This window comes from Vombatus ursinus, unplaced genomic scaffold, assembly GCF_900497805.2.
Source record: "Vombatus ursinus unplaced genomic scaffold, bare-nosed wombat genome assembly UNPS02014809.1, whole genome shotgun sequence".
In the NCBI taxonomy this organism is placed as follows: domain Eukaryota; kingdom Metazoa; phylum Chordata; class Mammalia; order Diprotodontia; family Vombatidae; genus Vombatus; species Vombatus ursinus.
In genome coordinates, this window is record NW_020954587.1 from 8671436 (window position 1) to 8743524 (window position 72089).

Below are 72089 nucleotides of genomic sequence, written 5' to 3' on the forward strand. Positions count from 1 at the left end.
CATATCCCACCCCATCCATTATCCAAGGAATCAACCCCATTAGAGAGTTGACCTGGCAACTGTTTCTACAGCTGCTATAGCTCCTGACTCCTAGAAGCCCCAATTACTGAAGATTTGGAAAAGAAAGTTTTTGCCAGGAAAATACTTGACTCTGTCAAATGGTGTGACATCAGAAATGAATGTGGTTTGATCAGTGGAAATAATGTTAAAGAAGGATAATTACCACCTGCCTTGCTGCTAAATGGAAAGGACCACAGGGCCTTTCTATCTGACTTGCAGGTGAAAAATACTATATTTGCTATATTCTCCAATTAGAACATGAGCTTGTTGAGAGCAGAGACTATCTTGCCTTTCTTTTTGTATCGCCATTATTTGGCATAGTACTAATAATCAAATAGTTGATAATTTAGTAATTATTGGATAAGTAATTTAGTCATTAAATAAGTTCTTAACCACTTTTTTCATTTATTCAGACTCTGAATAATTCATTGGGCTTGTGTGTAAATGCCTCCTGGCCAGCTAGATACCACTCTCTTCATTTCTTGTTTGTTTTGTTTTGTTTTGTTTTCTACCTTTCCTTTCTGTCTTCCTCATCACAACTTAGTGGAGTGGAAAGAAAAGGTAACCTATCAGGTTACTGAGTATATAGGATTTGATGTCTTTTCTTCTGGTATAATATCCTTTCAAACTTAAACTAGGGTAGGCTATCAGGATCTTTGTCCCAGGGAGCTAAAATTTAGACAGGAGAGCGACAGGATTTTCATTCCTGCCACTGCATAAAAATAACTGAGTTCAGTACTCAGAAAGGATAATTAAAATAGGAAACTTTCTGATGGAGGCTTACTCCCTCCTTTTCCTCTTACCTCCATGGCCACACTCTGGGGGAACTTATCCAAGATCTATCCCCAACCTTCCCCCTAGCCACATCCTGGCAGAAGCCTCCCTATCAGTGGACTCACAGTAGCATTTTTGCCACCCCTTCCCTTTTAGTCCCCATCTCCAACCTATACATAACTGAATCAAGGTTGTGTTTCACGCTACTCGCCTCCTATTCAAAAACTTCTGGTTATGGCTCTGTTCTCCTCACTTATCTCATAAATCCTGGCTTCTACTACAGCAAATGACCTTGTAGATCCTCCCCTTCCTTAGCATTATTCCTCCTTACTACCCTTATAAAAGCTCTTGCTAAGGCTGCTCTCTTTGTCCTACTTCAGCCTCTCCATAACATGAGGTTTTCTTATGAATTGGTCTCATGGCCTTTTCTACTATTCCTAATAGAGTCCAGGCATCCCTATAACACACCTAGATGCTTTCAATCTAGATGAGAATATCATATTCCTAACCTTTCATGGCAGAATATCAACCATGTGACCTGTGCAGCACATATCTAAGCATATAAATCCTTCTTTCATCATTGATAAAAGATATTGGCTCTTTAGGTACTTACTTAGAAAATTCAATCACAGATTTACTGCACTCTAACATTTGGTGAAGAGGTTCCTTGAGGCAACTGGTATTTGAGAAAGAATAGGGGGATGTTAACTCCATTCCCATAGGTTCTCTATCACTGCATTAAGTTGGATCATTTCAGGGTGGGGAAGGGGTCTGGGGAAAGCAGCATACTTGATGTCATAGAAATGTCCTCAAGGGAAAAGGGGAGGGCACTATAGGGAGCTTCAAATAGATTCATAGTGGGTAACAGTGTAGGAATTCTCTTAACTAGGAAAACCAATCAATAAACATTTTTAAGCACCTACTGTGTGCTTAATAATACCACTGTGCTGGTTATTTATCCTTGTATCTGCTTGCTTGTGTCCCCAGACTGTTTGCCTCCATGGCTCCAGACATGAAATCTATGCTTCTGTGATCATACATTAGGGAAATATAGACGCAACAACCCCTAGGACAAGCGTCCTAAATTTTGTGGTATCACAGACCCCTTTGGTAGTCAGATGAAGCCCATGGACCCCTTTTAAGAATTATGTTTAAAAAATACATATATGTACATGAGCATGTAAGTAGGTGTATATGTGCATATGAGAAAATGCTAAATTTCAGTTAAAGGTTAGTGAAAATAAAGAAGTAATTTTTTTCCATTCAAATTCATAAACCCCATGAAATCTAGTCATAAGATTCTTTGGCAGTTTATAGACTCAAGGTTAAGAATATCTACCAAAGGGCAGCTAGGTGGCACAGTGGATAGGGCACTGGCCCTGAAGTCAGGAGGACCTGAGTTCAAATCTGGCCTCAGACCGAACACTTGACACTTGCTAGCTGTGTGTTCCTGGGCAAGTCACTTAAACCCAATTGCCTAACAAACAAAAAACAAACAAACAAAAAAAACCAAGAATCTCTACCATAGGGATATTTTCCACCTGGAGATGCTAAAGCAAGGCACAGAACTTGCACAGAAGGAATAGAACTCAGGATCTTAAGGACTACCACATACATGAGTTCACCTAGGAGACACCTACTAATCTCTTCCTTTGTAATCACACAGCTTTTCATCCCAGTGCTACAGAAGAATTCAGCTGGCTTTAGAAAACTAGTCATGTTCCTAGTGTATAGGGTGCATGCCCACATAGCTGGAGTTGTCCTAAATGGGAATTGACAGATAGACAGCTGCTACAGTACCTGAATGAACAGTTATCACTGTGTGTTTTGGTGTCTAGTTGTTTTTCAATAATGTCTGATTCTTCGTGACCCTATTTGGAGTTTTCTTGGCAAAGATACTGAAGTAACTTGCCATTTATTTCTCCAGTTCATTTTATAAATGAGGAAATTGAGGCAAACAAGGTTAAGTGACTTGCCCAGGGTCATACAACTAGTAAGGCCAGATCTGAACTCAGGAAAATATGAGTCTTCCTGATTTAGGAAGGTGTCTGGTGCCTTCTATCAACTCAGCCACAGGTACATATGGTCACTTTGAAATCAAAAACACATGTCAGTGACTTTTCAGGCTGCCTTCCTGGGTGGGTTGACCAAGATAGAACCCAGGCAAAAGGCAAAAGTTAAAATACTACCAAAGCAAAGCAGCCTTCTTGTTCCACTCCAGTCCTACCTGACTCAATGTCTTATTCCCCTTTCCTCTGGAGGATAGTATGTAAGTTGTCAAATCACTAAGCATTTATGAAGCCCTTCTAATGTGCTAGGCACTGTACAAAGTACTGGAGATACAAATATAAGCAGACACAAAGAGAGTTCCTACCCTCAAGGAGCTTACATTCTAATGGGGAAATTAATTTTAAAATTAATTAATAGAAAAGTTGATGAAAGGGAGTTGAAGACAGGGTGAGATACGTAGAGTCAGAGGCAGAATCCAGAGAATGAAGGATGGTTGGTCTGGGCCCTCCCTCAAAATGTTCTGGGAGGAAATCACCATTGGGAGAAGAGAGCCACAGGATTGGAGAGATGTTCCACAGTGAGGAGGCCACAGCCACTGAGGGGACTTCCAAGACGAGAAGGCAGCTCACAGTGCTTTTGAGAAGTTTGGATTTCACATTCATATTTTTTCTTTACAGATTTCAAATAGCATTTGGATGTTATTTCTCTCACAGGGGAAAAAAATAAACAAAGTATTGATAGTCATATAAGTGCCATCATCACATAAGTCATTCGTTGAACATGACTGTTTAAGAGATGGTACTAGGCATGGTTGATAAGTAATTTTAAAACTGTGCTAGGTTATATGTTAAATGAATTTTTTAAAAAAGGACAGGTCTAAAGGACACTTTACTTCAGAACATACTTATGTGATATTTCTGCATGGGCCTTCTGCTAAGAAGACAGAACCTAATTTAGTGGCAAAGGGCCAGGCTACGGTAATGAAGTCTTAGACATTTTCAGCACAAAAAGATTCTTCATTTTCTTTCTTTTCTTTTTTTTTCTTCCCTCTTCCCTACCTCAATATGATTATTGTTTATTTAAAAGTTCAAAGGTTTTTAGAGGCCCCTGATGCTTTCAGATTCAAGTAGGTTTAGTCAAATTACACTCCACAAAAGTCTTCTTAATCTGCACCAAATTCTGCTCTTGGGAAGAATTCTGCTTTCTATTAGCCTTGCTTCTCTTTCTTGCCACAGCTCTCAGTTGATTGTCTCTCAGACGGCAGGGGTCTCTGACTCCAGCCAGGGGCAATAAGCACTTCTTTTCCCCAAGAGAGAACATCACCCAATGCTTGGGATGAGGAGAGAGATACAACTCCAGGAACAGCAGAGCAGTTGTGATATTGAGAATATTCAGAGAAAGGAAAAGTGAGGGAGGAGTCACAACAATGCTAACCTGATGTTTCTCTTCCACTCTAACTTATTGTGAAAAGACATGAACAGAATTGCTCGGTAATGAGCATGAAGAAAACTCACATCTTCTTATAAGAGCCAGATGCACTCACTCCCCAAAGCTAAATGATTCTGGCATTATGCTGGTTACAATGATGTAGATGGACTGATCTTGTTGATTCAGAAATTCCTTGCTTTTCTTATTTATTCAAGTACTTGTTACCATGGTTTCCAGTTGCTTAAGATATGTGTGTGACTTCGAGACAATTTCCAAATAGGTTTTGCTCTAGTGAGTTTTCATCTCTATTATTGCTTAAAAAATTAATAAATAAAAATAAAGGAAGATAAATCTTTTCACAAACAACTCCTTTTTAAGAAGCATCTTCTGAACAATTTGGCTTCTAATTTCCAATTATAATCCTTAATAATGTATCATTGTTCTTTTTGTTCTTCCCCCATTTAGAATTTATATATAATGTTTTGGTCACTCATTATGGAGGTGACCCTGGGGTCTGTATACTAGGGAAGTACAAGTTTTGTCAGCTCCTTCCAAAGTGAAAAGACATTGAAGATGGGCCTGGTCTATCTGTTGTCTAAGAACCAGCTAGCTATGTTTAGGTAAACTTGGATTCTGATCCTGCCTTGACACATATAAGTTGTATGACCTTGGGTGAATCAATTAATAATCTCTCTGAGCCCCAGGCAACTATCTAAGACCATAAATTACTGACCTTTCCAACCCAGTCCCTCCCTACCTTTCCATCTTCTTATATCTTACTTTACTCTACTTACTCTATGATCCAGTGACCCTGCCTTGCTGATCCTCATAGAAGACAATGATACTCCATCACCCAACTCCCACCTTTTTTTTTAATTGAGTCTTCTCATTTTGCCCAGGCTGGAAATGCAGAGGCCATTCATGGGTCTAATCAGCTAGTTGGCACCTAAGTTTTTACCCATTCCATTTTTACCTCTGTCTTAGGCAGCCTGGTGGTTCTCTGATTTCCAGAGCTTGCCCTATTGGTGCTGGACTTCGTGTGGACACCTGATTGATTTGAGCCTCCTGCAGCTCAGAACTCCCCAGCTCACTTGATCTACCTGTATTTTCACCAGTGCCCCCATTTCTGGAAGCCTCTCCCATCTCATATGTAACTTCTGGCTTCTCTATCTTCCTTCAAGTCTCAGCTAAAATTTTGCCTTCTCTAATAAGCCTTTTCCAGTCCCCCTTCTTGTTAGTATTTTCCTTTTAAAATTTTCTCCAATTCATCCTGTATTATTCATATTTCTTTGCATGTTGCCCATTCCATTAAACCAAGCTTCTTGAGAGCAAGGTATGTTTTTGCTTTTCTTTGTATTCCCAGTGCTTGGCACACAATAGGAGTTTTAGACATTCTTGTTGACTTGACCAGTTGCAAATCTTGTTAGGTGGAGCAGATATCCACACAAAGAGTTCCCTACACCAATGAAATCATAGCTATGGAACAAAAAATTCCAAAACAAATGAAAATGAGTCACCAGTAAGGATTTAATCACCACCGATTTTTTTGGCCACAACAACTCATGAAAACTATCAACTAAAATACAAAAGGGTTGAAATCTATATATATGGAGAAGATACCTATACCAATGGTATTTTGAATCTCTTGAAGTACTTTGTTAGTTTTTTTCTTCTTTTTCTTGGCTTTATCATCTTTATCACTATTATTATTTTCATTAGTTCTGATCTACGATTTCATTGGTGTAGGGAACTTGTGGTGTGGAAACTCTCTCCTTCTAAGCAGATTGGAAGTTGATTGATAATTTATAGCCTTCTACAGCTCTGGGGGTCTCTGAGAGATTAAGGAATTTGACCATGGTCACCTTAGTATGTGTTAGTGGTGGGGCTAGAACCCCAGTCTTCTGGACACAAAGACTAGCCCTCTTTGCATTACAGCATCGTGCATCTCTCTAGTCTTCATGTTAGGACTTATGAATCAAGTGTAAAATCTTTATTTTCCCATCATTCAAGTTTCTATGTTCCATTTTACTCACTGACCTCTGAATTGTAATTTATTGGGATTTCCTGTGTCTCTATCAGCCATTTGCAAATTAGTTCAGGCATAGGCAGTGTCAACCAATGAACTTTCTTGCCTTATGACATTTAAGTCAGATTCAATCTCCATTGCTATCATTTTTTCGATGAATTTCCATTTTAAGTCATGCCCTGTTTTTAAAACTTCTTGGGCTATCTCCAAACTCATACAGAGAGGATTCTATTAGTTTCATGAGATGGAACATGGAACCTAAAGCCCTAAAGTAAACAAAAGAGACAACAACAAATACTCACAAGAGAGAGAAATGACATTAATGGGGAATAAAAATGATCAGATTTGTATTTCTACAACAGGAGAAATGAAGGCATTTTTTTTCTAATAAAATACAGGGACTTTCTGTTGGCAAAGCTAAGCATCCTGACTGAAAGGGATATGAATGATATCATTTGAGACCTGTTTAGCCCAGCTGTCAGCCAGAACATTATTTCTGTGTCATTGCACACACCCATTTGGCACCCAAGACATCCCCCTCTTTGTAAGGGGGTGGAGGGTAGATCATGATGCAGATTCTTAGTGTTGTTGCTCAAGCACCAACCAACAAGGGATCTGGAACTGCTGAATCATTTTACTTACTTATTATTATTTTCCTTTAGAAGGCAGCAGGTTTCTATGATTTTACAATTGGAAGACAGTATGTAGGTCTTGCTGCAAGAGACAAATATGATGCCTTTGGCCCCATTTAGGTGATCTCTCTTTCCTCACATCAGACAGGCCAAAATGTTGTGCACATTTAATTCCAATGAGCTGATGAGACTATTTGTTTTACTTACAGAATAATTTCTGCCTCAGGGAAGCTTTGAATTAGTTTCATTAAATTCGCTTATACTACAATTATTATTATTTGTTTAGACTCCAATTTAGATTGGAATCCTTTCAAATTTATGAGCTTATTAGAACACTATAAACTTTCTGAAGAGACAGAGTGCAGGAACACAGAGACATAAACATAGAAAGTGACAGAGAGAAAAGACAAAGACAAGGAGAACACAGAGGCAGAGACTTAGACACAAAGATAGACAGATGAGGAAACTGAGGCTCAGAAAGGTGAAGTGACTTGACCACGGTCACATAGATAGTGTGTAGTTCTAGACAGTCACATATCACCTGAGAGAAATGTCAATAGAAAAGTGTTTCTTTGCCCACTTCTGTATCACTGTGATGATAACAAGCATAGTGTAAGCATTCTTGAATGTTCAATGCTTTGGAATGTTATTCAGTTCATTAGAGGGTCTATGTCTCAAGCGATCTCCCTATTAAATGCCTATATATTTTACATCATTAAATACAATTTTGATAACAAATCCAGTTAGTTTTTAAGAGAAGATTGGTCACACAAATGAGTACTTTTTTTTCATCATGCATGGAAGAAGCTACTGTATTGAATATCAATTCATCACATGCTACAGGCAACTCACTAAAAAAACAAATCAAAGTGCCCAGGTGGACTTTACAATCTAATTAATCTCATCTACTATTTTACTGGAAGCATACTCTGTCCCTATAGCCTCTTGCTCTTTCCTATTGAGTGGTTCCTTCCAAAACCTCCATTTTAAGTAAAGCTATACCTTCATTCTTCCCCAAGCTCCATTCTTGACTTTTTCCACAATGCCTGCAGTAGGGAATCTTCTCCCTCCTCCTCTATCTCCACCACCTCATCCCCACTGAGGGCAACAACTGTCTTTGTTAGCCTTCCCAGCACATAACACTCCTGGCACATAGTAAATGCTTCTTGACTTGACTTGAAATAACAACACAATCATCTTTTTAATTATATTATGTTATGGAAATGCTTTTTTATTCAATAAATTAAAAAGAAAATTATAAAAGAAAAAAGAAATAACACACACATCAACACTACTGGTACTGGGTAGACTGAGGCACTCATTCTCTCCCTTGTTAAAAGGTCCCTCCCAGCTCTAGATTCACATGAATAGAGCAGGATTAGTCCCAGGGTGGTCAGATCTCCACAGAAAAGGGTAAGGCTCTTTTTTCTCAAGCTCTCTTTACAGACTCACCCAGGAGCCCCAGAGAAAATCACTTAAAGCTAGAGTTTAGCTCATGTCTCAGGTCTTTCCAAAGTGGTAGTCAGCATACATTGCAGATTGGTTATAGGACAGTCATTTAGTGCCTCTACTCCAAAGAAGTGATAAGCACAAAAAAAGATGCAGAAGCACTTATTGATGAGAATTAATCAAGTAATGACATATAACAATTATTATACTCTCCTGGTTCATTGGTATTTAAAGCATCATAGTATGAAATCATTAACCATTTCATTCTGACTGTGCTGCCTCCCTCAAGGTGAATATTCTTATGATCTAGGCTCCAAGAAACATTGCAGAAGAGGTAAAGGGCACCTCCCATGGTACATGTGACATCAACTGGCAAACTCAGGAGCTCCCACCCTCTTGAAGTAATGAGGTTGTTTCTGAGGCTGTAAATTTTCACCTTAATTTCACTGTCCAGACACAGACTAATGAAAGAAACTCAAAGCAGAAAAAGTAGCTAAGACATTGATGACTGACTTCAAAATCACCTGCACTAGCACATGGACTGGCTGACATGTACAAGTAGTTCACCATTTCTGCCAGGGTACAGAAGGGTACCAATCTCTCCATTATCCCTCTTGGAAGAGGCTCAAAGAGTTCTGACACTCTCAGCAGATGGAAAAGAAGAAGTGCCAGAGAGCAGAGGCACTCTTTTTAAAGTCTAGTGATTGGGTCACTTCTGGTTCAGTGGCCAATCCTAAAAGGACACTGCTTTCCTCTTTTCCCTGCAATGGTATATGGTGGTGGGGTAGAGGTGAGGGAGCAAGAGACTATCCAGGATTTGCTTAATCATTTCAAAATAATTAGCCCTTCAGTATTGAGCCACATGTTGCTTTGCAAGCATGAAGGCAAGTAATGATATAGATTATACATGTACAGCCATACAAAACATATTCTCATAGAAGTCATGTAGTCATGTTGTGAAAGAAAATACAGACCAAAAAAACCCAAATCAAAGCAAAACAAGAAACCCCCCAAAACCAAGAAAAATAAAGAAAGTTAAAAAAACTGCATCTGCATTCAGACTCCATCAGTTTCTTCTCTTCTTGGTTTTGGGGGGTTTCTTGTTTTGCTTTGATTTGTGGAGATGCAACCTGGCAAATACCTTTGAAGGACCTACAGGTCCTGCCTCTCCAGCAAACCTAAACAACAAAGTCCTCATCACCAAAGTCCTTGGCACCATCAAAAACTCAGAAAGATCTTAGCTTAAAAAGGCCAAGGTCTCCCACTGTATCCTGGACTCTCTCCAGTTGTCCTCTTCTATATCTGGCCACTAGACCCAGATGGCTCTGAAGGAGAAAGTGAGACTGGTGACTTTGCATTTCCCTCCCTCACTAAAACCCAATACACTTGCAAGTCATGGCATCATCTTCCTAATGTCATGGTCCTCTTCAAGAACAAAGGACTAACCGCAATACAGCACAACACAATCATAACCACAGAACTTAGCAAGGTTTTTCCCTTGGATGATGACATTGGAAGATGATCTGGTTGCAGGGCTATTGGTCTAGGGGGAGGGGGTAAGACATACTGTCCCCAAGGTTCTTGGGCTTATCTGCCTATAGATGGCAATTGGTGAAGGGGGAAGGAAGGGAGAAAAGGAGAGATTTAAAATTCAAAGTTTTAAAAAGCATATGTTAAAAAATTACATGTAATTGGAAAAATATTCTTTTAAAAAAGATGTGATAGATGTGGTTTCAATAATTGAAATGATGATAAGGAAAAAAATTACCATCTGCTTTGCCACTGAACACTAAGGACCATTGGGTTTTTTTTTTTTCCAAACAGTGTTAAGAGCTTAAACCTGCACTAAGACTTTTGGGACACTATGTAAATTGTCTCTTCATATTAGAGTTTAAGCCCCTTAAAAGCAAGGACTATCTCACTTTTCTATTTGTATTTCCAGTATTTAGCACGGTATTTTACACCTAGTACACATTTAATAAATGCTTTCTTTTTATCCATTCATTCACTTGTTATTCATTCATTTCACTTGAGCCTATTCCAGGTACATAGCATAGTCTTCTGTAACAGAACATGGCCTCAAAATTAACTGTGAATCTATATTGTCAAAATGTTTTATTAATTAGTAAAGGTAAAAAAAAAATCACTTCTGTTAGACAAATCTAGATTCCTTGGGGTTTTAATTGCTTGTTTCTAAAGGAGCTTAGATTAACAGGAGCATTCTTTTCTTTGTATTGATTCCTATTACTGTCCAGAAAGGAACCTAGTTGGCACAGTGAATAGAGCACTGGGTTTAGGAAAACTTGTCTTCCTGACCTCGAATCTGGCCTTAGACACTTACTAGCCATGTGATGCTAGGCAAGTCACTTAACCCTGTCTGTAAAATGAGCTGGAGAAAGAAACGGCAAACTACTCCAATATCTTTGCCAAGAAAACTCCAAATGGGGCCACCAAGTGTTGGACACAACTGAAATGACTCAACAACAAAAACTGTCCAGAAAGATAGTGCTAAGAGACTATTGATGACAAATGAAGACTGCAAATAGAAACATGGAGGAGGAAAGGACTAAACCAGAACAAATTTTACCCTGTTCTTGTCAAATTATAATTATGAAAAATAAGTTAAAGTGGACTTGATTCTAAAGAGAAAAACAAAAAAAAAACCCAAAAAGTATTAAACACCTACTATGTGCAGAGAGCTGTGTTATATGCTAGAAATTCAAAGCTTAGATAAGACATTATCTCTGTTTTCATGGAACTTAGCTGGGGAATGAAGGAATGAAAAATTACTACAATAAATGTAACGTCTTTCAATGACCACTCCACTGAAAAGGAGGAAATGAATAGAATCAATGCTTTTAAATGAGAATAATAAAAAAATTATTCATCTGTGAGCCTGGTTACTGGGTTTACCTGTCATAAATTGGAGAGATGGTAACTTCCCAACGAATGTGGTTGATGTAAGTAGCCAGTCTGAATACTTAGGACCCCAGTGAAGTTGAGGAAATGGCTAAAATAACTCCTAACATTATCTACCTATAGGGCTAATGAAAAATGAAGTTTTGGTACCAAACTACTTAGACCAATTGTCTCTATAGCTCTGATGTGTGGGATTGTCACCAGCTCCCTGGTCTTTTAAAAGGACTGTTTTATATAATATTCACCTCTGGATCTAAGAGAATTTTTTTGCTTCAACCTGTGGTTGATAGCTTTCTTTTTCAACCTGTCTATCCCACTATTTAGTCAGAAATTTTCTCCAAAGATGTCCTTCCCATTTTTCACCTTCTTCTCTATTTCCACTGCTACCACAACTATCTAGGAGCTCATTACTTCATTCCCAAATTATTGAAATGGTCTTCTAAATGATCTTCCACTTCACTTTCTAATCTCTATTGCCAGTTGAATTTATCTTAAGTATCACCATATCAATTTCCCTTTTAAAATGTATGATGGTTCCACATTGGCCAGAGGAGAAAACAGATTCTTTCATTTCGCAATAAAGAGCTGATACAATGACTCCACCTGCATTTCCAACCTTATCTGCCACAATACCCTAACAGAAACTCAACATACTAGCCAATACAGCTTCATCAATGGGTTCTAAACATTCCACACTTACTTTCAATTCAATTTGATAGATATTAATTAAAAACCCACGGTGTGCAAGATATTGTGCTAGGTACTGGCAGCCCAAGATAAAAATGAAATAGCCTTTGTCTTCAATGAACTTATATTCTATTGGGGATGGGGAGTCGGGATAAAGGAAAGAAGGACAATAAATTATGTTAATAGGTTAATAAATTCAAAGCTTATACATAAAGGTGGAGGTCCCACTGTACCCCCAATTAATCATGGAAGTCCCAGACATCTCAACTGAATCAATCAATTGAAAGTGACCTAGGTATGGATAAGTCATTAATAAATTTGAAAGCATCATAGGGAAGGAAGAAAAAAATGAAAAGAAAGATATATTATTAAGTATCTACTATGTGCAAGGAATTGTGTTAAGCACTTTGCAAATATTGTCTCATTTGATGCTCACCACAACCCTAGGTCCCCATTATTATACCCATTTTACAGTTGAGAAAAGCAAACAAACATTAAATGGCTTGCTCAAGGGTCCCACAGCTCATGAGTGTCCAAGTCTGGATGTGACTCAAGTCTTCCTGACTCTAGACCTAATATTCTACCTGCTTTACCACTTGCTGTCTCATGAGCTTTGGGTCATTGGATAAAGACAGATTCTGCCTCATAGGAGACATCTTGGGATTGACTGAAAGAACTAGACCTCCTCAGGGCGTGTGTATATATAGCACAAGTCAGTTTGGAATTAGATTCTAGCAACAGCAATTGAGCAACAATTGAATGGTTAAAGCAAGTGGTGAAGGTCTCCTGAGAGGACTCCTGAGAGGGAATTTCCCTTGGAGAGGGTGAAGAGAGAGTTTTCTCCTTTTCTCTCATTTACCTCCTGACCCCAAACCAGGTCACAACTTATTGCACTGAATAGCCAGAGGAAGTCTATAACCTCTTTCTTCCAGACCTGGCTCCTGTTACACAATGCTGGTATGCTTAAGCTTGACCACACACAATTCTAGTTAGAATCCACTACTAAAATTCTTCCACAAGGTTAAGGACATAGCACAGTTAGAGTCCCACCTTCCTTATCCTGAATGGTCCTTCCTGGTTAATTTTTTGAGAGTCCCCTACTCCCCCCCCCTTTTTTCCACCTTCCAAATAGTCCATATTTCTCAATCCCATCACTCTACTGGTAATATGACATTTGCCATAGCAATCCCTTTACCTAAAAATCCTGTATAAACTTGGCCCCCTAGTGGCTCTGTGTCTTTGATGACCATTGTCTCACCATTCAATAAGGAAAGCTTCTGAATGCTATCTCCTGGGACCATGGTGGAGAGGGAAGTCACATGCAACTCTATTGCACTGAATTGACTGAATTGACATTCATCTGTCCATACCTTCCTATGCTGCATTTGGTTTTGAGTATCAAGAAACTATTGTGATCCATTCTAGTGTTGCTGCATGTCACTGACTTCTGAATTCCAACCTAAATTTGCGTGATGTGTACTTCTCAGAGTCAGGAAATCTGACTTTTTGAAAATAAGAAGTGTCCTCCAGACCAGAGTCATAGGCTATGTCTCTGAAGTAGTAACAGCTGGCCCACTGATGAGAAAACATACACACTTATGGAAGCCCCACTTAAGACTCAATAAGGGGACTGAATCTTGGCACCTAGCAGAGCTTTACAACTAAGGGAAACTTCATGAGAACTCAATGAAGGGAGAAAGGGATCCAGAACCATGAGTGTACTTTGGTTACTTGCACTCACTCTCTAAATATGAACAAGCTCTCCCCAGCGTCTTTGTGTGTTCAAAGGAGGGAGTGTGCCTTCGGTCTAGGGGTTTTAAGGTCTTGAAGCATCATGGTCACTCCATGTTAGGTCCTCTCTTCTTTTCCACAGGACCTTCTTAGTAGTGGTACCCAGAATTTAGCACAATTCTTAGCATGTGTTCTAACCAAAATCTGGAAAGACTTAACATGAACTGATGAAAAGTGAAGTGAGCAGAATCAGGAGAATATTGTATGGTAATAGTAATATTGTATGATGATCAACTGTGAATGACTTAGTTATTCCCAGCAATATAATTATTCAATATAATTCCAAAGGACTTATGATGATAAACACTATCCACATCTAGAGAAAGAACTGATGGAGTTTGAATGTAGATCATAATTTTTTTGTATTCATTATTTTTCTTGGTGTTTTCTTTCACAAAATGACTAATACAGAAATATGTTTTGTATGACTATATCAAATTGTTTGCCTTCTCATTAAGGGAGGTGGAGAAGAAGAAGGAATAGAAAGAATTTGGAACTCAACATTTTAAAAATTGAATGTTAAAAATGTTTTTACATGTAACTGAAAAAAAATATTTAAAATTTTTAAAAAGATGTGTTCTTTTTATTCCACTTAACAGTATTTCATTTTTTCCAATTACATGTAAAAATAATTTTCAGCTTTCAGTTTTATAAGATTGTGAGCTAAATTTTTTTTCTCGCTCCCCTCCCCAAGATAGCAAGCAGTCTGATATATACTTGTACAATCATATTAAACATATTTCCACATTAGTCATGTTGTGATAAAAGAATCAGAACAAAAGGGAAAAATCATGAGAAGAAACAAAAAGCTAAAAATAGAAAGTAATATGCTTCAATCTGCATTCAGACTCTAGTTTTTTCTCTGGATTTGGACAGCATTTTCCATCATGAGTCTTTTGGAGTTGTCTTAGATCCTTGCATTACTGAGAAAAGCTAAGTCTGTCAAAGTTGGTCATCGCACAATGTTGCTGTTACTGTGTACAATGTTCCCCTGGTTCTCCTCACTTCACTCAGCATCAGTTCATGTAAGTCAAGTTTTTTTCTGAAGTCTGCCTTTTCATCATATCTTATAGCACAATAGATTCTATTATTTTCATGTACCACAACTTGTTCAGCCGTTCCCCGATTGATGGACATCCCCTCAATTTCTAATTCTTTGCCACAACAATAAGAGCTGCTATAAATATTTTTGTACATGTGGTTCCTTTTCCATTAAAAAAGATGTGTTCTGACCAGCACAGAATATACAGTAGTGGAATGATTACCTTTGACAATTTGAATTATTATTGCTGACTGACCTCATGAGTTTTTTTTTAAAATCACATAATGATGTTGCCTAACTCTCTACCAGGATCTGAGTAAAGGTGTTGGTCAAGGTGGTAGCAGTGGTTTGACTAACATAATATTAAACTTAGAGTCAGCTAAAAATCCCAGGATTTTTTTCATATGAATTTAAGCCATGAATGAATGAAGAAATATTCATTAAGAGCTTGTGACATTCAAAGTACTGCATTAAGTGCTGGAAATACAAATAGAAAGACAAGGCAGTTCTTGCTTTAAAGGAACCCATTCTAAAGGGAGAGTCAACAAATAGAGGAATTTTCAGTGACTGGTCAGACAGAAAGGCTGAGTGGACTTTAGGGTACAGTGACAAAGCAGGTGTTAACACATCTTCTTCAATATAATTTCCATTGATTCCATATCTATTTCTGGGGCTGAAACATTTTGCAGTATAAAGGATTTACTTGCAAGAACTCTTTTTTCCAGATGTTCAGTAGCTGTGATTGGTAAGGAGATAGTTACCAGACTACATCTCCACAAGAATAGATTCTTTGTATGATGGCTGTCGAGGAGGGGAGGTGAAGACCTGATATCAAGGTTGGTGGTCTAGAGGGCACTGTTGTTCCTGTGGTCCTTGGTCTTAACTGCCTAACTGTGGTAGCTAATTGGTAGTTTCTGGTGGTAGTGGTGGTGGCTGAGATGGCCTGACCCCTTCTGCGAAAAGGTTGTTCTGTCAAATATGGTTGTCGAGTGGGGGGTATCAGGCTAGAAGAAATACCATTGGTCTCAAGAACACTGAAATTCTCAGGACTCCTGGAAGCTGGATCCAGGACTGGGCTCTTGGACTCATGGGCTGTCTTCATCAGAGGCTGAGGAGAGGTAATGGTGGTAGTGTTTTGACTCATATGACACATACCGCTCTCTGTCTTTTCCCTTGTTGCTTCCGCTAGACTCACTTATCTGCCCCATTTATGGCAATGGTTGGAAGTTGTTTGGGAGGTTCGGGATGGGAATGGTGGTCCCCTTCTCCACAGAATCTGCTGTCAAGCTGTATTTTCCCCTAATTTTTGTTTATATAACAGAGAGTTTGAACCTAAATATCTGACTTTACTTTAGCCCTGTTCAACTTTACCTTGCTGGTTTCAGTCCACTATTGTAATCTCTCAAGATAGTTTTGAATCTCATTTTGGCTAAATTTTATACAACTAAATCATACATTGGTAGAGCACAGTATCTGGAGTCAGGAGGACCTGAGTTCAAACACCATCTTGGACACTTTCTAGCTTCGTGACACTGGGCAGGTCACTTAACCTTTGTTTGCCTCAATTTCCTCAATTATAAAATGGGGATAAAAACAACATCTACCTCCCAAGGTTATTGTAAGGATCAAATGAGGTAATATTTGTAAAGAGCACAAAACAGTACCTGGCACATAGTAGGCACTATATAAACGTTAGCTAAATTATAAAGGCAGCTAGATGACACAGTAGATAGAATACCAAGCTTGGAGTCAGGGAGACCTGAATTAAAATCTGGTCTTAGACACTTACTAGCCATGTGGCCCTGGGCAAATCACTTAACTTTGTTTGCATCAGTTTCTTAATCTTTAAAATGAGCTGGAGAAGGAAATGGCAAACCAGTCCAGTACCTTTGCCAAAACACACACACACACACACACACACACACACACACATATATATGTATGTATGTATGTATGTATGTATATACACACACACACACTAATACACAAATGCATGTATATTCTTTTTGGTTTATCAAGTAGAAGCAAAATAGCAATGATCATACCAATGATAAAAATAGTTGTGCCTTGTTTCTATCTCTATATCATTATGTATTTTTGCTTGAGAGTATAGGAACCTTGGGGATAAGAAAGATTCTGCTTCATCTACACTGCACATGGCTTTCAGGACCAAGTTGGAATATGAACCAGCCTTTTCAAGTCATGTGGAGACTTAATCTGTGGTAGGAAATGTCTCTAACCCTGTTAAATAGCGTGTTCTCAAAAGTGTTTGGATGATGCTTTCTCTCCTATAAACTATAGAAGCCATTCTCAGTTTCTGCAAGACATTCAGTGACATAAGGTAACATGGTGTCCTTCTTTCCAAGCTGCCGTCACTTCCACTTAAGCATCCAATTCTTCTCTGTTAGTAAATCTGGAGTTCCTCTGGTTTCCTCTATTTTTGGAGCAATGTAGCTGTCAAACTTGTCAGAATCTCTGCTTTCAGCGGAATGATACCTGCAGATTTATATGAACTGGTGCAAAGTAAAGAAAGAAGAACCATAACAAAATACAGAACAAGGTACAAAATGACAACAATAATGTATATGAAAACAACACTGAAAACAAATAGAATTCAGATCAATTACAATGGCCAGTCCTTGTACCAGGTAATTGATGGGAAAACACTTCCTACCTTTCTATTAACTTTCTGGTATACTGTAAGAGTGCAGTGCTTTATGTTCTATTGCAATTTCTGTGACAGACAATCCTATATGACTGTCCATATTTTTTTGATGTTTTTTTGTTTTGTTTTGTTTTAAGAGAGAGTATTACTTGGAGGGGTGTTTATTGGGAAGAGAATGCTGTGTCAAAAAAAAAAAAAAACTTGTATCAACAAAGTAATGTGTGTAGCACCGACCCCATCCCATAAAAAAAAAGATGTCTTCTGGCTAACTGAAGTTACACACTTCCCCTCTCCTTCTCATGATATCTTGCTTCTGCAACAGTCTAGTGAACTATATTAGGAAAGCAACAATCATATTCTCCATCTATCTGGGAGGTCAATAGAATACTCCTATGGTACAATGGAATGACTGCTAGACTTAGAGTCAGAAGAATTAGCATTTAATCTTTAATTTGTCTTTCTAGGTTTACTCATCTATAAAATGAGGTCCCTCAGAGAGGATTAGATATTTTCTAATATATTTTATGGCTCTAAATAGATTTGCTTGTGGTCTAAGATCTCTTCTTTTTCTACCTCCTATTATACCCACCCCCCCACCCCCGGTGTATTCTGCTATGTTTTCTCTTCCAGGTTCACAGGTTTTTATTTTTTAATGAGCTATACCCTTATATTGTCAAATTCTAATTATTAAATTTACATCATATTCATGTAATTCAATAAACAGCTGTTAAGCACCTACTATGTGCTAGGCAATCCCAGCAACCAGCAAGACTTTGAACATAGCAGGTGCTTAATAAGCATATGTTGAATTGAACAGGATTGAGTAGGATCTCATAATACCGATGTGTTAATTAAATTACTAAATTATTAAATAAATGTATACGCCTTCAGGATGTATTTCCTTGAGGAGCATACATTTTATTTACCAACTTAAAATTTCATGTTCATTTTATTGAACAGATGCTGCACACTGCTATGCAGGTAACTGAGATTATGTCATTGTGTACCTTCTTCCCTCTTTTTTTCTGGCTGAATACCACTGGGCAGCTCCTCTAATGTGATTCTTTGTTGGGTGTCATACTTGTTGTCCTTCTTAATACTTGAATTTATCCTTTTTATGTGGGTCTTTTTCTGCAGAATATGGTTCTTTATATTCTGTAGACCAATGGAATTTCCAGGTGCTGGCTGCCAGTTGTCATGGTAACATCCAGGGTGTTGTGCAGTGCCGGAGGCCTCCCTTGAATGGAGATCTCAAGAGCTGAATTATAGGAAAAGAGTGCGATGTGCTGAATTGCCAGCTGCATGGTGACCTTTACCCCTAGTCTGCTTCTTTCTTCTAGGGGCTCAGTGCTGATCTTTTCCTTTCTTCAGATGCATTTTTATTTGATCTCTCTCCCAAGATTCTCCTTAGTGAGACAAGCAGAATCAGCCTTGCTGTCAAGGTCAGAGCTGGTTTCAAGCAAAACTGTGGCAGATGCAACTCTGAGCATTAGGCCTCTAGTATCCACACCACATTTCAGGGTACCAGCTCCTTGGACCAGTCCAAGGAATCTTATTTTGGCTCAAGGGCTGTCTCCTTTCACTTCTCTCTAAACATTCTTGTCACTTAACTCCAACTCAAGGCACTGAATCCTTTTGACCTTCTTGGTCCTTTAACCTGCTTGATTTTCCTAGGTCTGTAAAAAAAATGCAATATCCAATCCCCCATCATTATCCCCCAACTGCTGTTTCCGCATCTCTAGCTGGATATCTGCTTCTGATCCTGCTTCCATTTTTCCCTGCTATCCTGGGCTTAAGCAAAGCTTTTTTTAATTTTAAAAGGAAAAGACAATATAAATTTTAAAAAATCCAAATAAAGTCATTAAAATACATATTAAAAAATCTATCTGGTGCTGACTTAATGCTACATAAATTTTTTAGTTGCTTTCAGCATTCAAATCCCTTTATAACCTGGCCCCTTACTATCTACCTGGTCTTATGCTTTACTCCCTTTCACATACTCTATGATCCAGGGGCATTGGCCTCCTTGCCTTGTCTAACAAGACACTTCATTTCCCCACTGGGCATTTTCACTGGCTATCCCCCATGCTTCCTTCCTCAACTCTCTATGTTTCCCTGGTGTCGTTCAAATCCCTAATAAAATCCCACCTTTTATAAAGAGCTTTTCCTTTTAAAAAATGATGAGCAAGCAGATTTCAGAAAAACCTGGAAAGACTTGTATGGACTGATGCTGAGTGAAGCGAGAAGAACCAAGAGAACATTGTACACAGTAACAGCCACATTGTGCGATGACCTACGCTTGATAGACTAAGCTTTTCTCAGCAATGAAAGGATCTAAGACTTCTCCAAAAGTTTCATTATGGAAAATGTTATCCACATCCAGAGAAAGAACTATGGAGTTTGAATGCAGATGGAAGCATACTATTTGCTCTTTTTTTCTTTTGTTTTGTTTTGTTTCTTCTTTCTTATGATTCCTCTTATTGGTTCTAATTCTTCCTTAAAACATGATTAATGTGAAAATATGTTTGATAAGAATGTATATATAGAGCCTATATTAGGTGGCATGCTGTCTTGGGGAGGGAGGTGGGGAGGGAGGAGGAGAAAAATTTAAAATTCAAAAGCTCATGGAAGTGATTGTCGAAAACTAAAAATAAATTAACAAAAAAAAATGAAAAAGGAAAAAATTTACGAGATAACTTCACTATATATTTAAAAGGAATAGCAAGTTGTACATAAGCAATTTGCATTTTCATGTGCAATCATATTTATTTTTATTATACTATGTTATGGAAATGCTTATTTTTTTCCCATAAATTAAAACACACACACACACACACACACACACACACACACACAAACACACAGCCTTTCCTGATCCCCCTTAATTCTATTGCTTTTCCTGTATGGATTATTTCCAATTTATCTTATATATGCTCTGCCTGTACAAAGTTGTTTGCAAGATGTCTTCTCCCTTTACACCATGAGTTCCTTGGCATAAGGGTAATCTTTTTCCTTTCTTTAGACCTCCAAAGATTAGGATAGTACCTGCCCATAGTTAACACTTTAATAAAAGTTTATTAACTGACTGACAATCAGGAAACTTCATTGCTGTCAGATCTTTGTTAATCTACCCACATTTCTATTTTCTCTCTCAGCTAATGGAGCCCCTCTCCTTGTCCAAAAGAGGGCAGAGAAGGTAGAGAATTGTCATATATACACTGATATGTTTCTCATCTCTCAGAATTCTACCCAATTCCCAATTCACCATTTCCTTTCCAAATTTACAAATTTAATAAGGTATTAACAATAGCTCAATTATCCTCACAACAACCTGTGAAGTTCAGATAGTTTAAGTGACTGACCCATGATCATACACCTAATAAGTGTCTGACATAGAATTTGAACTTAGATTTCTTGACCCTTTTAGCAGTTTATCTACTTCTCCAGGCAGCTAGGTGGCTCAGTAAATAGAATTCTAGGCCTGGAGTCAAGAAGACTCACCTTCCTGAGTTCAAATCTGACCTCAGACACTTAGTAGCTATGTGACCCTGGCCAAGTCACTTAACCTTGCTTACCTCAGTTTACTCATCTGTAAAATGAGCTGGAGAAGTAAATGGCAAACCACTCCAGCACCTTTGCCAAGAAAACTCCACATGGGATCATGAAGAGTCAGACATGACTGAAAATGACTGAAATCTACTACTTTCCCCACCATGAAAATTTGTATTCAGTGTTCTCTACCACTTAATCCCTCTCTCACTCTTTAGTTGTAAGGGATTTTTGTTGTTGTTGCTTTTGTTGTTTCTTGTTGTCATTTTAAGGGAGTATGAATGTAGGGAATTCAAAGGAGGGTTTATACTTGATTTCAGTCATTTAAGCTTTAGTATGAACAAAATATTGGGGTATTTCCTCCAATCCACCTCCTCCTCTAAGAGGACTTTTCCCTACGTTGAGCACTGTATTGTTAGCAGGTATACAATAGGTGAGAGTCCTTCCTTCATAGAAAATAGCATAACAATGTCACAACAAGAGGTAGAAATGGATTTTGCCTTCATCAAATGAAGAGACTGTTTTTCTTTTATTTTGGGGTTTTTTTGCATATGATGGGTAGAATGAAGCTCAAGGCATGTTTTACTTCAAACATTTTCTTCATTATTTAGTTAAACCATAGAAATCAGATCCTCATGTTTTTGTGATTCAATACAGTTGTTGCTTGTAAAAGCAGTTGATGCCTCCCAAAGTTTTTTGCAAATGTTTTAAAATGAGAAATTATACATTACCACATATTAGTTAAAACAACTCAATGTCCCTGGAAATGGCTTTGATTTGAAACTTTGAATCCATAAGGGACCAATTATGGACAGGGGATGGTAGGACTTGGATAGATCTCATGGATCATACTGGCCAAACCTTTCATACTGGCCAAACCAGTAATCCGTAGATATTAAGTAATTTGCCCGAGGCATCCTGTACATGGCAGAGTTGGTATATGAACCAGAGTCTTTTGATTTTGAATCAAGCACTCTTATTACTTGTTTAATACCTGTTCCATATATTTCATGTGACTATCCTTCTAATATAAAGACATCAAAATTCAGCCAAAGAAATGCCAAGCAATTTAAACATGATCTTCTCAGACTTCCTATCGAAGCTTATTCCAATGTGTCTTCATAGCATTCTGAAATCCCCTGGGATTTGAAATGAGCTGATGTACTTCAGTGAATACCAAGGATGTGGAATAAGGTAGGACCACTTCTTCAAAACTGACCAGGGAAATTCTCGTAAGGAAAGATAACAAATGAAATTTTAACAGCAGTGAATAGCAGACCTTACCTTTTTTTCCCCTTCCCATCAAAAACGATGAAAACAGGACTGGGTAAATCTTTATACCGGTACAGGGGTACAAATTGAGAGGCCCAGGGTGATCCTCAGTGCTCCTGAGGAAACAGAGAAGACCTTGAAACCCCCTGGTGCTTCAGGCAGTGGTGTGCTGGAGACAGATTGAACCATCTGAAAGGGTCCCATTGTTAATCTGGGTCAATAAGTCAATAAATAAAATTTATTAAGTTTTCTCTGTGTTAGGAACTATACTAAATGCTGGGAATATAAAGAAAAGAAAAAGAAAAAATAGTCCCTGCCCTCAAGAGCTTATAGTCTATTAGGGAAGATGGCACATGAAAGGAAACAGAAGGGGGGAAGGAAAAGGAGAAGAAAGTACTCAGCTTTGGGGCGTGATGGGAAAAAAATTCAAAGGCATGCAGTCTAGGGGGAAATGAAAATATGATTGGCTTGGAGTCCTCCTTAAATGAAGGTTCTGGGAGTAGCTCCCTATTCTCCAAACTGAGGGGGTCCCCAGGGGCAGAGGGTACTTATGAGATGTGAGCTTATGAGTTTCAAGGCTATAGCACTCTTCCAGCATGAGCATTTATACTGCAGAAGTTGGCAGGTATTGTAAATCACCACCTGATTTTCCATTTTGTTGATTTTCCAAACTTAAGAAAGTGATGAATAAAATGTAAATGATGTAGATTATGTCCTGCATACATTATTTTTCCCCTAGGAGAGCTGGTTGTTAAACATTTACTAGCACATCTCCGACTTTGGCATTCAATGACTGACCCCAAACTCTTAACAGGTCTACTAGTTAGTGAAGTTAGGTCACAATTTGATTGAGCCTCAAGACAGTTATAGACTGGTACCTTTCCCACTGATCTCCAGGCTTACCTTGTTCTAGGATGGTCCCAGTGTCTCCTGGAACTAATCTAGGCTCTGGACCAAGAGGCATAAAAAGAACTGGTCCTGTTAATGACACTCAGGGGCAATGAGTGAATAACTAGCAGAATGTAGAGCAGAAATAGACTCTGCACAGGTCACTTTTGACAAGAGGAGAGTGCATCTGAAGAGGTGAGGTTGGAGCCTGGGTCATACTGCAAAGGAGGAAGTTCTAGATGGAGTATATCACTAGGGGTCCTAAGCAGGAAGAGATTAACATAAGGGCATTAATGACTTGGGAGATGAGAGGATTCCAAAAAGATGAGGAAAACGTACAAAAAAGGAGATGAAAGGACATCAAAATAAGCTCTCGGTACAGCACCCCTCACCCAGCTATCCTCACTTATATCTGATTGTAACCTCCTGACATTGTTTAAAAAAAACAAAAGCTATACATAAACAAAAACAACATTATCTAGTGAATAAAGTGCCAGATCAAGAGAGAAAGAAGAACTTATTTTAACTTATTTCTCAGGCATTTCCTAGTTTATGGGCAAGTGATTTAACTCCTCAAAATTTCAGTTTTCTCATCTATAAAATAGATACACTTGTGTAGGGTGGTTAAGAATCTGAGAGACTTGTTGCCAGATGTGGATATAGATGATAGATATAGATGTATAGGTATAGGGTTATTAATATGTATGTGTATATATGGTACATATAGATAAATGTATATATTTCTATCAATCATCCATCCACATACAAAATTTGGAGTGAAGGATTGATGTGGAAGGGTATTCCTAGCCTTTGCTGTACCAGGCCCTTCTTTTGATCCTTGTCTTTGACCATCCTTTTCAATCAATAAGAGACCCAAAGAAACTTGGACTAAGGGAAAACTTAAGTGTCTCAAATGTATACGACTTTTGTGGGATTTTTTTCCCTTTTTCAGAGTCCCTTAAAGTGTACTTTGTGGTACAAGAGCCTAATAAGTGAATTGAAGGGTAGTTACAAGGAATTTCTAAACCTGTTAGATAGTTTTTTGAGACAGTGAACTGTGATTCAAAACCAGACCCAGAAGATTTCTTGGACAAATTAAATCCCATTCATGTCTAGTTGTTTTATTTTCTAAAAAAAACTTGACTTCTAGAGATGAAGATCCTCTTTCAGAAGAGGAAAAATCACTCATAACCTTTCTCTCATGAGGAAAAAAGTGGCTGAAAGTTTTTCCCCAGGAAGATACTCGGTGTATGACGGGCTTGCCTCCCAAAAGAGCTAAAGCTTAAGCCTTTGGGTTCTAAGCTAACAGAGAGATGATAGACCCTGCTCTTATTACAATGAAGAAGTGTTCTCAACTGAGAACTGTAGCTGAAGCCAGAAATTAGAAGGAGAAATACTCCATAATTACAGGCTTCCAATCCAAGAATGTGATCTCCTTGTGGTCAGGTACTGTTTTTGCCTTCCTGTGTACCCCCAACACTTGGAAGAAGGCCTGTCATACAGCAAATGCTTAATAAATACTTCTTGACTTGCCCAATGGAGCTATGCGTGACAGTGATTACTAGGCTAATGCAATACCACCCAACAGCAGCCAGAAGATCAGTAGTACCTTGCCTGGTGGAGACTACGTGCCATGCAAGATCAGTGATGGTAGGCCCAGTAGAAATGATATGAGGACATCATCAGTGACATCAGCAACCTTACAGTGTCAGAGTATGAATTGCTCCCCAATTCATAGGCCCTGATCACATGTACCCCTCCACATGTACACATTTTTCCTCAGAATATTTCCCTTTTATATGTATTCCCTAAGTATGTTCATAGTTTATGCGTCATGGTACCCCTGTTTTATATGGGGCAGTTAGATGGAGGATGGAGTGCTGGGCTGGAGTCAGGAAGACTCATCTTCCTCAGTTCAAATTTGGCCTCAGACACTTACCAACTGTGTGACCCTGGGCAAGTCACTTAACCCAGTGTATACCTCAGTTTCCTCATCTATAAAATGAGTGGGAGAAGGAAATGGCAAACAACTCCAGTATCTTTGCCAAAAAATGCTGTAGTCACAGAGTCAGAAACAACTGAACAAAAGTTTTATACAAAAAATGGGTTATTGCTACTTTTCTCACCTTACTATTCCATTAAATACCTTTGTTACTTGTATCTTGAATAGTTAAAGTAAATACATCAGTGAAAGCTTAGGAAATGTGATTTTTGAGTGGATATGGACCCACAGACTGCCTTGAGCCTTGAGTGGATTGTCTGGGGGCTCCATGTATGAGTGAAGAGTGTCTCAGGTCCTCCACTTTCATGACTGTAACTCCCTTACAAGTTGTTTGCATTTTGCAAACCTTAAAGAAATGTATCAATGTAAGCTATTATTATTGCATTGAGAGAATTTCCTGAGGTCATTGTTTCCCCGTCTTTGCTCCAGATCTGTCAAAGTATTTTTTTCATCTGTCCAGAAATGTCAAAATGTTGCCATTTTAATTATCCGCTGGCACGGAATTGCCTACAGTAGACTTCAGAAAAGCTGGTTCCCTGAATTCTTTTCTGACTCTGGGAAACAAGAGATGGAAAAAAAGAGAGCTGGAAAAAAAGTAAGAGGTGTGGCCTTAGGAAGTTATTGAAGCATGTTCAGAAGTACCATTGCTTAGTAGTGGCAACATAAAGACATTCTCTTGGATATAAGGGCAAAATTTCAAGAGGAAAATGGTTTCCTCTTGAAGCAATCTAGAATTATAAAACACTGAATCACTTAAAAACACACACACACACACACACACACACACACACACACACACAAAACCTCCAGGCCAAATGTCTTGATCTTAAAATAGTCTCTTTCTGCTAAGATGTTCTGAGTGCTTCATTAAGAATCTATTCACTTTCTCCCTACACCACATCTTCATTGGGGAGAAAGGTTCATTTATAATTGGTCTTCCCAGCTTGAGAATGGGAATGAGACAAAGAGAAGCAAACCAATCTAAAGCACTTAGAGAGATAAACCTATCAGTAGAATTCTGATCTCATTTTCTTCTGCAGCTAAAATCCACTCTATTCACCTACAGACATATAGAATCTACTCCACCTATATGACTATAGGTTTAACAAAGCCTTTACTAGGAACCCTGATACCCTCTGCATTTTTTAAATTCAGTTATTCATAGGAATAGTCACCAATTATGAGTCACCTCCGTAATTGATCTTTGAAATTTCCCTTTCTGATCATACTTTTCTGTCCTAAGATCTGTCTGTCTCTGTATTTCTCTCTCTTTATCTGTCTCTGTCTCTCTGTCTCACTCTCTCTTTACCTCACTCCTCCTAAATATTTACTTTTATCTAATCCAAACCCTTCTAGCTCTTCCATCCCTATTTTTCTTCCTGTTTATCTTTTCTGCTCTGGTCTCACTCTTCTCCCTTTATAGTCTTGATTGTATAGCTAATTAATTTAACTATTTTCCCAATTATATTTTAATCTGGCTCAGGAACACTCTGGTGTGTTTGAGGTCACTCTCTGAGGCCCTATGTTTGGCACCTCTCCTCTATGGCATTGTGAAAATAACCTTCTTAAGGTCCAAGTTTGTCCATGTCACTCTCCAGGTCAAAAATTTTCCCTGACACCCCATCACTTGTTGGATAAAATGCAATCTCTTTGTCCTACCATTAAAGCTCCCTTAAGTCTATCTCTCACTTATCTTTCATTTTTATTTAATACCACTCCCCTTCATGAAGTCTATACAGTCAAAGTGGAGTACTAGCTGTCACCCAAATCTGATGCTCCATATCCCACCTCCACATATTTGCAGAAGTCATCTCTTATATCTAGAATACTCTCCTTCATCATCTCTGTCTCTCAAAATACTTCTCACTTCCATACTCAGGTTAGGCATTAACTTTTCTATGAAATTTTCCTTTATTCTCACATCACCGGTTTTTTCTCATGCTCTCTTCAATTTTTCTTGCATTGTATTTATTTGTGTATGTGCTTTATTCCCCGGTAGAATATTAGCATCCTGAGGGTATGGATTCTTATGCCTTCCATATAATGGGTGCTTAATAAATGCTTATTGGATCCTTTTGCATGATGAAAATGAATTTCATAGATACTAAATGGTTTCCTCAAGAACACACTACTAGGAAATAATAGAACAAGAATTCTCTCATAAATAAAATATTTTTTTGGTTCTTCTCTGCTGCTCCTTCTAACTCCTATGTTCCCTCTAAGCAAGGCCACTCAGTATACTTCATCAACTTAAAGAATGTTCCTTCAACAATCTCAAGGTCAATCTTGAGTCCAGTCTCTGAATGTGGGTCTGCTTCTCTGATTGGATCTTCATAAATTGATAGGGTCCTCTCCATAAGACCGTAAGCCAAAAATGTACTGCCGCTAGATTGATCCTTAATACAATATTTCATTTATAGATAAAGCCTATTCTAAGCATGTCAACATTGCATTCTAACAAATAACATAATATGCTAACATCAGGCAATTTCAAAAAGATACTTATTTCATCCATCAGCTAGGTGGAATAATAGATAGAGCACTGAGCCTGGAGTCATGAAGCCCTCAGACCTACCAGGTGTGTGACCTTGGACAAATCACTTGATGTCAGTCTCCTCAACTGTAAAATGGAAATAATAATAGCACCTATCTCCCAAAGTTGTTGTAAAGATCAAATAAGATATTATTTGTAAAGCTCTTAGCATAGTGCCTAGTATATAATAATAGGTGCAAGACAAATGCTAGGGCAATTGGGTGGCACAGTGGATAGAATGTTAGGCCTGGAGTCAGGAAGACTTGAGTTCAAATCTTGCCTCAAACGCTTACTATCTGTGTGACCCTGGGCAAGTCACTTTGCCTCAGTTCCTCATCTGTAAAATGAACTGGAGAAGGAAATGGCAAATCACTCCAGTATCTCTGACAAGAAAACCCCAAATGGAGTCATGAAGAGTCAGACACAACTGAAAACATAAATGCTATTTAATTATTATTTCCTGCCTATACATCAACAATAGATTCTTAACCTTTTTTTTACTTATTCTTTGCATTATAGCAAAATTCTAGGCTAAAAAAGAGCTAGATCTTAGAATCCCATGCCAGGGGGCAGCTAGTGGCGCAGCGGATAGAGCACTGGAGTCAGAAGGACCTGAGTTCAAACCTGGCCTCAGACACTTGACACTTACTAGCTGTATGACCTTGGGCATGTCACTTAACCCCATTGCCTAGCCAAAAAAAAAAAAAAAAGAAGAAGAATCCCATGCCAAGAGTAAAGAATTCAACATCATGTGGCAGAGAAAAAGCTCCCTTTTGCCTTTGGTTATTTCAGCTTGTATTGCCTGAATTTGAGGTCCTACTGAATGATCTAATGAGGTGCAATACAGGAGGCCTGGTGGTATTTAGAAGAAATCAACCTGAGTGAGATAGATGCTTTCCCTCTGTTAATTATTTCTTATTTACCCTGCATGAAGCTTGCTTTGTATATACTTGTTTGCATGGTGTCAAGTCTCCACTATTTGATCGTAAGCTCCTTGAGGACAGGAACTGTCTTTTGCCTCTTCCCCCTCCCAGTGTTTAGTGCAGTATCTGGCACACAGTAGGAATTTAATCAGTGTTTATTGGTTGATTGATTAATTATTGAGCTGTACAGCATGAACACATAACTCAAATAGTTAATATGGTAGAAAAAGGTAGTTAGTTGGGCACCATTTTGGAAGCTGGTTTTTAGTAATAAAAGCAAATTCAGAAGTTAACCTTTCACAACTAAGTCAAAATGATACACAAATATATTGGGCAGTATATAGATGTATTATTTTTTATCTTCCCTTTCTTTCGATTGGCAGTTCAGATGGCACTATATACAGACAATTAGGCTACTCCATTATGTCAGAGTTCTGTTTTCTTTTGTCTCTCATACTAAAGTCTTAAAAAAATTTCTTGAAATTTATCTTTTAATCTAGGCCCAATACTCTGTATGGAGTCAGCCCATTACCCTTACAGAAGCATTTAGTTGGGTGTGTGTTTGATATGGCATTGAATTCTCTTTGTAATTCATCCTTGTTTCCTGAAAATTCTCTTTATATACAAAACAATAGAATTTAATTTTTATCATGGTACCAGAAGACAGGAAATGAAGAGATAATAAATGATGATAAGTTGATCCAGTAGGGTCCCAGGTCAGTCATTCTTCTATAGATCTCACTCAATACCTACATATTGCCACCTTCCATGTTAAGATGAGGGTAGGCACAGTAAAAATAGCTCAGAAAGTCACAGTGAAGCTCAAATTGCCAATTATAGCAGCAGTATAATATTTATACAGGAAGCAGGGGATACACTGAGAAAATAATGACCTCTCCACAGCTTACACATCTCTCCCCTGTCTTTGGATATACAGCCACAAAGCAAAGGCCCAGCTGAGTACCGGTGACATAGTAGAAAGTGATAGGTTAATGGCCAGTATCTTTTGCCTAGATCCAGTAGGTCAGGATGCTGAGAAGAAGCAAAGTAAATGGGGATCTAGGGAGGAGGATGAAACACCAAAGTAGAAATCAGGTACAAACTTCATCAAACAAGGTGAGAAGAAAAATCAAATGCCAGAAAGAAAGGGGGAGAACCTCAGATAGCTGAGTTACAAGTCAAAGATCAGTAAAAAAACAAAAGTACAAGAAGCCTCCAGTCAACACACCCTCTCCTTGCCTCAGTACAAACAGTTTGGCTATTTGTGTGGGATATCAAAGAGGGATTCGTGGTTATATACCGCAGCTTTGGTTCCAGATTAGTTCTACTATGGTTTCTTCTTAAAGCAATCTAGCCATAGTATCAGAATCTCAAAGTTGGGGGACAGAACCAAGATGGCGGAATAAAAGCAGTGACTTGCTTGAGCTCTCCCCCAAACCCTTCCAAATACCTATAAAAAATGGCTCTAAACAAATTCTAAAGCAGCAGAACCCACAAAAAGACAAAGTGAAACAAATTTCCAGCCCAAGACAACCTGGATGGTTGATCAGAAAGGTATATCATGCCGGGCTGGGAGAGGAGCGCAGCTTGGTGTGGGCGCCCAGGCCTCAGAGAACCTGGAACAGGCCTCAGAGGACTGAATTGCAGGCAGCTGTGGCAGTTTCCACACTTCTTAACTCATGAATGCAAAAAACAACTTGGAAGGTCAGTGGGAAAAGTCTGTGTCTGCGGTAAGAGAGAGAAGCATGGTGGTCTCAGCTCTAGTCCCCAAGCTTAGCCCCAGGGCAGCGACTGCCTCCTGAGCTTTCAGCCCAGAGACTGAGGGGGAATCCAGTGACTGATCAGAGGGGGAGTGCTGGGATCTCTCTGCTGGTGTAGGATTCTCTTGCTTTGCCCATGCTTGGATCTGGGTCACGGTTCTGAGTGGTGGTCCTGGGCAAGGAGGAGCACTAGCATGGTGGAGCTTATAGTGGCGGTGGAGAGGAAATCCTCCCCACAGTTCCAAAACAGAAAAGAGTGTTTGTGGTCACTCATAGACCAGAGCACAGGCTAGGAAAGGAGTAAACACTTCACCCTTGATCATAGCACCTTGGAAGAACTGAACTTGAGTTTATAACTCAAGTAATTGGCTGGGATCATGAGCAAGAAGCACAAAATGAGTCAGACTATATTTTCTTACTTTGGTAACAAAGAAGATCAAAACATACAACCAGAAGAAGACAACAAAGTCATAGCTCCTACATCCAAAGCCTCCAAGGAAAATATGAATTGGTCCCAGGCCATGGAAGAGCTCAAAAAGGAGTTTGAGAAGCAAGTAATAGAAGTAGACAAAAAACTGAGAAGAGAAATCAGAGTGATGCAAGAAAATCATGAAAAATAAATCAACAGCTTGCTAAAGGAGACCCCCAAAAATACTGAAGAAAATAACACCTTAAAAAATAGCCTAACCCAAATGGCAAAAGAGGTCCAAAAAGCCAATGAGGAGAAGAATGCCCTAAAGAGCAAAACTGGCCAAATGGAAAAGGAAGTCCAAAAGATTACTGAAGAAAATACTTCCTTAAAAATTAGAATAGAGCAATTGGAAGCTAGTGACTTTATGAGAAATCAAGACACTGTAAAACAAATCCAAAAGAATGAAAAATTAGAAAACAATGTGAAATATCTCATTGGAAAAACAACTGACCTGGAAAATAGATCCAGGAGAGAAAATTTAAAAATTATTAGACTATCTGAAAGCCATGATCAAAAAAAGAGCCTAGACATCATCTTCCAAGAAATTAGCCAGGAAAACCGTCCTGATATTTTAGAACCAGAGGGCAAAATAGAAATTGAAAGAATCCACCAATCTCCTCCTGAAAGAGATCCCCAAAGGAAAACTCCTAGGAATATTGCAGCCAAATTCCAGAGTTCCCAGGTCAAGGAGAAAATATTACAAGCAGCCAGAAAGAAACAATTCAAATACTGTGGAAACACAATCTGAATAACACAAGATTTAGTTGCTTCTACATTAAGGGACCACAGGGCATGGAATATAATATCCTGGATGACAAAGGAGATAAGATTACAATCAAGAATCACCTACCCAGCAAAACTGAGTATAATCCTTCAGGGTAAAAAATGGTCATTCAGTGAAATAGGGGACTTTCAAGCATTCCTGAGGAAAAGACCAGAACTGAACAGAAAATTTGACTTTCAAATAGAAGACTCAAGTGAAACATGGAAGAGGTAAACAGGAAAGAGATATCATAAGAGACTTATTAAGGTTGAACTGTTTACATTCCTGCAGGGAAAGATGATATTTGTAACTCATGAGTCCTTTGTCAGTATTAGGGTAGTGGGAGGGAAAAAATTATACATATGTATAGATAGATAGAGGGCACAGGGTGAGTCAAAGATGAAGGGGTGATATCTGGAAAACAAAATTAAGGGGTGAGAGAGGATTATACTGGGAGAAGGAGAAAGGGATAAGTAGAATGGGGTAAATGATCTCACATGAAACAGACAAGAGAAGGCTTTTACAGTGGAGGGAAAATGGGGGAAGGTGAAAGGGAATGAGTGAATCTTATTCTCATAGAATTTGGCTTAAGGAGGGAATAACATACACAATTGGGTACTGAAATCTACCTTACCCTACAGGAAAATAAGGGAGGAAGGGGACAAGAGAACAGGGAGATGATGGGGGGAGGGCAGATTGATAGGATAAATGGGGGTTAGGAAAGAATGAAGGGAAATATACTTAGTTTTTCACAACATGACTACTATGGAAGTGTTTTGCATGACCACACATCTATAACCTGTATCAAGTTGTTGCCTTTTCAATGAGGGTGGGTGTGGAGGGAGGAAGGTAGAAAATTTGTAACCCAAAGTTTTAAAAACACATGTTAAATAAAAAGAATTTGTCCAGTTATGAAAAAAATGCATTGAGGACTGCAATATTATAGTTTTCATATTTGTTTCTCCTTAATTAAAAAAAAAGAATTTCCAAGTTGCAAGATGAATAAAAAGCTCTAAAGACAGAGTTTCTGGGTAATTAATAATTCTTTATTAATTAGGCTAATTGATTATTGATAAATTGATGGTCAGTGGTTTCTCTCATAACTAAAGACTCCACCATAGAGATCACTTTAGAAAAGGAGAAGCCCCTGACAGGTGGAAATAAACCTTGATCAGTGAACAATTAAAGAGGGGGTGGACATGTTAATGAGGAGGTGGGCTAAAAGTGTTCAGCTCCTCCTGCTAAGAACATGACTTTATCTTAATACCCTGCCAGCAATCTAGACAAAGGAATCAAATCCTTTGACCAATTACCTACTGGAGATTGTCTCTTATTCTTACATATTTTTATCAATTCTTTATAAATCTTGGATATTAGATCTTTGTAGAAATTTTCTTTGAAGATTTTTTTTCCAAATTAATTTTTTCTTGTGAAAAACTTTTAAATTTTATGTAATCCAAATTGTCTTTTTTTATCTAAAGTAATCACCTTTGTCCCTTGTTTACGCAAAAATTTCCCTAGTCATGCTTGTGAAAGTCATCTCCTTCCCTTCTCCTTTATTTCATTGGCATACTTGCTTGCTATTTATATATAGTAACATTTATATGTGATATTTGTCTTTTACCAGTTTGGACTCAGATCACTGGATCTCACCTTTTCTTCTTCTCCTTTTAAGTTCCCCTTCATAACTAGCCTAGCTTAGTTTATATTTGTTTTGCTTGGGACTATTTTTTCTCCATCTTTATCCTCTTTCATAAATAGCCACTTTCCCTCTCCCTACATTTGCCTATTTCTCTTTGCCTATGAAGTATTTCAACACTAAACATTTTGTGCATTTCACATTCTTTTGCCTGGTTCAGATAAAACTGAACTTTGTGAGTTGCCTACTAACTCCACCCCTTTTCATATTTATGTATAATTATGACATATCCCAATTATGAGAAACAGTGTTTCCCTTTTCTTTCTGAATTCTTGGCTAGTTTATTACTTTTGTCCTCTTTTTCTTTACTCTCTTAAAGCAACCAAAATAGCAAAAAAAAAAAGAAAAGAAAATCAACAGCAACAACCAAAATCCACTCAGTTAATTTTGTTGTTGTTGTTTTCTGTTTGACTGATACAGAGAGTTGATTTTTGAAAGGACAAATTTCTCCCTCTGTTATTAAGTAGGACATACTTTTCTTGAGACTAAACTCAATGGTTAGAACCTAGAGAAAGCACAAATCACATTTAGTGTAATTTGGAATGGGGTTGCCAGAATACTAGGGATATATTTCTTTCCAATATTATCCAGTTAGCATGAGTTTCCATTCAGGGAGAAAATTCATGTAGTTTTCCCATTTCAGTAATTTACCTTAACAAATTTTTAAAAAGGAGAGCCACAAACTATCAAGTGTGCATATGAAAGTGTTAAAATAGTTAATAATCAGAGAAATACAGACAAAAAAATTCTGATTTAATCACCTTTTATCCACTAAATTGACAAAAATTGTAAAAGATAGGGAAAAAAATGAATGTTGATGAGGTTCCAGGAAACAAACATTCTAAATTCACTGCTTTTGGAGTTGTGAATTGATCCAAACATTTTGGAAAGCAACATGGAAATATAAAAGGAGCTTTATGAAACAGTTTATTCCTTTTGATCTAGCAATTCTGTAAGTAGGCTTGTAATTTAAGGAGGCTACTGACAAGATGAAAAAGACCTATCTGTGAGAAAAAAAATATTCATGCCACTACTACTCATAACGGCAAAAAAACCCAGTTAAACTTTGTGCCCAACAATTGAGAATTGCTGGACAAATTATAGTGTGTGTGTGTGTGTGTGTGTGTGTGTGTGTGTGTGTACAAAGACATATTTTTTAATTTATATTTAGTTTTCAACACTCACTTTTATAAGATTTTGAGTTCCAAAATTTCCCCTGTTTCTCCTCTCTCCCACTCAAATGCAATCTGAGAGGCTATACATGTACAATCATATTAAACATATGCCCACATTAGTCATGTTGTGAAAGAAGAATCAGAACAAAAGGGAAAAACCTTGGGAAAGACAGAAAAAAGGGAGAAAGTAGTATGCTTTGATCTACATTCAGACTCCATATTTTTTTTTGGTGAGGCAATTGGGGTTAAATGACTTGCCAATGGTCACACAACTAGTAAGTATCAAGTGTGTGAGGACAGATTTGAACTCAGGTCCTTCTGACTCCAGGGCCGGTACTCTATCCACTACACCACCTAGCTACCCCAAGATGTCATATTTTCTCTGGATGTGGATAGCATTTTCTATCATGAGTCTTCTGGAGTTGTCTTAGATCCTTGTATTGCTGAGAAGAGTCAAGTGTATCAAAGTTAATCCTTGCTTAATGTTGCTGTTACTCTGCTCAATGTTTTCCTGGTTCAGCTCACTTCATTTGGCATCAGTTCAGGGATTTTATGAAATCTGTCTGCTCATCATTTCTTATAGAATTATAGTATTCCATTACATTTATATACCACAAATTGTTCAGCCATTCCCAAATTGATGGCATTCCCTCAATTTCCAATTCTTTACTACCAGAAAAAAAAAGCTGCTATAAATATTTTTCTACACGTGGGTCCATTTCCATTTCTTATGACCTCTTTGGGATATATTCCTAGTAGTTCCATTGCTGGATTAAAGGACATGCACAATTTTATAGCTCTTTGGGTATAGTGCCAAATTATTCTCCAGGATGGTTGGTATCAGTTCACAACTGCACGAATAATGCATGAGTGTTCCAATTTTCCCACATTTTCTCCAACATTTATGATTTTCCTTTTCTGTCTCATTAGCCAATCTGATAGATATGAGGTGGTACCTCAGAGTTGTTTTAATTTGCATTTTTCTAATCAATAGTGATTTAGAGCATTTTTATGTGACTTTAGATAGCTTTAATTTCTGCGTCTGAAAACTTCCTGTTCTTGTCCTTTGATTTACCAATTGGGGAATGACTTGTGTTCTTATAAATTTGATTCAGTTCTTTATATATTTGAGAAATGAGGCCTTTTTTTCAGAGACATTGGCTGTAAAAATTGTTTCCCACCTTTCTGCTTGCCTTCTAGTCTTGGTTGTATTGGTTTTGTTTGTGTAAAACCTTTTTTAATTTGATGTGATCAAAATTTTCCATTTTGCATTTCATAATAATGAATTTATTTCATAATATTGTCATGTTTGGTCATAAATTCTTCCCTTCTCCACAGATCTGACAGGTAAACTATTCTTTGTTCTCCCAGTTTGCTTATAGTATCAGCCTTTATATCTAAATCATGCACCCATTTTGACTTTTTCTTGGTATACAGTGTAAGATGTTGCTCTCTGCCTATTTTCTGGCATTATTATTGTTCCGTTTTCCAGGCAGTTTTTGTTGAATAGTGAGTTCTTATCTCAGAAGCTGGAATCTTTGGGTTTATCAAACAGTAGATCACTATAGTCATTGACTAGTGTGTCATGTGTACCTAACCTATTCCACTGATCCACCACTCTATTTCTTAGCCAGTACCAGATATTTTTAATGATTACTGCTTCATAATACAGTTTTAGATCTGGTATGGCTAGACCACCTTCCCTTGCATTTCTTTTCATTAATTCCCTTAATATTTTAGACCTTTTGTTCTTCCAGATGAATTTTGTTATTATTTTTTCTAGCTCTATAAACTCATTTTTGGTAGTTTTATTGCTATGGTACTGAATAAGTAAATTAGTTTAGGTAGAATTGTCATTTTTATTATATTATATCCTTCTCGTCTCCCCCTTCTTGCCCTGAATTGTAAAAGCTTTTTCTTGCCTCTTTTATGTAAGATAATTTACATCATTCTATTCTCCCTTTCTCTTTCTCCCAGTACATTCCTCTTTCACCCCTTAATTTTATTTTTTAATGTCATCCTTTCATATTCAACTCACACCTGTGCCCTCTGTTTATATATTCTCCTTCTAGCTACCCTAATAATGAAAAAAATCTTGTGAGTTACAAATATCATCTTTCCATATAGGAATGCAAACAGTTTGATTTTAATAAGTCCCTTACGATTTCTCTTTTCTGTTTAACTTTTCATGCTTCTCTTGAATCTTGTATTTGAAAGTAAAATTTTCTATTTAGCTCTGGTTTTTCCTCAAGATTCCATTACATTCCTCTATCTCATTGAATGTCAATCCCCCCCCCCCCCATGAATTAAACTCAGTTTCTCTGAATAAGTGATTCTTGCTTGTAATCTTAGCTCCTTTGACCTCTGGAATATCATATTCCAAGCCCTCTGATCCTTTAATGTAAAAGCTGCTAAATCTTGTGCCATCCTGATTGTGGTTACGCAAAATTGTTTCTTTCTGGCTGTTTTCAATATTTTCTCTTTGACCTGAGAACTCTGGAATTTGGCCATAATATTCCTGGAAGTTTTCAATTTGGGATCTCTTTCAGGAAGTGATCAGTGGATTCTTTCAATTTCTATTTTACCCTGGTTCCAGATTATCAAGGCATAATAGTTTCTTGAAAAATGATGTCTAGGCTCTTTTTTGATCATGGCTTTCAGGTAGTCCAGTAATTTTTAACTTACCTCTCCTGGATCTATTTTCCAGGTCAGTTGTTTTTCCAATGAGATATTTAACACTGCCTTCTATTTTTTCATTCATTTGTTTTATAATTTCTTGATTTCTCATAGAGCCATTAGCTTCCATTTATTCCATTCTAATTTTTAAGGAATTATTTTTTCATGAGCTTTTGGACCCCTTTTTCCATTTGGTCAATTCTGCTTTTTTTTTTTTTAGGCAATTGGGGTTCAGTGACTTGCCCAGGGTCACACAGCTAATAAGTGTCAAATGTTTGGTCTGAGGCCGAATTTGAACTCAGGTCCTCCTGACTTCAGGGCATGTGCTTTATCCACTGCACCACCTAGCTGCCCCTCAATTCTGCTTTTTAAGGCATTCTTCTCCTCATTGGCTTTTTAACCTCTTTTGCCATTTGGTCTATTCTACTTTTTAGGGTGTTATTTTCTTCAGTATTTTTTTTGTGTGTCCTTTAGCAAGCTGTTGACTTGTTTTTCATGATTTTCTTGCATCACTCTCATATCTCTTCCTAATTTTTTTCTCTACTTCTCTTACTTGCTTTTCAAAATCTTTTTTGAGTTCTTCCATGGCCTGAGCCCAATTCATATTTTTCTTGGAGACTTTAAATGTAGGAGTTTTGACTTTGTTGTCTTCTTCTGCGTGTGTGTTGATCTTCTTCATCACCAAAATAAGTTACTATAGTCAGAGTTTTTTCCTGTTGTTTACTCATTTTCCTAGCCTGTTACTTGACTTTTTAAATCTTTGTTAAAGTAGGGCTTTGCTTCCAGTGTGGAGGGTGAACTGTCTGAAGCTTCAGGCATTTTGTGCAACTGTTTTTAGAGATACTTCTAGGAACCTGTAAGTTTTCAGTTTTTCCAAGGTGATGTGATCTAAGGAGAGGTGTTTACTCCTCTCCTGTCCTGTGCTCTGGTTTGTGAGTGACCATAAGCTCTCTTCTCTGCCCTGGAACTGTGAGGAGGGTCCCCTCTCCACTGCTGTCACAAGTTCTGCTATGCTAGTGCTCCTTCTCACACAAGGATGGCCATCCAGGACTGCAACCAAGATCCAGTGTGGGCAAAGTAACGGAGTTCTACCTCAGTGCTAACAAACAGACCCCTGTAATCTCCTTCTGACCGGTTGTTTGATCCTCTTATTGTCTGTGTGTTTAAAGCTTCAGAAGCAGCCACTGCCATGGCCACTATCGCTGCCACTGCCATTACTGATTGAGTTACTCCAAAGTCCTGCTTCTGGTTTGCTGGGGCCGGGACTGTGTTGGCATAGAATGTGCTGGACTGTGCTTCTCTCTCACCCAGGTCTGACAGACTTTTCCTACTCACCTTCTAAGTTGTCTTTAGCATTTGTGGACTGAGAAATCTGGAAACTACCACTGCTTCTGGTGATTCAGTCCCTTGAGGCCTGCTCCAGGTTTGCTGGGGCCCACTCTGTGCTAATGTGGCCTGTGCCAGTCTGCGTTCCTCTCTTGGTCTGGTGCAACAGACCTTTCCTATCAACCTTCCAGGTTTTCTTGTGCTGGAAATTTGTTTCACTTTGTCTTTTTGTGGGTTCTGCTGCTTTAGAATTTGTTTAGTCATTTTTAATGTCCCTTGAAGTCCCACCTTAGCAAACCAGTGGGAGATCCTGAGCCCTTGTGCAGTGGAGCAGGCAAATGCCAACACCAGGACCCCATGTGCCTTAGCATAGATAGGGAAACTGAAAGACTCCAGCTTAGACAACCCCCCCAAGAAGGTTTGGCATTGGAGGGGTTTGGGGTGGAGAGCTCAGGTGAGTTCCTGCCTTTATTCCACTATCTTGGCTCCACCTCCCCATTTGTCTGATTCTTGATGTCTCATAGTCATTAGTTTCCACTTTCCCAATTCTAATTTTTTTTTAATTTGGTTAAGTAATGGGGTTAAGTGATTAGCCGAGGGTCACACAGCTAGTAAGTGTTATGTGTCTGAGACTGGATTTGAACTCAGATCCTCCTGAATCCAGGGCCGGTGCTCTATCCACTGCACCACCTAACTGCCCTTCAATTCTAATTTTTAAGGAATTATTTTCATCAGTTAGTTTTTGTATTTCCTTTTCCATTTGGCCAATTTTACTTTTTAAGGAGTTGTTTTCTTCAGTGGATTTTTCCCCCCATTCAGCCAATTGTATTTTTTAAGGAATTGTTTTCTTTAGTCAATTTTTGTCCTTTTCCAAGCTGTTGACTCTCTTGCATGCCTCTCATTTCTTTTCCCAAATTTTCTTCTACCTCTCTTATTTGACTTTTTAAAATTCTTCTTGAGCTCTTCCAAGAAGGCTGTATGGGCCTTGAACCAATTCATATTCCCTTTTGAGGTTTCGGATGGAGGTATGTTGACAATGTTGTCCTTCTCTGAGTTTGTGTTTTCATCTTCCTTGCCACCATAGTAACTCTCTATGGTCAATGTTCATTTTTGCTTTTAGCTCATCTTATTTGCCTATTTCATGGCTTTTAAAGTTGAATTCTCCTGTTGGAGCACACAGGACACTTTCCCAAGCTTCTTGTGCTGGGGGCCAGGGGCCTGGTACCTGGCTTTGTGTACCAGGGCCTCAGGTACTGGCAGCTAGAGGCTGTAAAGGTCTGGCAGCTTTCCTGGTGCTGAGCTGGGGTCCTAGTGGTAGTGTCTGGCAAGTGCTGAGGCCAGATGGGGTTTTTCTGAGTTTTCCTAGGGCTACCCTGAAGCACATGGAGGTCCAGCTGCTTGAGGATGCCTGCCGTCCTGGGGCCATGCCAAACCTTCTTGGGGGGATTCTCTAAGCTGGAGTCTTTCAGTTTCCCTATCTATGCTAAGGCACATGGGGTCCTGGTGTTGGCATTTGCCTGCTCCACTGCACAAGGGCTCAGGATCTCCCACTGGTTTGCTAAGGTGGGACTTCCTGGGGAACTTACTGTCCTGGAATGTGCTCCCCTTTTACCCAAGTGAGAATGACCTTTCTTGTGTATCCTCCAAGTTTCCCAGGCTAAAAGACTGTTCCATCCCATCTTTCCACTGGCTCCACTATTCCAGAATTTGTTCTGGGGTGCTATTTTATATTTTTTGCTGAGGTGAAGATGGGAGAGAGATAGCAAATCACTGCTTACTCTGCCATCTTGGCTCCCAGAATCTGTTTATAAAAGGATATTATTGTACCATAAAGAATAAAAAAAATGAATTCAAAGAAATATGTAAAGTGATATAAAGTGAAGAAAGTAGATCTGAAAGAACTACATAGTCAAAGAGGTGCATGTCTACAAAGAGATAAATGAAAACAACATTAAATGGTAACATTTGACTGTGGTTAAATGCAAATGGATATTGTTTGTAATATATCAAGTTAATGTGCATCACTTTGCTTTCTTTGAAGTGGATAGAGACTGGACTTGTAATTTCAATGGAATAGGGAATGCCCAGGTGAGCCAATTGACCAATGCAAGTTGATACCTTCTTTGAAACTTAAAGTCTTAGAGAGCTGCTTAGGAAGTTGAGGGACTGAGTGATTTGTTTAGGTTCACACAGCCAAATGTGTCAGAGGCAGGACTCAAACCTAAGTGTTTCTGTCTACAATGAAAGCTTTCTATCCACTCTAATACATTGTCTTTTTTCCCTTCCCTCCCTTCCATTCACTTCCTCTTCTCTCTTTTCCTCTTCCTCTCTGTCTCTGTCTGCCTGACTCCTGTTTTGCATATAGTGCTATGTATTGTAAACCATCTGAAGTACAGATGAATCTGTGTAACAAGAAATAGCTATGCCTTTAAGTATGATGTCTAAGCCTTTTCTCAGGTGTACTTATGTCAAAGGTCACAGACCCTTGTGGTCAGAGAGTCACAGCTCCTTGCCAATTTTTAGAACAAAAAAGGTGGTTATCAGATGATGAGAACTACCCTGCCTCCAAACTACCTCCACAATTTCTTGTACAATCTTCTTTCTTATTCTTCTTCGTATATTCAAGTATTTGTTAGTTGATGAAGCTAACATTTTTAAATGAACATACTTGAGATAGATCCTCTCTATTATAAAAATTCTGCTGCAATGCACCTGTATATTCATACTTTCTCAGTCCCAATGTTTTTATAGCAGCTGCCTCTGCACCTTGAATTTCCAGAACAGGCATGGCTTTCACCATATGCATATCATTCTGTTTGCTTTCAGAAGTCTCTCTACCTGCGAATAGTGAGATTTCCCTTTGGTAGCTATGTGCCACTGACAGAGACAAATTATCTCAGAAAGAGGAATGTTAACCCATCATCTTTTTCATGAAGCAATAGAGCATGACAGCCCCAGCTACCCCTGAATCTTAAAGCAAAAAAAATTCAAAGTCATGTTATCAATATGCATATTTTTTCTCTAGTTAGAGAGCCCAGCAAAAGACAAGATAGTCTATGCCTACTTCTTATTCATGAACTCAATCCATCTTCCATAGAATATCCAACAATGTGCTAGAAAACTTCCCATAGACCTTTGAAAATTCAATGGATACCACCAGAATGCTTGGGATGTCCATCTCTTATACCTTGCTCTTGCTACCTGACTAACACACTTTTTCTGATCATACATTTTTGAGAAGATATCTTTTATACCATTTTTGCTCATAAGTCACCATTGGCCATACACTGAAGCCCACTTACACCTCATATTTTTCCACTTCATTTAGGTTTATTTATATCTGTCATATATTTAGCTCTTTTTTCCCATCCAGATGCACTCCTTTATACTTCTCCATCATGCCTCTAGAAACTTCATCATCCTACTAGATCACGTTTACCTTGGTATTCACATTTCATCAGTACTCTCTAATTAAAAGGTGGATTTGGGAATTCCTTTTGAAATTTTCATTTAAGGAAGGTTTCCAGGCCAGCTATCTCTTCATTTACCAACCAACTGAACTCCTTTTTACTTCTCTATCATTCCCCCATGCTGGACATCTTCTTTCCTCCTATTTCCACTTTTCAGCTTCCTTTTGTTTATCTTCTCTCATTAGATTTTAAGCTTCTTGAGGAAAAGGATTTTCTCTCTCTCTCTCTCTCTCTCCCTCAATACATACATACATATATATATATATATATATATATATGTATGTATGTATGTATTTGTATCCCCAGTGCTTAGCGTAGTGTCTGGCACATAGTAGGTGCTTAATCAGTCAGTCAACAACATTTAAATGCCTACCATGTGCCAGGCACTGTGCTAAATGTTGGGGGTACAAGAAACAAAAAAAGTCCTTGCCTGCAAGGAGCTCACAATTTAATAAGAAAGACAACAAGCAAACAAATATGTACAAACAAGCTATATGTAGGATAAATAGGAAATAATCACAGGGAGAAGACACTAGAATTAAGAGAGGCTGGGAAAGGCTTACTTTAGTAGGTGGGACTTTAGTTGAGAGTAAAAAGAAGCCATGAGAGCCAGTAGGCAGAGATTAAACATTAATAAATGTTAATTGACTGATTGCTTCCTCACTATCCAAATCTTGATTTCTTTGGAGATTTTGGTTTTTCATGAATCATGGCTGTACAACAACAGTAGAAGTAAGTATTTGACTTACAAAAATATAGCATTTTGTGCTAGGGAGCAGCTTGAGATTATTGAAATATGCTTGCAATTTCCCATTTGCAGTAGAGCCTTTTCTCTTCCTCTTATTCAATTCTGGGCCCAGTTCATTGTCTATCCACAGTGTCTATACAACATATATATGCCTCTAAATTTAATTCAAAGGGTTGCCTATCCAACCACATGCCATACTCTGAATAATAAACATTCTTTATCAATTTCTGTTTTGTTCTGTATACAGTTACTGATTTTTCAATATAAGTCAGGGTCACCTACCTGCTAAGAGCTCTTTGCATCATAAACTGGATCTTGTGTCATAAGGTATTAAAGATGAGCAGAACCAGTACCAGAAACATTAGAGCAACAGCTAATATAAGTGACACCTTTGTCATGGGTTCTTCATCATTAATCACAGTTATCTCTAGTTATGTAGCTAAGAAGCCATTCCCTTCTTGCATGCTGCCTGTCTCAATGCCAGTATTAGGACCAAGACTTTTCCTACAGTTACCACTACCCATTAAGTAGTCTTTGGTCCACCAGTCAAGTCATCCTTCTTGGGAGCCCCCTAGGGAAAGAATATAAAATTTTTGCCCCTTTTTGAGGCTTCTACTGAGGTTTTATCCCTTTCTTTTGCAAGGGCTGAATAAGGATACTATCTCATCTTTAGCCAGGAACTCAAGAATATCACAAAGTCAGCCAAGGAATCCCCTTTCCTCCGGGTAAATATGATTTACTGCAGTTATTTAGTGAGTTTCACTTCCCACGTAGTTGGAAAGTCAGGTGCCTCCCAACATTAAAAGATCCAGCACTCCTTGGCAATGATTCATTAACATTGCCTTGATTTTTTAGTTAGTGCTGGTGACATTATGGTGGCAGCCCCTTTCCCATTTCTATGACAGCATTTCCTACATTATTTCTACCTCTCTTACTCCTATATGGGTTTTCTACTTTTCTTCCTAAGATTCAAAAGTTTGAGTAGGATGATCTCTTCAGGCAAAGCAAAGTCCTCTGCCAGGGCCAAGGTCAAAGCAAAATGCTCATGGGGATCAAAGGCAGGAATGCTGGGAGATTTCTGCCCCAAAGAGAGAACTACACAAGGAATACTGTCGTGAAGCTAGACCTTCCAGGTGCCAATATGAAGTAGCTTTTATACAGAACTTATTTAATTAAACTTCCTGGTTTGAGCAAGCTATATCAGAGTTTTTTAAGCTTTTTGAGAGTTTCCTGGTCCTGAATTCAAATTATGAAATTAAAAATGTAGTCAAACAGTTCAGCTGAATGTAGACAGTAAATATAGTTTCAAAGACCCTACAGACATATGGAATCAATCTTCTCCAGATGCAACAAGTAAATAGATATTTGTTCAAGCCTCTTTTCATAATAACAACTGCACTATTCACCATGTAAGATCCCAAAGTTAAAATTGGATCAAAACAAAATGGCAGCCACAACTGATATAAAGAAAGCTGGATTTAATAGACTCTTTAAACAACTGGAAAAGATTGGAGTGAGTGAGTTTAGGAAGACCCAGCAATTCACTTTCTCCACTAATCCAAAGACAAAAGATTATAGTTGAAACATTCCAAGAACAAAAATAGAGAATGAAGAGAATGATCATGTGATCAATAGAAAAATGAAGATTTAAAATATGATGAAGATGTGAAGAGTAGAAAATAAAAATTTAAGAATATGTTGCTAAAATATAAAAGGAGATATTTCTGCTTGTAGATCAGTCTTTGTAGCTAACCATAATCCATTTATTTCTAAGGAACCTCACGAGATGTGGCATTTTCTTTAGGCACTTGTGCAAGGATTCTACTTGCATGGATTTCAGAATATCCATGGTGTTTTTTTTTCCTAAGTCATAATAAAAACATTGGGTCAAGGAAAAACACTTCACTTCCACTCTTAGTCTCCAAATTCTGGTATGGTTATTTCAAGTGGATAACATAGGGTTCATTCACATCTAAGGCAATGGGAATTTCCACTTGACAGAATCAGCCATGGTGTCATTTTGCATAGTATAAGTCTCAGCTTTCCTGTCAGTGATGTATATTCTCTTCCAAAGGAGTCAGATATTATAAAGAAACTTGGAATTCAAGTTTGAATATACTTTTAGAAATAATTTTAATATCCATGGGTCTTTTTAAAGCAATGCAATCATATCAAGAAATATTTATTAAATGGCTTTCTATGTGCCAGGCATTATGCTAAGTTCTGGGGATACAAATACAAGTAAAAAGAAAGATAGTCTTGGCCATCAAAGAACTTTCATTCTAATGGAGAAGAAATGAAATGAAGAATGAAAGAGAACTGAAAAGTGGGGAAGGGAGATGGTAAGAAGATACCTTCAAGATGAGGGAATGGATGGCGGCAAAATTTAAAGGGTGAAGTTTGACTAGTCTAGACCCTTTCTCAAGATGGAAGCTCTAGGAAGAACTCACCAAAGAGAAGGAGGATAAGGGGAGAAGGGGGAGGGAGGAAGAGGTGGGGAAGGTGCCTGAGTTATGTGGCAAAGTCTAGAGACTGAAGAATGACTAATCTAGTCCCTTGCTCAAAATGGAGGTTCCAAGAACTCACCAATGAGAAAAGGAGTAGAAGTGTGTTAAGTCAACAAGCATTTATTAAGTGCATACTATGTTTTAGGTAATATGCTAAATTCTGGGGATAGAAATACAATAAAAAAAGAAAAACAGTCCTTTTCTTTAAAGAACTTACATTTTAATGGATGAAGGCAACACATAAAAGGGACTTGAAAGTGGTGAAGGGGTCTGGGAGGAAGGTACCTGCACGTGGTATGGTGGCAAAGTCTGGAGAGAGAAACATGGCTGATCTAGGCCCTTTCCCAAATGGAGATTCCAAGAGGAACCATGAATGGGAGAAGGGGGACACAGCAGTAGAGGGTGAAGGCAGTTGAGTATGGCTGGTCTGGGATTTCATTACTAATCCTATCTGATGCATGCCTTAAACCTTTTTTCAGTCTTTTAGAATTATAGAATTATTTAGTTAAAGTGAAGGTCACTGTGTGATCCTAAGATGATGAATTTTATTTTTGTGTTCACAAAAAAAAAGTCAAGGTATTTTAATCAGCAACAAGCTCAATATGAGCAAACAGGATAATGTGGCTATTCAAAAAGCTAATGTGCTTTTAGGCTGTGTTTTGCTTCTGGAAAATGTAGATTAAGGTCTGTTAAATGTAGATTAAAAATAGATTAAGGGAGGTGATATTCCCATTGTACTCGGTGGTGTTTAGCTCATTTCTATAATATTATGTTCAGTTCTGGGTATGATATTATAAGAGGAAAATTGGTAGAAAAGAGAACAGTGTGATCTTGGTGTAGTGAGAATGGTTTGGAGTCAGAAGACTACGGTTTAAACCCAGGTTTTACCCTCCAGGAGTGAGCAGTGATTCAGTGGATAGAGTGCTTGGCTTGGAGTCAGGAAGACTTATCTTTGTGAATTCAAATCCAGCCTCAGACACTTACTAACTGTGTGACCCTGAGCAAGTCACTTAATTTGGTTTGCCTCAGTTTACTCATCTGTAAAATGATCTGGGGAAGGAAATGGCAAATCTCTCCAGTATCTCTACCAAGAAAACTCTAAATGGGGCCATAAAGAGTTGGATGTGACTGAAAAAACATGACTGAATCTTTGCCAAGAAAACACCAAAAGGGGTCACAAAGAGTCAGACTTGACTGAAAAACAACTAAACAAGAATTTTACTACCTAGATGAACTTGTAAAGTCATTTAACACCTCTCTCAAACCTTTGTTTCCTCATCTATAAAATGAAGGGGTAGGCTTAGATGATCTCTAAGGTCCCTTCTAAATCCAAATCTATGATTCTATGTCCAAGGGTTTGGGAATTCAGAAAATTGTGTCAGATGAAGAAGTGCTGAAATAATTATGTAATATTTATCCAGGAGAGAAGATGACTTAGATAGAACAGGATAGCTATCTTCAAATATTTGAATGTCTATCATTTGTGTGAAATCCTCCTACATGGCTCCAGGGGGTAGGACCAGGAGCAGTGGGTATTGACTCAGTACAAAGGGAAAAAGAGACTTTCTAAAAACTGGAGATGCCCATCAAAAGAATGGATTGACTTACAGAGCAGTGAGCTCCCTGGTCTTCTCAGTGTTTGAGCAGAGATTGGATGGCCTCCTCTCAGGGCTATCACAGAAGAAAATCCTGTAATTAGAGGATGGCTCAATGGAATAACTCAAAGTTTTCTTACAATTCTAAGACTCCATGTTTTCTTTCCTTCTTTCTGGTCCAGTGTCAATGTGGGTTAGAAAATACAGTAATTAGGATTAAGGGATGCTTTACCTTTAAAACTGTCAGTGGGATGCTATCCTCTTTTCCACTTATTCCCTCTAGGACAAGAAAACAGGGTTCACATCTCTCCCTGAGGCAGGGCTACACAAGGCTTAGTGTTTATTGTTCTTTTCATATCCAAGGCTTGCCAGGGAAAACTCAGAGCTGCAGCAATTTGAAAAGAATGATTCTGACATTATCTGACCTTTAGGCATACCAATAGTTATTTCAAATAAGCTGAAGGGCGCCTGACAAGATTTTTCCTCTGAAAGCCCCATAAAAAAACAAACAAATGAAAACCTGAGGCCTTGTATAAATGTAAAATTTGGTGGCAGTGCATTATGGGAAGAATCAAGGGTAAGAAAAAAGTAATGTTATCATCAGGTGTGGCAGCAGTTTTGTTTTAAAACTCCCTGCAGGGGACATGAGGTGATTTATGTGTGTGATATTGTGGCTGTTTTTAAATGCCATGGCTGGATTGGTTATTATGAAAACTTTAGCATGCAGGGAAGCCCAGATAAACTTGGGTTCAAGGTAGCATCTCAGGTATATGTACACATCCTGTTTCAAAGGGCATGTTGCATTGTATTTAACTTTTTCCCTACCTATTGACCACTCAGATATAGAGAAGAGGCCTCTCCTCTATCCACTCTTCTCCTCTTTTCTTACATACTGTAGGATATTTGGCAAAAAAATTTTGGAATTTTTCATGTAGTCCTACTCCTTCATTTCAAAAATGAAAAAGGCTGGGAGTGATGAAATAATTTGTCCAAGATCACACAGGTGAACATTAGCTACTTGAAATCAGGTCCTTTGATTCCAAAGCCAGAGCTCTTCCCATTACACCAGGTTGTGTTTTTTTTTTTTCATTTACAAAGTTATTATATTTCATCAGCGCCACTGCATATACATCTGTATGATATCTTGGACAACATGGAAAGAAAGGATTCTTGGGGTCTCAGCAGTTAGGTGGCATAATGGATAGAATGCTGGGCATGGAGTCAGGAAGTCAAAGTAACATAACCTCTGTTTGCCTCAGTTTCCTCATCTGTAAAATGGGGATACTACTTCCCAGGATTGTTGTGAGGATGAAATGAGATATTTGTAAAATGTCTGGCACGTAGTAGGTACTATATAAATATTGATTATTATTATTATTAATTATGATAATGATGTTGCCTTGAATAAGGATAGATTTATTTTGCCTGAAATAAGTTAGAGAAAGAGAATTAGAAAGCTATCAAGCCATACTTTGATATATAGCAACATTAATAAGAAAAAAATGTCTGGGTGATAAAGCAGAAGGAATCACAATAGACCCTGCTTTGCCAACCTAACAAAGGATGTGTGTATACTGGTAAGGAGTGCTACTGGGGGTAGAAGTTCAAAGAGAAGAGACGTACGTGGGTGTGCTGTTAGGGAGAGAAAGGAAAAGGGTAATGAATGTGTGGACATTTAATCTACTCCACATAAAATATGCCATTAGAGAGACAATTTCAAATACTTTCCTTTTTAAGCTGAGGCTAGAGGGAGCATTGTTTTAAAAAGAAGAAAGGAAAAATAGGGATTCTGAAAATTACAACAGTAGAAATAAAAAGTTTGCTATTACCAGGAAGCCTCATCAAATTAACATCTTTCTACATGTCATCAGCATCAAGGGGATGTTCTTAGCACTTTTCCAAGAGTAACTTTTCCAGCTCCTAACTTCATGTAAGTATTGTGCTGTTGAGTGCTTGTAAACTGAAATGTTTTCCCTGTACTTTTAGACTTTATGGTACAAAATTTCTCATTGGTGCTTACAGTGATCAAGGAAAGTCCTCTTCCTATCCCACAAAGAAATATCCTAATATTCAGCACCAAAGACTTTTTGTCCTCAAAAGTAAAGAATGGAAGAGTCACTGAGACTTTAATAGCCTTGGTAGAAGGTAAAGGTAGCCCTTATCAATCAAAAATCAACCAGTATTTATTAAATGTCTCCTATGTTCCAGGTACTGTGTGACATGTCAGGAATATGAAGTCAAAAATGAAATAGTCCTTTCTTACAAAGAGTTTATGTTATATAAGAGAAGAACACATGTATAAATGAAATTGCATTTTGAAAAAATATGTTGAATAAATCAATAGTGAGACAACTAGTACATGGGGGAAGGGAAAGGAATGAGGAAAAATGTAGAAGACTGTACGTGATTTGAGATTGTGTGAGGTGGAGGTAAGGAAAAGACCCAGAGAGAAGAGACACTGTCTTGTGTGAAAAATATCAAGACCAGTTTGACTAGACTAGAAGGGGATTAAAGAGTGTTGAAGTTGAAAAGGTATATTGCAGGTCACATTGTGAAGGATTTTAATAAGCCAAATTGAGGAGTTTATATTTTATTCTGGAGAAAATAGGTATAAAATAGGAATTTACTGAGTTGGGGAATGACAAGGTCAGATCTGTAATTAAAGTCATTAAGTAATTTTGGCAACTTTGAGAAGAATGCATTGGGGAAGAGAGAATCTTGAGTCAGAAATATTAATTTTTCAATGATTCAGGTGAAAGGCAATAAGGGCCTGAACTAAGGTCTTGGCTATATGGGTATGGAGAAAGATGTGAGAGATGTTATAGAGACAGAAACAACAAGATTTGACAACTGATTAAGTAAATGATGTGAAAGAGTGAGGAGTAGGATTGTGAAACTATGAGACTGGGGTAATGGTGGTATTCTCTATGGCAACTAGGGAAGCTTGGATGAAGTTTGGGTTTTGGGGGAAAGATACTGAGTTTAGTTTTAGACATGTTGAGGTTGAGATGCCTCTGAGTCATTCAGTGTGAAATATCCAACAGGCAGTTGATGACGCAAAATCGAATCTCAAGAAAGAAACTGGGTCTAGATATATAGATCTATGAATGAATATAGGAATGATAATTAAATTCATGGGATCCAATAAATTCACCAAATAAATTCACCAAATGAGAGTATAGAAAAATAAGAAAAGAGAGACCTACAACAGAGCTGTGGGGAATGTCTACAGTTGGGGGCATGATATGGATTATGAACCAGGAAAGAAGACAGAGAAGGGTAGTCAGACAGGCAGAAGGAGAAACAAGATAAATGGCAGTGAAATAGCATGAAAACCCAGAGAAGAGTAGAGAGGAGGTAACAGTGGTCCATAGTATCATTAAAGATGCCAAAAAGGATGAGGACTAAGAAAAAAAATCAACTTTGGCAATTAAGAGATAATTGGTAACTTGAAGAAAATGGTTTCAACTGAATGATGAAGTTGAAAGCTAGATTGCAAAAGGATGAGGTGTGAGCAAGAGGAAAGAAGAGACAAAGTGGTTAAGCTTTTCAAGGAAATTTAACTGAGTAAAGGAAGAGCCTCCCTCAAGCCCCCTCTCTGTATATTTAGACATTCCATGTAGATACACAAAAATGATACTGTAACCCTTAACTGCTGCATTATTCCCCAGAGGCAGAATCCCAGGAGACTTGTGGACTGTGGAACAGATATTTTACTTTTACTTCAGACCTGTGCTGCCTATGTAAGTCTTTGTCTCCCGGCAAGCTGGGCCATGGCTTCGGCTTGCTTAGTTCTTTCATCTGTAATATCCTTCTAGCCAAATTCAGTGGATAGTCTTAATGTTGTCCATCCTGAGGTTTAAGGTCACATGATACAGGAGAAAGACAGACAATAATAATAGAGATGAAGACAGAGGCAAAAAGAGATATTTGTGTGAGAAAGCAGAAAGACAAAGACCAATGAAAACTGGACTGTTAGGGGCAGCTAGGTGGCACAGTGGATAGAGCACTGGCCCTGAAGTCAGAAGGACCTGAGTTCAAATCCAGCCTAAGACCAAAAACTGGACTCTTACTGGCTGTGTGACCCTGGGCAAGTCACTTAACCCCAATTGCCTAAAACAACAAACAAACAAACAAACAAAAACTGGACTGTTACCTAAAATGCAAGATGAATAGCCTTGTCTAAATGATGATCAGTAAGAAAATATCATGCAATTCTGAGTTTGGCAATAGTTTTCTTACCAAGGACACTGAGAGGTTAGGTGATTTACCAAAGGACATACAGCTGAGAGGTGAACCCAGGCCTTTCTGACTCCAAGGCCTGCCCTCTATCCAATAATCGAAGTTGGCTCTCAATAACAACTCTCTTTAAAACAAAATTGATAAATTGGAACTCTGTTGTTGCTCTCCTTGCCAGTTTCATTTATGCACTCCTGCATTTTTTGTTTAGAGTATTCAAAAAGCAAATAATTTCTTTAGTCCTGGTTGTCTTTCTAAAAACATTTAAAACTCCTTTTTATTATTGATTGTTCATCTTTTTTTCATTTATGGTTAAACTCAGATTTGCAGGGTGGGTCACTCTGGGTTTCATCCTGAGCACCATCACTCTTTGAAACACATTATTCCATTCTTTCCTATGTTTTATGGTGAGTGTAGAATAGTCTTTCATTATATAAATTTCCTTTCCTTTGTAGGGAAGATCATCCTCCCTATCACTTGTAAAACTTCTTGTTTCTTAATTGAATTGTAAAAACTAACCATTATTTGTCTTGGAGTTTACAACCTTGAGTTTGGTTTTCCTTTGGTTTGTTTTCTATTAAATCTTTCAAATGGTATTTCATTTTCTGTCTTCAGAAGTTCTATGTAGTTCTCTTCTATTCTTTCCTTACTTATGGTGTTAAGATTTTTTGTCCTGTCATTTTGGAAGATCTATAATCCTTAGGTTGTTTCTATGTATCCTATCTTTGAGACCAGAATATTTTGCTTGCAGTTTGAACATATTTTCTTTTAAGATTATTATTTTTTGCTTCTCTTCTAAATTTCTCTTTACTTCTGTATATTTTCTATCTCTTTTTATTCTTTCTTTTGTTTCTTTGGTGAGACTTGACATTGTAGATTCCAGTTTTTCTATTCTACCTACTATTTTTGCTGTGAAGGGCATAAATTCTGCTCTCATAATTCTCATTTCTCTTTTTAACTGCTCTGAAACAGCATATTGTGGTTCCATCTTCTTTTCACATTCCACAGAATCTTCTCATCAAGTCTCATCACGTGTTGGATCATTTTCTTTTGCTTTGCATTATTCATTCATAGGTGCCTGAACTTGTTTACTTGATCTGAAGGTCATATTCCCTCTTGCTGTTAATATTTTCACTGTTGACTTATCTGTTTATTTTCAAGGTCTTTGGGTTTTCTTCCTCCTAAAATCTTTTGTAATTTTTCTCCCCTCCCCTGCCAATATTTCCCTGTTTGTCACTTTCTGACTCTGCCCCTCTGATGATTGTTTTCTTGGGGCCTAGATCTCAAAGCACTTCAGCTTCCTCCCAGTTCATGAGCCTAGGTCTCTGACTCAAATGACTTTTGAGTGGATAGAACAGGACCCAGCTGGATGCTGAGCACTTTCAAATTTAGGGGAGTGCAACACTCCTCCCCCCCCAACTTTTAATCCCCTATGCCTAGTGTCCTGTCCTAGTGTCTTGTCTAGCTCCCTCTGTTCCTTAGTTCTTTGGCTCAGCATTGTCAGTTCAATGCTTTTCAGTATTGATGCTATGGAGTTGTCTACCCTTACAATAGCTTTATGTAATAGCCTGAGCATATTTCTACAGCCTAGAATCAAGATTGTCACAGCTATTGGAAAGAGGGAGGGGAGACCAGGGTATAAGGTTGTGTTTTGATGTAAGGTCACGTGGATCAGGTAATGTAGCTTCAGTGCCAGTAGTATTGTAGGGAGTGGGGGGAATGGAGGCTAAGTGAGCTCAGTGTAGATGTCATTCCATGGGGTTTTTATTTTACTTTTTTTTAAATTCCCAGTGTCTTAAATCATAGATTTAAAGCTAAAGTTCCTTTATCTTTGGTACATAATTTCTCTTTTGGGCAGGTTTGAGTATGTAGAGATTGGAGAAAATACCTAGTCCTCCATCTTATTTATTACATGACATAGAAATTTTTATCCTATTGTTTCGTATAGGATATTAGAGTAGTTTGGAACCCAGAAATTTGTATCTTGAATCTTAGTGGTGGAAGCTTCCAAGACAAGTCCTTGAGAAGGAGCTGCTTGAGGAAAGGGGGGAGAAAAATTTGGCCCCTAAGCTTCCACCTTAGTTTTGTTTCTCCCCTTTGTCCAGAGGAGATCTTGTGAATTTCAAAAGATTTATCCTAGCAACATCCTTGGGAACAGCAGACTCTGGGAACAGTGACTGAATTGGTAGCCAAGGATAGACTGAATATAATAAAGAAAGGCAGATTGAAAGCTTTATAAAGACCCACACAGAAAAAGCTAAACCATACCTGAGGCAACATCTTGAAGATTCTAGCAAAAGCAATTCCAGGAGCAGTGAGTTCCCTTCCCCCATCCTTTAGTACATATATTCTAAGTTTGAGCCCACTGTTCTCCGGATTTTAATGTACTTGTGGGAAAGTACTTTGCAGACTTTTTCAGAGAGAGGGAGTATTTTATACCACAATTGTTTTTACTAAATCAAATTAGTGGATGCCAGTTTCTAAGAGTTAATTAAATGTGGTTGACTAAATGATATCAGTGATAATTATTAGGAAGCACAGTTATGGGGGCTTATAATCTATATGGCATTAGATGAACACTTCCTCAACCTCTCAGCATTATCCCTAGAGCCATGACAGGATAAGTGACAACTGCTCTCTGGGGACCTAGCATGCCAGTTCAAGTGGGGGTGGGATGAAGTGGGTAGCAGCATATGATACACATATAATTTAAGCCAAACACCAGATTGTAAGGATGGAAATAGTTCTTTATCAAAAGAAAATAAAAACACTGAAAAGCTGACTGTAATATAAGGAAATCTCCTTCTGAGCAGAAGGAATCACATGATGTGGTTTGGCATTTCCAAAAGAGATAAGATATTTAGATTTAGACTGTGTTTACTTTTACATTTTTCTGGTGTCTCAGAGAGTTGGGATCAGTAAATGAATTTGACACAATCCCATCAAATGCAACAGAGAAATAAGAGAAGAGTTTTCTTACTGATGAAGGAAAAGGCAACCATTCTTCTGACCATGCCAAGATGTGAAATGCATGTTTTAGAAGAATTCTTGTGAGAAATGGAGGAGGATAAAGTTACCTGGGAAGGTTTGGGATGAAAAGAGGTTTGGGGTGAGCTGTAAAGCTTAACTTAAGCTGTTTTAGAAATAGTTAAAATGAAGTGAGTGAATACATTCTGTCTTAGAAATTCTATTTGCTTTCATAAATTCTTCTTCTTTCATAAAAATCGGTGATTCCATTATTCCAACAGATAGTCAAGTCCTAGATGTTTTACAAAGAATAACGTTTTAGTAGTTTGGAAACTAGTGATTCGTTGCCTTGCCAGAGGCACTAAAAACTTGTGTCCTAGATTTACAGAGATAGTTCCAATTTCAAAAACAAGTATCATTTTAGCAAGATTTTGTAAGGGGATACATTTGCCAAATCATCTGTCATGAGTTTTGATTTTGAAATTATGGGAGATAATAAGTAGAAAGTGTCATCCTGAACTCAAGGAAATCTTACTTGCCTCTTGAAGTGTTCAGTGAAGACTTTCTTATGCACCCTAGGGGTATAATACCTGAATTGCAGAATCAGGTTTTAAGAGAATCAAACTGTTGAGGGCTGAAACTGCAAACATGTAACAGATTTATGTAACAAACTTTCACACATTTGGTTATGTATGAGAGTCAGTATGTTACTCTGGAAATAACCCTATAACTGGAACTAAAAGCCCTGGGTTTGAATCCTGCTTCTGATATTTATGTAATATATGAGTATGGGCAAGTCAAGAGAATCATGGAATGTCAGAATTGGGTGGGCCCTCAGAGGACATCTAATTCAATCTATAGATAAATAGGATGTCCACTACCACATACCTAAGAATCTAATCTGCACTTAGAGGTCTTAAATGAGGCTTAACCCACTGCCTCCCAAGGCATATAAAAATGCGTGCCTATATGTATATGTTTGGGCATAATCCTAGTTTAAAATCCATTTCTATATGACTCTTTATTGATGGATATTGATTATTCATTCTTCCTTGCCTGCATGAGGGATAGAGTTGGTGAGAATTTAGAAAAAGAGTGATCTTGACCTTCTGGCTTCGAGCTTCAAGAAAGAAGACATAGTTTCAGATTGTCTTCAGAGGGAGGTCCTTGAAGGAGACAAGGACTCTGAGAAAAAAGGTAACATGTAAATTAGCTAGGACCTTAATTATATCTGCAGTCCCAACTTACTGCACCAGAAACTTCTGGGAGTTTCCCCTTGAGTCCGTTCTGGGACTCTTTCTATTAGCTGAACCTAGATATCTCACTCCCATTGGGAGAGCTTGTTCACTCTGTTTATTGTCTGATATATTCTCATCTTTTTTCCCCTGGTTTCTGTTTGCTATTAGCTTGGATAAATGTGTTTATTTGCTATTTACTCTGTGTTCATTGTGGAACTGGTAGAAATCTAAATCTCCCTTGGAGTAGGGTGGGTGAGAGGACTCTAGAGATGTTTATTCATTCCTCTTTGTGAGCTACATCTATCCATCAACAAATACACATCTATACAATTCCTTTTTAACATAGTTCTAATTTTAACAATAATAGTAATAATAACTAGAGTTTATACAGTGCTTTCCGGTTTGCAAAGTGCAAACATTATCTCATTTGATCCTCACAACAACCCTGGGAGTAAGGGCTATTATTTTCTCTGTTTTAGAGATGAGGAAACCAATTCTGAGAGAGGTTAAGTGACTTGTGTGGGGTCTCACAGAGGCAAGATTTAAACTCATACCTTCCTGACTTCCAGCATTCTATCAACTGTGTCACCTAGTTATCTTGTTGTGAAATTTTTTGTCTCTCCCCTGCCCCAACCAAGACAAACCCAAACTTATCTTTTTATTTCTGGTTCTACTAAATAGGACAAGTATTTTCATATGTTGTTCTTTCAAATACTTGAAGATAGCTATCATGTACCTTTAAATCTTCTCTTCCCAGACGTAACAGTTCTAGTTACTTCTAGTGATCCTCATATGTCATGGTTTCCATTCCTCTTACTATCTTAGTCACCCTCTATGGACATGATCCAGCCAGCATGTCAATGATCTTCCTCAAATATGTCACCTAGAACTAAACCCAGGACTGCAGTTGTAGTCTGAAGAGCATCGAGCTATTATCTCTCTCAATCTGGGCACTATGCCTATCTTAATAGAGAATAGCAATAGCTTTTTGAGCTGCCATATTACACTGTTTACTAATATTGACTTTGCTGGCCAGTAAAACTTTCACAACTTTTTCAAAGGAATTGCTGTCTAGCCTTATCTTATTAGTTTCAGCCATCTTCTAGCCTGTCAGGATTTTTTTTATTTGATCCTGTGCCTGTCATACAACATGTAAGCTATCACTCCCAGTTTTCTATTCTTTATGCACTTGATAAAACATGTCATCTATCCTTTTGTCCATGTCATTGATTAAAATGTCAAATAGTACAAGGCCAAGGACATTTCCCTGAGAGATTCCACTAGTGACATTTCTAAAAGCTGATATGTATATATTAATTATTACTCTCTGGGTCCATCCATTAAAGCAATTCAAAACCCAAATAAGTCTCCATCTTTTATATAAGAACAAGAAGAGAGACCTCTTCAATTGATTGCTCAGTAAACTATGGAATATTCTCCTGAAAGAGTAACTTTATCAAAAAAGGAAACAAGGTTAGTCTTGCATGACATGTTCACGGAACCATTGTGGCTCTTTGGGATCATGATTTCCTTTTCTAGATGTTCACTAACCATCCCTTCAATAAGAAATTCTAAAAATTTTGCCAGGAATCAAAGTCAAGCCACTGATCTAGAAATTACAGACTAAATTCTCTTCCCTTCTTTGACAATGGAGATGAGATTTTTCTCTGCTCCAACCCCACAAGTCTTTTCTTGTTCTCCATCATCTTTCAAAAATTACTACCAATGTCTCAGTCATTACTTCAGACAATTATTTCAGTTAGTTAGCACATAATTTACATGGGCTTGGTGACTATTTGAACTCATCAACTGCAGTTGGATGTTACTTTCCTATTTCCTCCTTTAACTTGGGAATCAAATCTTCTCTTTTCTAGTTTGAAAACTATACTTTCTTTGATCCTCCTTTCTCTTCCCAATTTGGAAAAAAAATGTAATATTTCTTAATAGCCATAGTTCATTCTGAACTTTAGCACTCCTAACACTTTTCTTACAGAACTATTCCACATTTTTTTATTCAACCACCACTACACCATCACCTATTTAGCTTTTATGACAATAATATGAGGTAGTACATTAACTGATTTCCTAAAATCTAAGTAATCTATATCTATAACATTCCCTTGATACAGCAATTATTAAAAAGTACATGTACAAGTCTTTTAAGTCTACATTGGTTGATGCATCTATCTGTTTGTGTTGGGTTTTTTTTCCCAACAATTCCCACATTCCTATTCATTGGAATTAGCTTCCATTTGTGTCTTCAGAATTTCCCCCTTGAAAGCTTTCCTACTCTCCAGAGCCAACTTCCCCTAATTTTAATCTTTGGTGTCAAGCCAAAGTATTTCTCTGAATACTTTAAAATTTGCCATCCCTAAATTGAGGTTCATTGCCGAGTGTGCCTGGCTTTCTCCTTATCTCTGCCCCATGAGATTCTCATGATTTCCACCCTAGAAGCAAGATTCTCCTTGTTGGTGAGAATCATATCCAGAACAGAGATCCACATTATGCCTAAAGGGCTATAAAACTGTCCATATTATTTGATCCAGCAATACCAGTACTAGGTCTGTGTCTCAAAGAGATGATAAAAAAGGAAAGAGGATCCATGTGAACAAAAATATTTATAGCAGCTCTTTTTGTGGTGGCAAAGAATTGGAAATTGAGAGGATGCCCATCAGTTGGGGAATGACTGAATAAATTGTGGTATATGAATGTAATGGAATAATATTGTTCCATAAAAAATGATGAGCAGGCAGACTTACATGAGCTGAGTGAAGTGAGCAGAACAAGGAGAACATTGTACAGAATAACAGCAACATTGTGCAATGACCAACTTTAATAGATTTAGCTTTTCTGAACAATACGACGATCTAAGATAATTCCAAAAGACTCATGTTGAAAAATGCTATCTACATCCAGAGAAAGAACTGTGGAGTCTGAATGCAGATCAAAGTATACTATTTTCTTTTCTGTTTTGTTTTGTTTTTTGCTTTTCTTGGTTTTCTCATTTTGTTTTAATTTTTCTTTCACAACATGACTAATGTAGAAATATATTTAATATGATTGTACATGTATAACCTATATCAGATTGCATACCATCTTGGGGAAGGAAGAGGGGAGAGGAGGGAGGAAGAAAAATTTAGAACTCAAAATCTCATAAAAGTAAATGTTGAGAACTAAAAATAAATAAATATATTTTTTAAAAAAAGAACATTTATTTTCCTACTTCTGGAAAGATAAATGATTGTTAAGTCAAATCAGGCAATCATTAGCTCTTCTGCTTTGGCCAGAGAAAGAGCTCCAGCAGATGTTCTAATAATTGAAGTCCCATATCACTACCATTTCGTGCCTCTGTGAAAGGCTTGTAATTTGTTTCCCGAACTCTAATCTCTTTCATCTCTTTGTCCAGGTGGCTTGTGGCAATGCTTCAATGGAAATATTGCTTCTGTTCCTATATCCACTAATTTTCATTCTCTAGAATGATTCTCTCCCCACCTATCTTCATCTCTGCCTCCTAGATTTCCTCATATAAGCATATTTTCTTAATACAGGGTGTCTCAAAAGTCTTACTGCAATTTTAACTTGTAATACTTTGCCTTAAGCCATAGTAAGTTCAAACTGCACTAAGATTTTTAGCACCTATGTCCTTTAAATAAGGTATATTCTTTCAGAGCCATAATCCTGGTACAAATTTAATTTCACTAAATCCCTGATATACCTGATATAGGGTAGAGAAAGAGAGTCCACCCTTCCAGTCCACCCTTCTTTTACAATTCAGGCAATAGAGGTCCAGAGAGTTTTGATAAATGACTTGCTCAAGGTCACACAGGATATGTCAAAATTTGAGGTCAGGCTCTCTGACTCCTAATTCAGCATTCTATCCACTTGTACCTATTTTATTTATTTTCTATCCATCTATCTATATGTATATGCACACATATTTACACATAAACATACATGTAGGTTGTTGTTGTTGTTCAGTCATTTTTCAATTGTTTCTAATGCTTTTGTCACCCCATTTGGGGTTTCCTTGGCAGAGATACTAGAGCAGTTTGCCATTTCCTTCTCTAGCTCATTTTATAGATGAGAAAACTGAGGCAAACTGGATTAAGTGACTTGCCCAGGGACACATAGCTAGTAAGTATCTGAGGATGGATTTGACCTCAGGAAGCTGAATCTTCCTGACTCCAGGCCCATCACTCTATCTACCATGCCACCCACCTACCTGCCACCTATATGTATATACATACATATAGATATGTGTACATACGCACATATACATATATACATCTATATTGTCTCCCTGATAGAATACACATGTCTTATGAACATGAATTGTTTTATTTTCATTTTTGTATGTCCTGCACTTAGCACAGCGTCTGGTACTTAGCTCTTAGTAGGCTCTTAATAAACATTTGTTGATTACTTGCTTTCTCAATTGATTGATTCACCTCCCCAATTTCCATGTAGGATTTCTAGTTCACTGTGCTTGTTACCCATACTTGGACATTGTGTATAGAAATCTGAGTACATGGTCTTGGTTGCTTGTTCCTTTCTTTGATTTTGTCTTCCTTGAATTTTTGGATGTCACTGTTGTTCATTTTTCTTCTTAAATCTTGGCTCCTCTACAATATCTACTTTGATGTAGATACATAAGCAGTTTTCTTCCTTTCTTCCTCCCTTTTCACTTTAATACCCTTTTGATTAGATTTGCAAAAGACAAAAAACATAAGCAATTACATTTCTATCAATTCTTGTTAAATGTACTCTATTCAATCAATCAATAATTATCAAATGTTTATTATGTTCCAGTTACTATGCTAAGCATTGAGGATACAAAAAGAGGTAAAAAAAAAAATTAACCAGCCCCTGCCCTCGAGGAGCTTACAACATAGTAAGGGAGACAACATTCAAACACATATATATTAGAAAGCAAGTTATATGTAAGAAAAATGTAAAATAACAGAAGGAAGGCACTAGAATTACGAAGGGTTGGGAAAGGCTTTCTGAAAAGAAGCCTGTTACTCCTATATTTTGAATTTTGATCCAGAAATCCAAATCTTTGAGCCTCAGTTACCTTATCTATAAAAGAGGAATAATAATATACTCTCTAATTCATAAGATTATTGGGAGTACAACTCAAACCTTGGTAACATGTAAAATTACGTAAACATGAATAATTTTGAGGATGAGAGACAGAATGGAATAGTGTGTAGAGGTCTAGCCTAGAAGCCAGAGAGACTTGCGTTCAAGCCCTGCCTCTGTGACATACTGGTCTTTCGACCCCAGATAAGTGACTTAACCTCTTTATGTTCTATGACCTGGGCCACTCGCTAAGAATTTAATTTGCAGAGAAGACGTTAACCTGTATTGGTGGAGGGAGTGTCCTCAAATGAGAATTGTCTGTATCAGTCTCTATTCCTAACCCTGTTCTTAACAATGCTGCTGTCTCATTTATTATATAATCAGATCACTGAAAACTGTTGTAAAGTCATAGCTTTGGCACTGTCTCAGTGTATGATTTCAGCAAAGTCATTTAATCTCTCTATGTCTTGGTTTTTCCCACGAACAAATGGGGGATGATGCTAACCTACCTGACTAGCATGCTTTGAGGACAAATAAGATAACAGGAGTGAGTGTTCTTTGGAAAGAAAAGTGCCATTTAAATGCAAGGTATTACATCTATCTCTAGAAAAAAAGGTTCATAATGATACAAAATCAAATTTAATATTCTCAAAGTACTCTTTGCACAGTACTAACATCTGACATGTGTTCTCATCATATACAAAACATCTTTTCACTTTTGTTTACAGCACTGGAAACCATAGAGTCACTTACAGTATAACAATTTACATTGAAGCCGTTGATCTCAATGTATTATTGTGCCTTCAGATCATTTCCCAAACTCACTCTAAGTGTTAACCTAGAAGGAGCAGATGTTTCAAGACAATAATCAAATGCAAATGGAGTGTATATTCTGTGTGTGTTTCTTTTAGATAGAAATGAATGCTTTGCTCAACTGTCCACTCCATGATTTTTCTTGTTTTTAACACCTAGCTATTACTGAAAGAAATTAAAGATGTAAAAATAAGAAAACAGGAGGCCAAACTGGCTTTATTTGTTGATGACCTGGTGGATCATTTAGAAAATCTTAAGAAATCATCAAATAAACTACTTGAGACAAGTAATAGCTTCAACAAAGTTGCAAGATGCAAAATAAACGATATAAATAGACAGCTCTTAGCTCTAATGCTTAGCTAGGAAGTTACTAATAATCTTTGAATATCAATCAACAATATTGTGAAAGGCCTGCTCTGGGCCATGTTGAATGTCCTAAGATGCTAAAGGGGCAAAGTGAAGGAGTTCTGACCACTTGGAAAAGAATTCTTCCTTGTATTCTGTCACATTAGAGATAATTACAAAGCCAAGTAAGTGTTTACACGTTTATTTGGATATTTACAGAAACCCAGTATCATAGAATTTAAGTGTTAGGTGTAACTTCAGATGGGAAGCTAGGTGGTGCAGCAAATAGAGTACCAGGCCCTGGAGCTCAAACCTGGCTTCAGATACTTACTAGCTGGGTAATCCTAGGCAAGTCACTTAATCTTGTTTGCCTCAATTTCCTCATCTGTAAAATGAGCTGGAGAAAGAAATGGTGAACCACTCCAGTATCTTGCCAAGAGAACCTGAAATGGGTCACCAAGAGTTAGACACAACTGAAAGATGGCTAAACAACAACAAGACCTCAGATACTATCTAGTACAATCCATACCTCATTAAGAATCCAATCCATAGGAGGAAATGTTCTGGCTTTTGAAAGCCAATTGTTAAATTTTCAGTGTGAGCATTTGCATCTCAGAAATTGACAAATGCTCCACATCAGGGCCTAATTTAATGTTTTATTGATGGTATAGATTTGTTAAAATGATGAAGAAAATGTTATAATGCAGACTAAACTTAAGTATGTTGTGCATACATTTTATTCTAGAAAATTGGTTGTTAAATAAACATTTACCAGCACACATCTGCTTACAGTTGATCATAAAGTCCTTTAGATGCTTTGAGGCAATACATTCCACTTTGGGATAGCTCTAAATGTTAGGAAATATTTTCATTACAATATTCCTAAATTCATTTGCCTACCACCTTCCACCCATGGTTCTTCATTCTATCCTCTGAGCTCAAGCAGAAACAATCAAGCATTTCTGGATCACTTGACAGCCCTTTAAATACTGAAAGACTATTAAATAATGATATCTTACTCTCTATCTCCACCATCCCCATGCTTTCCCTACTACAGTTTAAAGATTCTTGGTTCTTTCATAGTGTGTGCTCTTCAGTCCCCTCAACATGATGGTTATAGCTTGTGTCAATGTTCCTCTTAAAATACTGGGCTCAGAGTCCAGGACAGGAAGCATCCTAGCAAGCCAGCAGCAAGCCCCACCTCAGCAAACCAGCAGGAGATCCTGAGCCCCAGTGTAGTGGAACACGTAAATGCTAACATCAGGACCCTCCATGTGCCTCAGCATAGCGAGGGGAACTGGCAGACTCCAGCTCTGAGAACCACAATGTGCTTCAGCAAAGCCCTTTGCAAACAGGCAGCCTCCAGGGGCCAGATCTTCACGTGCTTCAGCATAGCTCTGGGTCAACAGGTAGATGCCAACCCTAAGGCTGACTAAGCAAACAGGCAGTCACCTGAAAGGACACCTGCCATATGCTCCAGTGTAGACCCTGGCAAATAACCCCCATGGCCAACTGCCATGTGCTTCAGTGTATCCCATAGAATGCAGAAACATCCCACCATCCTCAGTACATGCCAGACATTAGTACTAGGACCCCAGCTCAGCACCAGCTAAGCTGCCAGACCCCCTACAGCCTCCAGCAGTGCCAGTCACCCCCCACCTCACCCTCTTAGTACAGCACCAGACATGAGGGTCCCTTGGGGACCTCAGATCAACATCGGTGCAACCCCAGGTAAACAAAACAAAGCCTGCAGCCCCTGGCAGAAGAAGCCTAAGATAATGCCCCTTCCTCCCTGGGAGCAGAGCTCAAATTTAAAAGAAAGGAAAAAGGCCTAAAATGATGAGTGAAAACAAACAAACAAAAAAAAAACCAGAAAAAGAATCTGACATTGGAAAGTTATTATAGTGACAGGGAAGATTAAAACACAAACTCAGAAGACATAGTAATGTCAAAACACTTATGGGCAAACCTCACATAAAAACAGGAAGTGGTCTCAAGCCCAGAAAGAACTCATGGAAGAGCTCAAAAAGGAGTTTAAAAACAATATAAGAGAAGTAGAAGAAAAATTGGGAAAAGAATTGAAAGTGTTGCAAGAGATTTATGAAAAAAAGTGTCAACAGCTTGGGAAAGAAAAAAAAAACTGCTTAAAAAGTAGAATTGTACAAACAGAAAAGGAGATACAAAAATCCACTGAAGAATACAACTCCTTAAAAAGTACAATTGACCAAATGGGGCAAGTGGAAGACAATGACTCTATGAGATATCAAGAGTCAATCAAACAAATTCAAAAAAATGAAAAAATAGAGCAAAATGTAAAATACCTCATTGGAAAAACAACTGACCTAGAAAATAGATCCAGAAGAGACAATATCAGAATCAATCAACAACCTGAAAGCCATAATCAAAAGGAGGACTTGGACAGCATCTTTAAAGAAATTATCAAGGAAAACTGCCCTGACTTCCTGGAACCAGAGGGCAAAATAGGCATTGAAAGAATCTACCAAGCACCTCAGGAAAGAGGTCCCAAAATTAAAACTCCATGGAACATTATAGCCAAATTTCAGAACTATTGGGTCAAGGACAAAATGCAGCAAGTGGCCAGAATGAAACAATTCAAATATCAGGGAGCCACAATCAGGATTACACAGGACTGAACTGCTGCAACAATAAAGGATCTGTGATCATGGAACATGATATTCTGGAAGGCAAAAGAGCTAGGACCACAAGTCAGAATCACCTACCAGGAAAAGTTAAACATAATATTTCAAGGGGGAAAAATGGTCATTCAACTAAATAGAAGGATTTCAAGCTTTCATAAGGAGAAGTCCAGAATTGTAATATAGATAAGCCATTAGTTAATTTGATTTAAAAAAACAAAGAAAACCAAATATCCAGTATCAAAAATTAAAAGGGTAAAATCACCACCAATGAAGAAGAAATTAAAGCATTCTGGAAATATTTTGCCCAATTACATGCCAATAAATCTGACAATCTGAACAAAATTGATGAATATTTGTGAAAATATAAATTAACTAGATTAACAGATCAGGAAATAGAATGCCTAAATAACCCCATCTTTTTAAAAATATGAACAAGCCATTAATGAACTCCTTAAGAAAAAATCCCCAGGGGTAGATGGCTTCACAAATGAATTCTACCAAACATTTAAAGAATAATTAATTCCAATGCTACATAAACTATTTGAAAAAAAATAAGCAAAGAAGGAGTGCTACCAAACTCCTTTTATGACACAAATATGGTGCTGACACCTAAATCAGAAAGAGCTAAAACAGAGGAAGAAAATTATACACCAATTTCTCTAATGAATATTGAAGCAAAAATTCTGAACAGAACACTACCAAGGCAATTACAGCAATATATCACAATGATTATACACTATGACCAGGTGAGATTTATACCAGGAATGCAGAGTTAGATCAATATTAGGATAACTATCAACATAATTGACCATATCAATAACAAAACCAACAGAAATCATGTGATTATCTCAATAGATTCTGAAAATCTTTTGGCAAAATACAACATTCATTCCTATTAAAAAAACACTAGAGAACATAGGAATAAAGGAAGCATTCCTTAAAATGATAATCAGTATCTATCTAAAACCATCAGCAAGCATTAAGTGAAATGGAGATAAGCCTTCTGAATAAGATCAGGGGTGAAACAAGGATGCCCATGATCACCACTATTATTCAATATATTATTACAAATGTTAGCTATAGCAAAAGGAGAAGAAAAAGAAATTGAAGGAATTAGAATAGACAATGAGGAAACAAAACTATCACTTTTTGCAGATGGTATGATGGCATGCCTAGAGAACCTTATAGAATCACCTAAAAGACTACTTGAAATAATTAACAACAAAGTCACAGATTATAAGATAAACCCACAAAAATCATCAGTATTACTGCATATGACCAACAAAGCCCAGCAGCAAGAGATAGAAAGAGAAATTCTACTTACAATAATTGTAAACAATAAAAAATACTTAGGAGTCTACCTGCCAAGATAAATCCAGGAACTATATGAACATAATTACAAAACACTTTTCACAAAAATAAAGTCATATCTAAACAATTGAGAAAATATCAATTACTCATGAGCAGGTCAGACCAATATAATAAAAATGGTGATCCTACCCAAGTTAGTTTACTTATTCAGTACCATACCAATCAAAAATTATTTTATAGAGATAGAAAAAAAAACAACAAAATTCATCTGGAAGAACAAAAGGTCAAGAATATCAAGTGAATTAATAAAAAAAATACAAAGGAAGGTGATCTAGCAATATCAAATCTCTAATTATGTTATAAAGCAGTAATCATCAAACTATTTGGTACTGGCTAAGAAATAGAGTGCTAAATTATGTACATAAGACACAATAATATGACCATAGTAACCAAGTATTTTGATAAACCCAATAAGAATGGAATAAGAACTCACTACTGGACAAAAACTGCTGGTAAAACAATAAGGCACAAACCAGGTATAGACCAACATCTCATACTGTATGCCAAGATAAGGTCAAAATGGGTACATGATTTAGACATAAAGGGTGACACCATAAGCAAATTACAAGAGCAAGGAATAGTTTACCTGTCAGATCTATGGAGAAAGGAAGAATTCATGACCAAACAAGAGATAGAGAGCATTACAAAATGTAAAATCAATAATTTTGATTATATTAAATTAAAAAAAACTTTTGCACAACTAAAAAAAATGCAGTCAAAATTAGAAGGAAAGAAGAAAACAGGGAAATAATCTTTATAAGTAACTATGATAAAGGCCTCATTTCTCAAATATATAGAGAACTAAGTCAAATTTATAAGAATACATGCCATTCCCCACTTGATAAATGGTCAAAGGATATGAACAGACAGTTTTCAGATGAAGAAATTAAAGCTGTCTATAGGCATATGAAGAAGTGCTCTAAATCACTTTTGATTAGAGAAATGAAAATTGAAACAATTCTGAGATACCACTTCATACCCATCAGATTGGCTAATAGGACAAAAAAAGGAAAATGATAAATGTTGGAGAGAATATGGGAAAATAGGAACATTAATGCACTGTTGGTAGAATTATAAACTGATCAAAACCATTCTGGAGAACAATTTGGAACTACGCACAAAGGGCAACCAAACTGTGCATGATTCAGCAGTACCGTTACTAGGTCTGTATCCCAAAGAGATTATAAAAAAAAGGAAAAGGGAAAAATGTACAAAAATATTTATAGCATCCCTTTTCATGGTGGCAAAATATTGGAAATTGAGGGTATGCCCATGAATTGGAAAATGACTGAACAAACTGTTATATAAGAATGTAATGGAATACTACGGTGCGATAAGAAATGATGAACAAGTAGATTTCAGAAAAAACTGTAAAGACTTGTATGAACTGATGCAAAGTGAAATGAGCAGAACCAGGAAAACATTGTACATAGTAACAGCAACACTGTGTGAGAATCAACTATGAATGACTCAGCTCTTCTCAGCAACAAAATGATCCAAGACAAGTACATAGGACTCCTGAAGGAAAATGCTATTCATATCCAGATTAGGAACTGCTGGGTTCTGATTGCAGATTGAAACATATGTTTTTCATTTATTTTATTCTTTTTTGTATTTTTTTTCTTTTGATCTCTTTCTTCTTCCACAACTGTGACTAATATGGAAATATATTTTACATGATAGCACATGTATAATCTGTATCAAATTGCCTACTGTTTTAAGAAGAGGGGAGGGGAAGAAGGGAAGAAGAAAAATTTGGAACTCAAAATCTTGTAAAAATGAATGCTAAAAATTGTTGAAAAAATATTGGGCTCATTGACACAGTCCTAGAAATGCTAGTACTAGCAATAAGACAAGAGAAAGAAATTAAATATGCAAAAATAAGAAAATGAGGTAAAACTGTCCTTTTCTGATGATATGTGGATTACTTAGAATATCTTGGGGAATCAGTAAAGAGATACTTGTGACAATTTATAGCTTCAGTAAAGTTACAAGATGCAAAATAAACCCATATAAATCAACAACTTTTTGATATAGCCATTACAAAGTCCAAGAGAAAATAACTGAATGGGAAGTCTCATTGAAAATAATTACTAAATGGGGGGCAGCTAGGTGGTGCAGTGGATAGAGCACCGGCCCTGGAGGACCTGAGCTCAAATCTGGCCTCAGACACATGATACTTACTAGCTGTGTGACCATGGGCGAGTCACTTAACCCCAATTGCCTCACGAAAAAGAAAAAAAAATAATTAATTAAATAAATAAATAATTACAAGATGCATGCAATATCTGGGAGTCAATCTGCAAAAGTATAGTCAGATACCCAGTTAACAGAGACTCTTTTCCCTCTCCTTCCCTCCCCTTTCTACCCCACCATGCTCAAAGTCATTGTTCCTGGTTTCAGGTGAACAAGTAGAAGTTTCAGCTGTTGGGTTCTAGCCCTGTGTAATGCATCACTGAGGGGCTTACGCTGTGAGACGACAAAGAGTCGTTCCATTGACTGCAGAGCTGGAATTGCTAATGACTCCATGGATGTACAAAAGGTAGGGGCTCACCCTCTCTTCTCTTCCTTCTAGCTGTGAATATGGCAGCATTGTTTTCAATATGTATCTTGTGAGTTGTGTCTGGGAGGAGTTAGCTGGCCCCATTCTCCCACCACAGTCTCTGGGCAGCTTCAAGCACATGGTGGCTAATTCGTACGTCCTGCTGAGGCAAACCTCAGCCTCAGTTTGGGCTGATTCTTTTGTATTCTTTTCCTGATGCCTCTCTGGCATGGTTTGGGTTGGCCCAGAGCCCCTAGGAATTTTTTTCCTATTCTGGAAAGAGAAGAGGCTAATGGGAGAGCAGGACCGGAGGGTGAGATTTTTCTCCATATAGCAAGAGTTTTTGAAAATCGTCCCAGAGTGAGAGCGCAGCTAAGGTGGCGCAGTTGGCTAGAGTGCTGGGCCTGGAGTCAGGAAGGCTTGAGTTCAAATCTGACCTCAGACACTTACTAGAAATGCGACCCTGGGCAAGTCACTTAACCCCGTTTGCCTCAGTATTCTCATCTATAAAATGAGCTGGAATAAGAAATGGCAAACCACCCCAGTGTCTTTGCCCTGCAAAAAAAGCCAAATGGGGTCACAGAGAGTTAGACATGACTGAAAAGACTGAACAACAACAATGAGAGAGAGAGGAGAAAAAAACAACAAAAGGAGAAGGAGGAGGTGGCAGTGTCTTTACCCAACACATGGAGAAGAGGCCAGTGGCTGTGGTATATCCAGTTCCCTCCTTCAAACCTAAGGGGAGAGGTAAATGTCTGTTTTTTGCTTTTGTCTTTGTCTTTGTTTTTAAGTTGCAGACACTTGATCTAGTGCTTGGAGAGTTATGAGAATAACACAAAAATTGGTGGGATCCTTACCGTCAATCACTGCCTTAATTTTGATGGATTCAGCTGACACATTTTTCTCTTTTTTTCTATTTTTAAGCAATTGGGGTTAAGTGACTTGCCCAGGGTCACACAGCTGGTAAGTGTCAAGTGCTTGGTCTGAGGCCAGATTTGAAGTCAGGTCCTCATGACTTCAGGGCCATTACTCTATCCACTGCACCACCTAGCTGCCCCCAACTGACACATTTTAAACCATGTCATTCTGTTAAATAGGGTACTTGATTTTTATTTTATTTTATTTCTCATAAACATCTGCAGTTGATCTTGTCCTTTCATTTCCTTATGTCCCACTGTTTGAGATGTGAAGATAATGGGACAACTCTGAGTTGGCAAGGTCTTTTAAAATCTGCATCTTCAGAAACAAGCCTAAGATAATAATCCCTAGGATCACAGTGAATAGATGATAAAGCTGCAGTATCGAGATAGACTTGTCCGGGAGGTAGCCTTGTGAGCTCCAGAGATCCAAAAGTCTCCATGAATGACAGCAGCAGTATCCATGGGAGCAGTCGGTGATGGTAGCAGCAGAAGCAGAAGGAGGTGACTGTGAAATGGTCATAGGATTTTCTGCTCCTGCTCCCCACAGAACATAGCACAGGCCCTTGTATTCTCCACTGTCTCTCAAAGTCTGCCCAACTTCATGTTAATTGTTTCCATAACACTATCTGTTCATCTCTCCCTCTGCCACCCCCTTATACTTTTGCCTTTAATCTTTCCTAACGTCAGGGTCCTTAAGAGAAACATAAAATCAAAAATCCGTTCATCAATGGATGAGTAATCAAGGGATGTGAACAAATACTTCTAAAAAAGAAAAATAGCAAGGTAATAACAACCATATTGAAAAAAATATTCCACAACAAGAAGTCTCAGGAAAAGTTTCAAGCTACAGATTCAAGAAAGAGGAGAAAGAGAGTAAGCTCAGAAGTCACCTCTCTGTGCTGAGGAGATTGTACTTCTTGACTTAGTGGCCAAAGCTCTTTGAAGCAGTTCCTTGCCCTTGCTGCTCAAAGCTTTCTCACCCAATTCCAAAATCCTTCAGTTCTGAACACACATCCCCAGAAGTGGCCAGGAATATCTTAACTCAGTTCTATGTAGACTTCCTTGGATGTGATACCATTTTGTGATAGAGTGGTCAGTAGGCCTCATGTTTCTCATCATTTCTATTTCAGCAACCAATTTCTCCTTGTAGGTAAGAATCACATTTTGAACAATAGTTCCTCCTTTAAAACAAGGCACAGATTTCTCAACTGCTCTGATTTTGTGAGAGAGAATTCCAGTAGATTACTGGATATTTGAAGTCATCGCAAAATCACGTCTCTGTGTCAGATTTGTGATTTGTTTCTAGAACTCCTCACATAGTTCCTTTTCCTTTTCAGGTGGTCTATAGTATACAACCATAACAACGTTATTTCATCCTCCATTGATCCTCACCCAAACTCTCTCCCCTTTGTTTTATTTCTTGAGTTTTTAGATTTTCTCATGAGTGTTTCTTATTCTATTACTTTTGAATATGTTTTCCTCAACCATATTCCAACCATGTGTCACATCCTATGATATCTCAGTGATCACTCAAAGGTCAAATTTATTTCACTTCATTAAGATTTCTAATACTCTCCTATTTATTATCTATGCAATGTGCATTTGTGTGTAGACGCATGGAACCACGGATCTTATCATTGGCTCTCCTTCTGGATATTTCTTCACATCTGTTCTGCTGTTCTTCTCCCTACTCTATGGGGTACCCATTACTTTCTATGGTGCCAGGTTTGGCAGATCTAGGGGTACAGTTTACTCCCTTTCCTTCCTTTTTCAACTTATGTCTCTGTTGTTTGATTTGCAAAACTTTAGGTCACCACATTTCTACTATCTTTTTTCTAAGACCATCAAATATATTTTAAACCATATTCTAGAAATCCATATCCACTCCTAGGTACATCAGAAAGTAGCCTGAGGGTTGATGACTGATTGTTAATTTGTAGTTTGGGAAATTAGCCTAAGATCTTAGAACATGGAGTGTAAAAGGAGGGCCAGGGAATGGACTGAGTTTGTTCAATCAAGCTATTACTTAATTGACTAATGAGTAGAACCAGCATTTGGACTGAGGGAGGTTGGTCCTAGTGAAGAGTCTTTGGCATTAAAGAGTAGTTGAAGGAATCCTCTTGGGGAGGGGGTGCCCTGATACCTGAAAATATTAAAATGTATAAGTGAAGGTAAGTTCTCAGAGATCTCAATATTTCAGGACTGGCTGTGGTTCTTTATTCCTTGCCAAATATATCACAGTATGTGCACAGGCTTAGAGGTCCTGTCCTAGTTATTGGTATCACCCTAGTTAGAGTGAGTCATGATAAAAGTTCTGTCCAGTATGGCATATCTGAACCATGGGCAATTGATCATCTTCTTGTTTTGTATTTCAGAAGGAAAATGCCTAGGGGCCTGGGCAACCTACGGTACTGAAGGATGAAGTTCAAAGGGAAAAAAAAATAGAAAATACAACCTCCACCATTAGAGACTCTGCATTAGTTGAGGAGAGTACACACTCACGTGAAACAACCAGAGGTCAATACAAGACAAGAGATAATTAAATACCTGATTCTAATTATACCAAGAGAAATCAGATCAGGAAGAGAGCAGTCTTGGCTGGATCAATTAGGGAAACCTTTGTTAAGTAGGTAAGATTGAGCTGGACTTGGAAAGTTGAGTAGGATTTGGATAAGAGGTGAGGATGGGGGCATTCTGGGAAGAGAGTTGCTGAAGAGAACAGGGATAATAGGAGATCTCAGGGTTTAGAGCTGCTAAGGACATTGGAGATCATATTGTCCAAATTTCTTATTTGATAGATTAGGAAATAGTGACTCAGGGGAAATGACAGGTCTGATGTTACACAGATATTAAAGCATGAGATCAGGGATTTGAAACAAAGTCTTCTGATTCCAAATCCTGTACTCTGTTTATTCTACCACACTGCTATGATAACTCAGTCTCAGCTTTGACATACTTCTTTTGATTATATTCACAGTCTATTGACTTTGATAGTGGAGTAGTTTCACAGTCTTCTCATTCTATATTGTTGTTCAGTCATTTTTCAGTCGTGTCTGACTCTTCGTGACCCC